The sequence below is a fragment of the Polyodon spathula genome, chromosome 41, assembly GCF_017654505.1.
Source record: "Polyodon spathula isolate WHYD16114869_AA chromosome 41, ASM1765450v1, whole genome shotgun sequence".
In the NCBI taxonomy this organism is placed as follows: Eukaryota; Metazoa; Chordata; class Actinopteri; order Acipenseriformes; family Polyodontidae; genus Polyodon; species Polyodon spathula.
The window spans coordinates 3,437,650-3,508,993 of NC_054574.1; the positions used below are offsets into that span (position 1 = coordinate 3,437,650).

General features: G+C 42.5%; 4 protein-coding genes, 1 long non-coding RNA gene and 3 other non-coding genes across 12 annotated transcripts in view; 2 read left to right on the forward strand and 6 right to left on the reverse strand.

The window, feature by feature from the left end:
- The first annotated feature begins 5,418 nt into the window (after nt 1–5,418).
- Nucleotides 5,419–12,434, forward strand: LOC121305082 (pinopsin-like). Its single transcript, XM_041236613.1, has 5 exons — nt 5,419–5,807; nt 8,119–8,301; nt 9,461–9,606; nt 10,182–10,421; nt 11,694–12,434. The coding sequence occupies exons 1-5, from the start codon at nt 5,456–5,458 to the stop codon at nt 11,841–11,843; spliced, it is 1,071 nt and encodes a 356-aa protein (XP_041092547.1). The 5' UTR covers nt 5,419–5,455; the 3' UTR covers nt 11,844–12,434.
- Nucleotides 12,435–16,617: 4,183 nt separating this feature from the next.
- On the reverse strand, nt 16,618–37,854 carry LOC121305092 (L-asparaginase-like). 3 transcript variants are annotated; one of them, XM_041236630.1, is made up of 7 exons: nt 37,711–37,854; nt 27,420–27,515; nt 25,331–25,494; nt 20,739–20,822; nt 18,080–18,179; nt 17,625–17,687; nt 16,618–16,828 (listed from the first exon to the last, which is right to left on the reverse strand). In XM_041236630.1, exons 2-7 carry the CDS (start codon nt 27,474–27,476, stop codon nt 16,652–16,654), a joined length of 645 nt encoding a protein of 214 aa, XP_041092564.1. In that variant the 5' UTR covers nt 27,477–27,515; nt 37,711–37,854; the 3' UTR covers nt 16,618–16,651. The 3 variants fall into 3 exon arrangements, with proteins under 3 accessions (XP_041092564.1, XP_041092563.1, XP_041092565.1); XM_041236629.1 differs by lacking the exon at nt 37,711–37,854 and adding an exon at nt 37,007–37,101; XM_041236631.1 differs by lacking the exons at nt 17,625–17,687; nt 37,711–37,854 and adding an exon at nt 37,007–37,101.
- On the forward strand, nt 37,231–46,922 carry LOC121305091 (L-asparaginase-like). The gene is made up of 7 exons (XM_041236628.1): nt 37,231–37,453; nt 38,951–39,046; nt 40,981–41,144; nt 41,760–41,843; nt 45,789–45,888; nt 46,335–46,397; nt 46,769–46,922. The coding sequence occupies exons 1-7, from the start codon at nt 37,346–37,348 to the stop codon at nt 46,913–46,915; spliced, it is 762 nt and encodes a 253-aa protein (XP_041092562.1). The 5' UTR covers nt 37,231–37,345; the 3' UTR covers nt 46,916–46,922.
- Nucleotides 46,908–53,465, reverse strand: LOC121305093. Of its 3 annotated transcripts, XR_005948032.1 has the most exons (10): nt 52,902–53,239; nt 51,388–51,479; nt 51,098–51,198; nt 50,901–50,932; nt 50,248–50,309; nt 49,551–49,604; nt 48,989–49,043; nt 48,041–48,122; nt 47,602–47,667; nt 46,908–47,336 (listed from the first exon to the last, which is right to left on the reverse strand). It is a non-coding gene; the product is annotated as an uncharacterized LOC121305093 (long non-coding RNA). The 3 variants fall into 3 exon arrangements; XR_005948031.1 differs by lacking the exons at nt 51,098–51,198; nt 52,902–53,239 and adding an exon at nt 53,446–53,465; XR_005948030.1 differs by lacking the exon at nt 51,098–51,198 and having other exon boundaries at nt 52,902–53,212.
- LOC121305129 lies at nt 48,762–48,900 on the reverse strand. The gene has a single exon (XR_005948042.1). It is a non-coding gene; the product is annotated as a small nucleolar RNA SNORA8 (small nucleolar RNA).
- On the reverse strand, nt 49,316–49,454 carry LOC121305130. The gene has a single exon (XR_005948043.1). It is a non-coding gene; the product is annotated as a small nucleolar RNA SNORA8 (small nucleolar RNA).
- Nucleotides 50,000–50,134, reverse strand: LOC121305131. Its single transcript, XR_005948044.1, has one exon. It is a non-coding gene; the product is annotated as a small nucleolar RNA SNORA18 (small nucleolar RNA).
- A 13,659-nt stretch (nt 53,466–67,124) lies between the features above and the next one.
- LOC121305077 (rab GTPase-binding effector protein 1-like) overlaps nt 67,125–71,344 on the reverse strand; it is a 24,709-nt gene continuing 20,489 nt past the window's right edge. Inside the window, exon 9 of the mRNA XM_041236605.1 lies at nt 67,125–69,402. Coding sequence (XP_041092539.1) covers nt 69,301–69,402 — 102 coding nt within the window. The 3' untranslated portion in view covers nt 67,125–69,300. The remainder of the gene's footprint in view (nt 69,403–71,344) is intronic.

The window sequence follows — 71,344 nt, forward strand, 5'->3', positions numbered from 1 at the left end:
CAGAGATTTGTCCTCTTAACAGTATTCTCTGCTTCCTGTGTTTTAATCAGTTCTGTATCCACTTGAATCTACATTACCATCTTGAGAGTAGCCATTGCTATCAAGGTAGAAGTGCTGGTGGCAAGTATTGCAGCTTTATAGTGCAAATAGGTAGACAGGTCCAATAGCGTGGACAGGCAGTGTAGAGGCAATTATACCAAATGCTGCACTCAGATATAACTGTTGAGTCAACACAGTCATCACCTCTGTTCAGCTCAGTGACGTCGCCTGCAAGATTAGCACGAGTCTGTGTGAAAACCAGTATTAAGAGCCTCAAGCCTCTTACATTAACCAGATTAAAGGAGTTTAGTGCTGCAGGCTGCGTTAGGCACCTTGTATTATTAGCTCTGATTAAGAGAGCTGCTCCTCTGCTGAAATAATCAAAAGGATGCAGCTTTGATATGCTAGCTCAGCTGGACCCTGTCTTCTCACATCTGTACCCAGCTGAGGAATGCACACAGAGGGGTATGTGTACTAGGATGAACCCGGCACAGCACAAAAATACCACAATTTTCATTTTCGTTGAGACAGTTCGTTAATAGAGAGCCGCAATATCCTGATTTAAATATTTGTTGAGTCCTCTTAGCGAGAGCTCTAGCACTGCAAGAGTTGTGTGACATTTTTTTTAGTAAATAATGAAAGGCAGTTTAATCCCATCAGATTCTACAGTGTGGAGACCCCACCATCACTCCCAGATAAAAAATGTGCTTCTATCAAAAAGCTTTTCAGAATCATACAGTAGCTCCTGGCTAAGCCAGACGTGTTTGTCCTACATAAGGAGGTGTCAGGTTTTAAACAATACAATCAAATTGCACTCACATACATTTATAGTGCTCATGTATTTTAAATGTATAAATCATTGAACTGAAATAACACTAATGTGTTTCAGGTAGGCTACACATTACATTATGTAAAGTGTACAGTAAGCCTGCAGTATTCAGTACAGTAGTAAAATCAAATAAATGTCTAGCACACTTTCTTTTTACTTTATCCTGTAGGCTACCGGTAACACAAAATAAATCATACTGCTAGATTGCACACATTGGTGTACAATGTAAATAAAAGATTATTATAAATTGAAACAAAATGACTTTAGAGTTTTTGTTATTATTATTATTATTATTATTATTATTATTATTATTATTATTATTATTATTATTATTATTATTATTATTATGTTTAACTTGGCCTACTTAGTAGCCTAACAATTAACACAAAATAGACCATGACACTTGCAGGAGGACAGTCAATTCTCGTTTATACGAATTTCAAGGGACCAGCAACAAATTTTGTATTATACCACTAATTCATATTATCATGAGTAGCCTATAAGCCAAATGTATACTGTTCTTTTTTTTAAATTAGTCAGGGGTGCAGTGCTAAACTGTGCACAATTACAAACCACCTTCACATTAATAGAATAGGTGTGTTTCCTATTCCTATACAGATGTTCAGAATAAGCTGGAGGGGTTAGAGGCACATGTGTGAAGTCTATTGCTCCCAACACATTGGGGAAACCAGAAATGTCATAGAAATGTGTTTTCAAGGCTTGTAAGCACACCCTGCTTTTAGGGAAAAATAGGTATTTAGGTGTTCGCCTCAAATTCATTGAGCACAACTGGCAACAATGCACGAGAAAAAGCGACAACTGGCAACAATGCACGAGAAAAATGTAAGGCTGAACCACAACGAAAAACTGCTGGCGCAAAGCATTCGCTAAAAAGTCGCTAACAGCATTGCGCCACAGTTGTCAAGTCTGCTATAACAAGCGGAATTGTGCTTGTTTTAAAACGCCGCTTTAATATTTCATTGGCTGGTGTCAATGTATATACACCTCATTAGAATTTTAGAATCATCCTATCCCCACCAGTTCAACTAAGAAAAATTAGAAAAACTGGTTCCCAGTTCTTGTTTTGTTTCTGTTTTTTTCATATCCTTGAGATTTTAAAAGGTTTGCGCTCAGCAAAATACCTAGCAATATCTACATTTTCTATTGATCAATTAGTCATCCAATTTAAGATCAATTAATCTATTAATCACATCTGTTTGCACGTGATATGAAATTGCATTGAAAGACAATTACAAGTAATCACATTTTCTCTTGAGCTGTACTGCCTGTTTGTGTTTCCTTCAGCCAAATACAACATCTAAAAGAAAAAGATAAAGAATACAGTCGTGTGCACATTTATTAGAACACCTCAAGGTCTGTCATTTGTATCCCGTTTTATATTCCTACCTGAATGAAAACCTCTCGGTGTGAGAATTTCAGTGTTCAGTCAGTAACCAGTGATATAGAAACAATAGGCACTCGTGTGAAAATGTTAGACCACTTTGTGCTTTAATTAGACATTTTAATCGACTTCTAAAAAGTCTCATGCATTTTATCATTTGTAGCTATACATTCATTTTCTCTTACTATTTTAAATTAATTGCATCTAAGCTATTAAAGACATCAGTTAAATTAGACCATCATTCATTTGATTTTTAGTTCCAGTGGTTTGTTTTCATATGCACAGCAGATCAAAACAACGGAAGCAACGGGGTGTTCTGATAACTTTGCAGACTTCATACAGCAAGAGCGTATATATTACTGTAAATTACCAGATGAACTGCATCCTAGAATACTGGATTTAAGACGAAGAAAAAGTATGATATAGCTGTTCATTTTCTGATAATGTTTGAAAGAAATATGTTGAACAAAAATAAAAGTCAGCATAGTTGCAACTTTTCTTCATTCCGAGATATTGTGAAAAATGGATTCCTGCACTTCCATTTATATGTAGTTTATATATAGATTTTCTAAGTTTATTCCTACCAACAAAAAATACAGATTTAATGTCACTTGTGCCCCATAAATATGTATGAGTGTACAAAACATTAGGAACACCTTCCTAATATTGAGTTGCACCCCCTTTTGCCCTCAGAACAGCCTCAATTCGTCGGAGCATGGACTCTACAAGGTGTCGAAAGCGTTCCACAGGGATGCTGGATCATGTTGACTCTAATGCTTCCCACAGTTGTGTCAAGTTGGCTGGTAGTGGATCTCTACTCCGAATAACTCATTCCATCTCATCCCACAGATGCTCAATTGGATTGAGATCTGGTGACTAGGCAGGCCACTGCAGTAAGCTGAATTCACTGTCATGTTTATGGAACCATTCCTGGACAATCCTAGCCTTGTGGCATGGGGCATTATCCTGCTGAAAAAATCAATTAGCAGATGGATACACTGCTGCCATGAAGGGATGCACCTGATTGGCAATGATGTTCAGATATCCTGTGGCTTTCAAACGTTGTTCCACTTTTATCAAGGGGCCCAATGTGTGCCATGAAAACACACTCCACACCATCACTCCACCACCACCAGCCTGCAATGTTGACACGCGGCATGATGGATGCATGTATTCATGTGGTTTTCTCCATACCCTAGTCCTCCCATCAGCGTGAAACAGCAGGAACCAGGATTCATCAGACCAACCAATGTTTTTCTCTAGTGTCCAGTATTTTCATTCCTTAGCCCACTGCAACCATAGTTTCTTGTGTTTTACTGAAAAAAGTGGAACTCTGTTAGGTCGTCGGCTGATATACCCCATTCGTGTCAAGGTACGGCGAGTTGTGTATTCTTTTATCGGTCTTTCTGCACCAATGTTTTACTAGACTGTCAGTTGACTAACTGTAGCCCGTCTGTTGCTCTACACAATTCGTGTCAGCCTCCTTTGGCCTCTTTCATCAATGAGCTGTTTTTAACCACTGACCTGCCGTTAGCTGGATGTTCTTTGGGTGGTGAACCATCCTTGATACATATGGGAAACTGTTGAGCGTGACAAACACAGCAGCGTTTCAGTTCTTGACACACTCAAACCGGCGTGCCTGGCACCTACTACCATACCCTGTTCAAAGACACGTCAATCTTTTGCCATCTACCCTCTGAATGGCACACATACACAATCCATGTTTCAATTGTGTCAAGGCTTAAAAATCCTTCTTTAACCTGTCTCCCCTTCATCTACACTGACTGAAGTGGATTTAACAGGTTACATCAATAAGTGATCATATACACGTGACATTTCAAATCAGTAATTTTTGGTTGGAATAAACTTATAAAATGCATTCATGTCTTTACAAAATCATTTTCATTTAAGAATATTCTTTTAAAATCTGTAAACAGGAGCAGGTCATCATTTATGTCTTGTTGTCAACCAGCATTTTGTTATTGTTAAATTTCACTAAATGTGGACATCAGTACATACGTCTGAAAGAAATCTGTATGTATGTGCAGATGTTCCTTCTCATCAGGTCCCTACAGATTATAAACTGCACAGTATAGTATCTGTACTGCTTGAGATCAGGGGAACATCATGCTGTACTGTAACCGTGTTGTTTATTGCTGTACTCGCTACATGCTAGAGGCTGCGTCCCCACCAGTTGAATTTGTATAATAAGTAACACTATTTGTATAATAAGTAACACTATACGCTGAGCCACTTTCATTTTTCACATTTTATTATTTAAAAGCACAGAGAAGTTAACAGTTTTAATAGCGACAGAAACATTTGTCTGTGGAATGGAAAGGTATCATTGAACTCCCGACTCTACCATAACAAGATAAGTGAGGGAGGGAAAATTAAAATCTGTTTTCTAAATTATGGCACAAACACAAAAAGCATTAACACTGATTAGCAGTTTTAATCCAGAAAGAAACACAGATGTGACCGGTGTGTGCTGAACTATATATTCCATGTCTCCCTATTCAGTGCAATGGAACAGTCGCAAGTCACTCTGCCTAGCAATGACATCAGACAGCAGTGATGTCAGACCGTAATCTTTGGGGTTCAATTTCTGTAAAACTAGGAACATTTATATATATATATATATATATATATATATATATATATATATATATATATATATATATATATATATATATATATATATATATATAAATATACATCCCCGGAACTCTGTAATTTGCTATACTTTTTAAATACAAGTGTATAAAAAAGTGGTGAAAATTTTATTCACCACTCTGTATCTCAAAAAGTATTCAACCAAATGCTGCCCCGTTCACAGGGTTTGCTGAGCCTGCCAATCCCACCACATGTGTATTGGTGGGGTTTTACCCCCCCCCCCTCCTCTTTGAGCTGGTTGTAAAATCAACTTTAAACAGGACCTTCTTTCAAACCCACAACTGACTGTAAGCTCTTTATAATTAATCCCCTGCAAAGTAAACAGTTGATTATACCAGATCAACCAACTTAGGGCAGGTTTAGTTCAAATACCTCATTGGGTTGATGGACTGTTGTGTAGTAATCTCTTTAATTCTCTAGTGGGTATATATAGAGGCTCCTCATTGCCAGTCTGGCACAGGTGGCACCACGTTGCAGTTTTTTCTCCATCTCTCGATCTCCTGCCCAGAATGCAGAGCAACGACAGTACAGAAGTGCCTGGTGTTGAGAACCAGATGCCCGGCCCCTTTGATGGACCGCAGTGGCCTCACCTGGCCCCCCGCAGTACCTACATCTCCGTGGCAGTGCTAATGGGAACTGTGGTAGTGTGTTCAAGTTTTGTTAACGGGCTGGTTCTTGTGGTTTCTCTGCGTTACAAGAAATTGCGCTCTCCGCTTAACTACATCCTGGTCAACTTGGCAGTTGCTGACCTCATGGTGACCTTCTTCGGCAGCACTGTTAGCTTTTCCAACAACGTCAATGGCTACTTCATAATGGGCGAAACTGTGTGCAAGTTTGAGGGCTTCATGGTCTCCTTGACAGGTAGGGCTGGCAGTGTTGTTTTGAGGACTAGCACTTTACATGTAACATTTTTTAGTAACTTGTTTTCTTTTTTCCAACACATAACAAAATGTTGTAACAGATTACATTTTATGTGAAATAAAGTTTAAAAAATGACTCTGGCTAATGAACAATGTGGCAAGTTAACCCTTCACGTGAGCTGCTTTTTATATTGCTGGCATAGCATTACAGAAGGGAACGAGTAAGGTCAATAGCTGAATCTTCACAGAGTATTTCGAGCTGCAGTCTGACCAAACAAAAAAATGTAAACTGTGGCTGAGACATAAATACTTGTAATTAGTTTTTCAAAATAATACATTACTGTAATAATTGTGTTTAAGTAATTAGTAACTTTAACAGATTACTTTTTAAATGTAACTTCACCAATCAATGCTGGTTTTCTTCCTGGAGCTGATTGATCTCAAAACTTTATCAAGTTGGGTCTTAAAGGCTCCCAATGATTCAGCATCAACAATATGACTAGGTAACCCATTGCATACCCTCCCCACTCTCTGAATGGCTAGGTAAACCACTGCAAACCCTCTCCACTCTCTGTTTGACTGGTAACCCATCCCATACCCTCCCCACCCTCTGCATGACTGTTAACCCATTGCATACCCTCCCCATCCTCTGCATGACTGTTAACCCATCCCATACCCTCCCCACCCTCTGCATGACTGTTAACCCAACCCATACCCTCCCCACCCTCTGCATGACTGTTAACCCATTGCACACCCTCCCCACCCTCTGCATGACTGTTAACCCATTGCACACCCTCCCCATCCTCTGCATGACTGTTAACCCATTGCATACCCTCCCCACTCTCTGCATGACTAGTAACCCATTGCATACCCTCCCCACTCTCTGCATGGCTAGGGTATCCATTGCATACCCTCCCCACTCTCTGCATGACTAATAACCCACTGCATAACCTCCACCATGCTCTGCATGGCAAGGTAGCCCATTCCATTCCCCCAGCACTCTGAGTGATGTTGTATGCGTAACTTTGGAACAGACCACATTAGCGTTGCCAACCTGTAAAGGAGTGTTCTCCATGTTAGTATCTCCTACCTGCAGATCTTTTAATAAGACCTTTAGCTAGCCGCCTGGAGGAAGGGCAGCTCATTGAGCCATGGTTTCATTTCCCATACTAACCTGGTCGGAGGGGTTGTTTTTCCTCTCGGATCACACTGGCACCAAAGCAAGCGAGCATAGGTAGATAGATTACCATGCAGTACCTTCAAACGAGCAGACAGATTACCATGCAGTACCTTCAAACGAGTCAGGGCAGCTACAATATTTTTTCATATCTCATTTACAAGAAAATAAAATTTCCATTAGTTATTGTTATGAATGAGCTAATAGATAAGTCGAGCTAAATCTATTTAGCCTAAAACAAAGAAGTCTTTAAAATCGTACTGCTGTTATTAGAACATAAGAAAGTTTACAAACGAGAGGAGGCCATTCAGCCCATCTTGCTCGTTTGGTTGTTAGTAGCTTATTGATCCCAGAATCTCATCAAGCAGCTTCTTGAAGGATCCCAGGGTGTCAGCTTCAACAACATTACTGGGGAGTTGATTCCAGACCCTCACAATTCTCTGTGTAAAACAGTGTCTCCTATTTTCTGTTCTAAATGCCCCTTTGTCTAATCTCCATTTGTGACCCCTGGTCCTTGTTTCTTTTTTCAGGCTGAAAAAGTCCCTTGGGTCGACACTGTCAATACCTTTTAGAATTTTGAATGCTTGAATTAGATCGCCACGTAGTCTTCTTTGTTCAAGACTGAACAGATTCAATTCTTTTAGCCTGTCTGCATATGACATGCCTTTTAAGCCCGGAATAATTCTGGTCGCTCTTCTTTGCACTCTTTCTAGAGCAGCAATATCTTTTTTATAGCAAGGTGACCAGAACGGAACACAATATTCAAGATGAGGTCTTAATAGTGCATTGTCAGTTTTAACATTACTTCCCTTGATTTAAATTCAACACTTTTCACAATGTATCCGAGCATCTTGTTAGCCTTTTTATAGCTTCCCCACATTGTCTAGATGAAGACATTTCTGAGTCAACAAAAACTCCTAGGTCTTTTTCATAGATTCCTTCCTTATTGATCTATAACCAATAATTGCAGTACCATGGAGATAGACAGGATAGAGGGAAGGAGACACTTCTTCAGAGTGGTGAGGGGATGCAATGGGCTACCTGGTTGTTGATGCTGAGATCAATCAGCTACGAGGAACCGGGCAAGCTTAGATGGGGTGACTGGTCTCCTCTTGTTCATGAATATCTTCATCAGGTATCGTAGGTCTCTGGTCTCTTGCCATCCTGGCCTTTGAGCGCTACATTGTTATCTGCAAGCCAATGGGAGATTTCCGCTTCCAGCAGAAGCATGCTGTGATTGGCTGCTCCTTCACATGGGTGTGGTCTCTGATCTGGACGGCTCCTCCTCTCTTTGGCTGGTGCAGCTACGTTCCTGAAGGTAAAATCTGTTGCCGCTTCAAAGTAATTACTTACCTGTTTTGCACTTCATTAGCTAAAGATACCAAATGTGCATTTTTGACAGAAACACATGCTATAGCACACATGTAGTTACTTGAAAACATAATATTTCATACTACTTTTGCATAAAGGAAGCAATCTCTGTTTCCCTGCTTATTTGTTTGCACTTCCTGGGTGATTTCTCCTCAGCAGTGTCTTCAGGCTCATGTTGCTGACTCAAAGCATTCCAGTCAACAGGGGAAGCAGCTGATTGGTAATTGACAGGAAAAAAGCCAGTAAAGGGGTGAGGACAACGTCACCCTCCAGATGACAAGACGATCTAGAACAGCTTGATTTCCAAACGGAGATTTCTTTAACCTGGGGTTTATAGATCAATTTTGTTAGCTACAATTACTTTAAATTTCTTTAACTAGCATGAAAAACTTAATGACTTACATCCACGATAATAAGTACATCTGCAAACACAGCAATAGTGCTAAATGTAGAAATAATCCTGTAGTTTGTAGAAATGAAAGAATTTACTACTACTAGAATTCTAATAATGTAAAGTATCTTCATATATATTATGACAATACCTTGATTAACAAAAACAAATATCGTTCAGCAGCAAAGAAGTAGTTAAAGGGTTACAGAACACCCTGCAAATTTTACAAGAGATGTATCATGTTGCCTTTACTGTGTCCGGTGTTGTTAGATTCCTGTTGTTTATATACTGTTAGATTTTTAAACATATTACCTACTCTTGTGAAATGTTTAATCACACATCTTGGGTCACAAATCAATTGGACATTTCTCAACATGTTTATGTGTGAGCGTTGCATCTCTCACAATGCATCCAGATCAAACTCTTTTCCTGCAAAGCATATAAAAACATTGCTGAGGTGGTCTGTGACACTTTACGGCCAAACCACACACAATTTGTAATGGATGGTATTTATTTTGTTTCAAACATGCTTGGTTCGAGGGTACATCGTCTATTTACACAAGACGATAGACTCCTTGTGGTTAAGGGAGTAATTGAAGAAAGGTGACAATGGTGGGGGGATAAATTGAATGAAAAGAAGTGACATCTCATTTCCTTGTTTTACAATTGACTGAAAGTTGGAAGCATTAAAAATGTGCTTGTGTTTGTCTTGCAGGGTTGAGGACCTCCTGTGGTCCTAACTGGTACACCGGGGGTTCCAACAATAACTCATACGTGCTGATGCTGTTTGTTACCTGCTTCGTGATGCCTCTTAGCATGATCATTTTCTCTTACGGCAACCTGCTTGTAACGTTGCGAGCTGTGAGTACCCTGCGCTACCGAACTATGAAATGCATAAGAACGTAGAGGAGGTCATTCAGCCCGACCAAGCTCATCCGGTTCCTAGTAGCTGATTGCTCTCATAACTCTGTCAAGTTGGGTCTTAAAGGATCAAAGTGATTCTGCCTCAACAACATGACTAGGTAACCCATTCCACACCCTCACCACTGTGTGAAGAAGTGGCTCCCTTCCCTCTGTCCTAAGTCCTAATTTCCAACTGTGTCCTCTGGTCCTAGCTTATAGTATTATGTTTAGGGTTTGTCAACTCCTTTTTATGATTTTAAAGACTTCAATCATGTCCCCCCTAATTCATCTTTGTTCTAGACTAAATAGATCGTTCAGTCTATCTTCAGATCTCATTCCTTTGAGCCCTGGGATTAGACTGGTTTGTTGGACAATGTTCAAGGCCACAATGTCCCTTTGGTACAGATGGGAGCACAACTGAACACCAAGCATTTGGTGTTGTAGAAACCTGCTGATAATATTTGATTCATCTTGAAAGTTGAATTCTGAACTGAGCTTCTTTTAATCATCGCTGTTCCTCCCTCTACCTGTAGGTGGCAGCGCAACAGAAAGAATCCGAGACCACTCAGCGTGCCGAACGGGAGGTGACGCGCATGGTGATCGCCATGGTGATGGCCTTCCTGATCTGCTGGTTGCCCTACACCACCTTCGCATTGGTGGTAGCCATCAACAAGGACATTGTGATACAGCCCACCCTTGCCTCGATGCCCTCCTACTTCTCCAAGACCGCCACTGTCTACAATCCCATCATTTACGTCTTCATGAACAAGCAGGTGCAAGAGCAAACTTCCCGTTGTCCTTCAAGTACATGGTGCTAACGGAACAATTCCTCTACCTGTATTGCCATCATTTTGTAGGTCTCAGATTTAACACACAGGTTATGGTAAAGGTGAATTTCATATTTGAATGGTCATTTATTTGAAGTTGATGAAGAATATGTATTGAACCCCCTTGCAGAAACGTCATTGCTATACTCCCGGTTAACTTTGTTGCATAAGGAACGAAGTCATAGGAATAAGCAGTGGTATGCATTTAAATGAAAGACAATGCATCTGGCTTCTGTGTAAGTGGTGTGGTTGTGTTTGTGCGTGCAGGGGTTGCATGGTGCACTGTGTGTGTGTGTGTGTGTGTGTGTAGGGAATTGGGTTGCAGGAATGGCGTGAGAGACGTCTGGGGCGGGGGTCTGGCGTAAGGGGCGGGGGAGTGAAGGGATGGAAGGGGTTTGCGTGGAAATGACCGGGAGAGTGGAAGACAAGAGTGGAGACAGTGCATGGATGGATGGAGGGATAGAGAGGGAGAGCAGGAAAGAGAGAACAAATAGTCAGAAGAAATAATATTTTATTTTTGTTTGACTCCCAGTTCCCTTCCCTTAGTTTATGCTTTTATTTTTGCAACCATTAATTGTTATAAAGAAATAAAAAGCTTGAGCCTTTAAATTCAACCCTGCCTCTGTCTAATCTCTGCTCCAAAGATCCTGAAATGCTACAATACTTTAAAATAAAATACGCTATGGAGCAGTCATTGTTTAAAAAAAAAAAAAAAGTGCAGCAGGAGCAAGGGTGCAAGATTCATGTGCCAATTATCATTTAGAAATGCTGAAATAATGAGGAAAAGGTGATATCTATGAAGTGATGGTAATACATGTATTAGATAGGATGTACTGAAAGTAGTACAGTTTGAGGGCGGTGACCTTGGTAAATCTGTTTATTTGTTTCTTGCTGAGTGCAGTGATTATTCGAGGGTTAGGGTTAGGGTTAGGGTTAGGGTTAGGGTTAGGGTAATAGAAATCATTCTGTAGGTTTATCATCGGAAACTAAAGTATTGGCAAACAATTCAATGTAGCTGTTCACAAAGATACAATAACAATTAAAAAGCATGATTATTCAGCTTGAGTAATCTAAAGTTTAAACCAGTTATTTTCACTAGGGGCAGAACGACGACTAATTTGAATAGTTAAAGTAAACATATTCGGCTTTTTCGTTTTCTCCTGAGTAAGTCGGTGCTGCTCCTGCCCTACCCTTCTAACGTTCTCTCTTCTTCCTCAGTTCCGTAACTGCATGCTGACGATGATGTGCTGTGGCAAGAACCCGTTCTCTACTGAAGACGAGAGCTCTGCATCGGGCTCCAGCACAGCTGGCCGCACAGAGATTAGTTCAGTGTCTGCAGGAGGGAGCAGCAAGGTCAACCCAGCTTAACACCTCCTGCACAGCCTGCACCCGCTCTCACCCCTACTAGTCTCAGCATAGTTCAGTATCTGCAGGAGGAAGCAGCAAGGTCACCCTAGCCTAACACCTCCACAGCCTACACCTGCTCTTACCCCTGCTAGTCTCAGCATAGTTCAGTATCTGCAGGAGGAAGCAGCAAGGTCACCCTAGCCTAACACCTGCACAGCCTGCACCTGCTCTCACCCCTGCTAGTCTCAGCATAGTTCAGTATCTGCAGGAGGAAGCAGCAAGGTCACCCTAGCCTAATACCTGCACAGCCTGCACCTGCTCTCACCCCTGCTAGTCTCAGCATAGTTCAGTATCTGCAGGAGGAAGCAGCAAGGTCACCCTAGCCTAACACCTGCACAGCCTGCACCTGCTCTCACCCCTGCTAGTCTCAGCATAGTTCAGTATCTGCAGGAGGAAGCAGCAAGGTCACCCTAGCCTAATACCTGCACAGCCTGCACCTGCTCTCACCCCTGCTAGTCTCAGCATAGTTCAGTATCTGCAGGAGGAAGCAGCAAGGTCACCCTAGCCTAACACCTGCACAGCTTACACCTGCTCTCACCCCTGCTAGTCTCAGCAACGGCCGCCACTGGTTTCCGCTCGTCAGAGCTGGTAGTTGTACTGTACTGGTTTTCAGCTGGTCATGCTCGTTAAAGAGACTGTAATGCTTGTTCAAGAAAAAAAAATTGTAAGAAATGTCCCTTTACCATTCTACAGTGTATGTTCTGGATTGTAATTCATTTTTCTTTAAAGTGAATGAATTCCATAAGGCTGTTTTGTACTTCCATTATATAGGCCTCAAATGTGCAGTTTAGAAAGAAACACATGTTCATTTTAAAACATGATATCTGGAACTACAGGTTAAAGGAAGCGCTCAGTTTCTATGCCATTCTCAAGATATTATTATTATTTAGCTTTTTAGCAGATGCTTTTATCCAAAGCGACTTACAGAGACTAGAGGGTGAACTATGCATCACAACTGCTGCTGCTGCAGAGTCACTTCCAATAGGATCTCGGTTTTACCTCTCATCCAAAGGATCATTTTATCTCAGCAATATCTTCTTGGTCATGTTACTGACTGAAAGCATGTCAGTAGTAGAAGCAGCTGATTGGTTAATGACAGGAAAAAAGCTATTGAAACAACCAGGCAAAACTTTCCTTAGCCAAGTATAAAACCGTCTATCATGTTAATATAATGTGTTCTATTGTATGCTTTGACTGTGAGTTCAGGAGCTGCACTTCAGTTCTAGTTGCCTGACATAAATTGAATAACCTAGGCTTATAGGTCAGAGTATTTTCATATTATTAAGCATCAGCACTGTCTAGTGCACAGTAGTGAATTGGCAGCAAATCAAAAAGAAACCATTCAAAGTAGCTGTTCAATAGATGGCTCCTACTTCTATAAGGACACTTTGGCTAGCCTATGATATTTAAGTCTGTGGCAGGTAATTAGAACTGAAGAGCAGCTCCTGAACTCAGGTGAAACTTAATGTAGACATCAAAAACAAACTTAAAAATACTATCTGATATATACATATATAATAATAAGTACCACTCAGAGCGATTGTAAACATCATAAACAGAGAAGTGGTACTTCAGTAAAGAAGATTCGCAATGTATTGCCTTACTTTGGGGTCATTTTATTAGTTCAATTTCTTTGGGCTCTTTTCGCTGGCTGTGAAACAGTTGATAGGGGAAGTAGCTGGTTGGTTGAAGCGTTGAATGGGCGAGGTTAATGTCACTCTCCAGGTGAGCAAGGAAGTGCAAGATTACCTGCAAAAAAGGTTCGCAAACACTGTAACCTTGCATAGTACCTGATAGCATGTGTGCTGGAGTGTGTTTCTATTAAAACATGTGTTGGAGAACATGAATTAACCCTTAAATAAGTATTGCATGGCAGACTGCTAAGCGAGCAGACTGGCAGAGCTACAGTCGGGTTATTTTCTGAAACGTGACTAACATGGTAGATAGCATACTGCTGTTCCAAAACTGAACACACTGCTGACAGTTGACAAGGGCTAGTCACAGACTCTGCGCCTACAACTTACTTGCCCGGCATTTATTGCAAGCAGGCAATAATTGACTGCAACTTGCATATTCTTTAGAAAAAAATTCACACATTTGGGTGTCAAGCTAATGGCAACTTCTCTTACAAATGATAGATGATGGCTGAGGAAACTGAAACACCCAAGATAACATGAGAATAACAAGCTAACATCCTAAGAATAACAAGTTGGAAAACAGTAATTGTATGCTGACAAGCAATTTTCAAGGCTACCTCAGCACATGACTCTAGTCACATCATTTGCACACAACACAAAAACAATACACACACACACACACAGTACTAAGAAAGAGGTGTACCCACAGAATGCTGCCCCTGTACTACTGGTTACTGCCAGGCACAGGGGAGTGGAAATGAGTATTCAATGTCCTGTAAACTGTAAAAACTTTGAATCTGCTTGTTCTGTTATGGAAAATTGATTCCCTGCATATGAAATAAACCTAACATTTACTGAAGAAATGGAGTCTGTGCATTTTCTTACTTTTCTCACTTTTTAAATAACATCAAGATGTGAGACTGTGACAGAGCTCGAATGACGCTGGTGTTAGATCTCCTTCCCGATCGGTGAGGGCACTGGAAAGAAGGAACAGAGTAACCTTAAACAAATGGCAAGACAATTTATTCCAAAGAGTAGGTGGAAGTCGGCCATTTAGGAAAGGGGCGGAGCTGTGGCACCCAAGCTCACTGACCCGGACGGTAAACGGCGTAGCATCTGAGAATTGGAGGAGCGGGTGCACTCGTTAACCTAAGGGTCATGGGCGAGGGTATAAATAGGGGGGCGTGGCTTTGTGATCTGTTCCTTTGCATGTGGTTAAGCCATCCGGAGTTGCAGGCGTAGGCCAGCGTAAAACCCGGATATCACCTCTCACCGTTTCCACTACAGGGACTGTCTTTTGCACCACGAGCACTAAAATCACGCACTGTCGGAATTGTGTCTGCGTTTTGTGTTTTGTGTGGGCGAAAGAACTGGACTTTGGGTTACGGGTCAAACCCGTGGGATTATAATCAGAAGTGATACACGCCGCTGTACCACTTCCACATTATTATTATTTGCAGGTTTGCTATAAGGCTCTGGACATTGAATTCATTTAATAAACACCCTTGCACCTGTACATCATCGTCTGTGTCATTTATCCACTCTGCACTGCACTCACCTGCACATATTCACCACTTTGCCAGAGACATACGGGATTTTGCGACAGGTAACGATTAGATTGATATGACTTTTATTGATCAAATTAATGGTCCTGGCCTTTACTCATAAGTATAAAAGTGTGCTACAAAATAGCTAAACAGAAAGACAGCAGACAAGAATCTAAAACCTTGTAATGTGATGTAACAGTATACCTTTTAGCAACAAAAAATGTAATGCTTGTTACCTGCTAGTGTTTTCCAATGTGAGTTTACATTAAAATCAGAATTATTTATTTGCTGTGTTGTGTTGTTGTTTTTTTTTTTTTTAATTTATTTGAGTGCCCAATTATGTTAGCCTGATTCTCTCCCCAATGTAGAATGTGCAATTCCTCACCACATCAATTCCCCACACAGCTCAGAACCGAAAGCCAGTAGCATTCTCCAAGCCCCAATCCAACCCCCCTCATCACAGCCAGATTTAACAGTGCTCCTGACTGTACGAGTCACCCTGCACACTGCCTTTAACAGTGCTCCTGACTGTACGAGTCACCCTGCACACTGCCTTTAACAGTGCTCCCGACTGTACGAGTCACCCTGCACACTGCCTTTAACAGTGCTCCTGACTGTACGAGTCACCCTGCACACTGCCTTTAACAGTGCTCCCCTGACTGTACGAGTCACCCTGCACATTACCTTTAACAGTGCTCCCGACTGTACGAGTCACTCTGCACGCTGCCTTTAACAGTGCTCCCCTGACTGTACGAGTCACCCTGCACACTGCCTTTAACAGTGCTCCCGACTGTACGAGTCACCCTGCACACTGCCTTTAACAGTGCTCCCGACTGTACGAGTCACCCTGCACACTGCCTTTAACAGTGCTCCCCTGACTGTACGAGTCACCCTGCACACTGCCTTTAACAGTGCTCCCGACTGTACGAGTCACCCTGCACACTGCCTTTAACAGTGCTCCCCTGACTGTACGAGTCACCCTGCACACTGCCTTTAACAGTGCTCCCCTGACTGTACGAGTCACCCTGCACACTGCCTTTAACAGTGCTCCTGACTGTACGAGTCACCCTGCACACTGCCTTTAACAGTGCTCCCGACTGTACGAGTCACCCTGCACACTGCCTTTAACAGTGCTCCCGACTGTACGAGTCACCCTGCACACTGCCTTTAACAGTGCTCCCGACTGTACGAGTCACCCTGCACACTGCCTTTAACAGTGCTCCCCTGACTGTACGAGTCACCCTGCACACTGCCTTTAACAGTGCTCCCGACTGTACGAGTCACCCTGCACACTGCCTTTAACAGTGCTCCCGACTGTACGAGTCACTCTGCCTTGAACAGTGCTCCCCTGACTGTACAAGTCACCCTGCACATCCCCTGCATCCAATTTCTTTGACAGTGAAAAAAACACCTAAACTGTATATTTGGTGTTGATTAGACAGAGCTGTCAAAAAATATATGAGGGTTGCAATGTAGGGTGTTAGCTGTTGCAAAATACCTTCTTCTGAATAGAAAAAACATTCCATGCTTTGAATGTAAAAGTTTGCTTTTATTTCATCTGTTCTGCAGCTGACAGAGTGTGATGTTACTGTAAGAGCTCTTCCGCATCCTTCTCAATTTCTGCCTGCAGCTCTCTCAGCCTTTCCTCCTCCTCTGCCACTGCTTGTCTCCTTGCCTGGTCAGCCAGCAGCAGCTCCTCCATGTACTTGAACCCTAGCCGACGGGCATCCTCGAGAGGCCTGTTGTTGTGGAAGTCTCTTAGCTGAGGGAATTGGAACACAGTGAGCAAAGGAAATAGACTAGGGAAGACACGAACAGTGTTCACCCAATTGAAACAGATCTGGAAGTCACAATTGTACAGTAGGAAAACTAAACTCAAAATATACCAAAGCTGCATTTATCTAGACTCCTATATGGTTCAGAATGCTGGTGGATGACTATGCAGGATCTTAGCAAATTGTCCAGCTTTCACACCAGTTGCTTTTATGTGGATCTTCTGTCCTCAAATTATCTCAAATAAGGACCTTCTTCAAAAACTAAAAACAGGAAGACATGAAGACCATCATCACCAGAAGGAGGTGGAATTGGGCTGGCCATGTTCTTCAGAAGGAAAGCAGCAGAATCACCAGAATTGCATTACGATGGACACCAGAAGGCCAAAGGAAATGTGGGTGACCAAAAACAACTTGTCGCAGAACTGTGGAGGCAGAGCTGAAACAGGTGGGTCAATCCTGGTGCTCTGTGGAGAGAACTGCCAAGGACCACCAACAATGGAGAAGCTTTGCTGCTGCCCTATGTGCCATAGGCAAGATGGGTATGAGTGAGCAAAGGAAACAAGGTCTGTCTATAACACACACCACAGATCAGTATATAAACAACACTACAGTCTTTTCAAAAATAACTTTGAAAAAATTAAATATTATCTCCATTACAGAATTAACAACCTACCAATTCCATTTTAAATTAAAATTGGTATGTCAAATAGTGCACTGTATAAACACAATTGAAAGACAAAAAAGCTAACTTGGTGAGTTTTACCTCTCACACATACACCATACCTCTGGATCTGATCCATTATTTAAACAGAAGAGAACCATTTCAGCCTGGTTGGTACAGACAGCCTGGAAGTGAAACATAACGATCATTTTTATTAATATATAGTGACCATCCTATCATCACAAGCCAATTGGAATAGAGACTGGATTGACATGGAGACTGAACTCCCTCACTGCCTGAGAGAAAGGGTGCTCCCTCCAATCCAGGGCAGGCTTGAGGCATGGAGACTGAACTCCCTCACTGCCTGAGAGAAAGGGTGCTCCCTCCAGTCCAGGGTAGGCTTGAGGCATGGAGACTGAACTCTCTCACTGCCTGAGAGAAAGGGTGCTCCCTCCAGTCCAGGGCAGGCTTGAGGCATGCTTACAGGGCAATGTCAGGAGGCTCACACAAGCAGCAAAATTAATCACAAAACTGCAATTGTTTGGGGAAAGGGATTGATCCATAGGCCGTGACATACCACATGAAGAGGAGTCCTCTTGTCATAATCAGCATAGTTGAGGTGCTTCCCTGCTGCCATCCATATCTCCAGTTGTTTGGTATCATTCAAATAGGCAAGACTGCAGGAGATGAGAGCCAATAAGACAACATTACAATATGAAAACGTTTTATATCCAAACAACACTAACATCTCCTTATAATAGTTCCTCATAATAAAGTCATAGCAAAGTGTGATAAAGCACAGTGAAAGCATGATAAAGCATTGTAAAGCAATGAGAGCTATGGTAAAGCATATTAAGAAAACATGGCAAACCATGATATGCAAACTTATGGAAACTATAATAAGATCCAAAATGGAAAATTACCTATATGGTAACAGGGTCCTGGGAGACAGTCAACATGGTTTTAGGAAAGGGAGATCGTGTCTAACTAACTTGCTTGATTTTTTTGAGGATGCAACATCCATAATGGATAATTGCAAAGCATATGACATGGTTTATTTAGATTTCCAGAAAGCTTTTGACAAAGTCACGCACAAAAGATTAACTCTCAAACTGAACGCAGTTGGAATTCAAGTAAACACATGTACATGGATTAGGGAGTGGTTAACATGTAGAAAACAGAAAGTACTTATTAGAGGAAAAACCTCAGAATGGAGTGTGGTAACCAGTGGTGTACCACAGGGATCAGTATAAGGTCCTCTGCTATTCCTAATCTACATTAATGATTTAGATTCTGGTATAGTAAGCAAACTTGTTAAATTTGCAGACGACACAAAAGTAGGAGGAGAGGCAAACACTGTTGCAGCAGCAAAGGTCATTCAAAATGATCTAGACAAGATTCAGAACTGGGCAGACACATGGCAAATGACATTTAATAGAGAAAAGTGTAAGGTACTGCACGCAGGAAATAAAAATGTACATTATAAATATCATATGGGAGATACTGAAATTGGAGAAGGAATCTATGAAAAAGACCTAGGAGTTTTTGTTGACTCAGAAATGTCTTCATCTAGACAATGTGGGGAAGCTATAAAAAAGGCTAACAAGATGCTCGGATACATTGTGAAAAGTGTTGAATTTAAATCAAGGGAAGTAATGTTAAAACTGTACAATGCACTAGTAAGACCTCATCTTGAATATTGTGTGCAGTTCTGGTCACCTCGCTATAAAAAAGATATTGCTGCTCTAGAAAGAGTGCAAAGAAGAGCGACCAGAATTATTCCGGGCTTAAAAGGCATGTCATATGCAGACAGGCTAAAAGAATTGAATCTGTTCAGTCTTGAACAAAGAAGACTACATGGCGACCTAATTCAAGCATTCAAAATTCTAAAAGGTATTGACAGTGTCGACCCAAGGGACTTTTTCAGCCTGAAAAAAGAAACAAGGACCAGGGGTCACAAATGGAGTTTAGACAAAGGGGCATTCAGAACAGAAAATAGGAGGCACTTTTTTACACAGAGAATTGTGAGGGTCTGGAATCAACTCCCCAGTAATGTTGTTGAAGCTGACACCTTGGGATCCTTCAAGAAGCTGCTTGATGAGATTTTGGGATCAATAAGCTACTAACAACCAAACGAGCAAGATGGGCCGAATGGCCTCCTCTCGTTTGTAAACTTTCTTATGTTCTTATGTTCTTATGATAATCTATGATAAATGCATAGTATAACAATGCGAATAACATGGGAAACTGAAAAATGATGCAAATGTACTGTGAAGTTGTATAAGGAATGGCTTGTCCTGTTAGGATACACAGACATCTCAGTTGGATTGCAATATCCCTAACTTTATACCCTAACCCTAGCCATAACCCTAACCCTAGGTTACAGTGATATATTACGGCATTTCGAGAGCCAGTGAAAAATAAATGTTGAAAAGGAGCAAGCCAGGGGTCCCCGAGTGGCTCATCCAGTTAAAGCGCTGCTGCTCTAGTCCTGGTAGCCTGCCTACCTCTGCTCTGGATTGCTCGCCATGCAAAGAAGAGTGACCAGAACTATTCCAGGACATGCAGACAGGCTTAAAGAATTGAACCTATTCAGTCTTGAACAAAGAAGACTATGCAAAGAAGACTATTCATAATTCTAAAAGGTATTGACAATGTCAACCCAAGGGACTTTTTCGACCTGAAAAAAGAAACAAGGACCAGGGGTCACAAATGGAGATTAGAAAAAGGGGCATTCAGAACAGAAAATAGGAGGCACTTTTTTACACAGAGAATCGAGAGGGTCTGGAACCAACTCCCCAGTAATGTTGTTGTAGCTGACACCCGGGATCCTTCAAGAAGATGCTTGATGAGATTCTGGGATCAATAAGCTACTAACAACCAAACAAGCAAAATGGGCTGAACGGCCTCCTCTCGTTTGTAAACTTTCTTATGTTCTTAAGTGTGATTCTGGCTTTAGGCTTGTGAGATCAGAGGATGCTCACACGCCTCAGAGCGTCTGTGCTGTGTGGGGACTCACTGCAGTGAGGAGAAAAAACATAACTGGACATTCCAAACAGGGGGAAAATAAAGAAAAATCATAAAAAAGAAAAAAAGAAATGGAGCAAGCCTACATACATGAAATGTTAGCGCTGCAAAGTGGCATGAAGTCATGTAAGGTAACATTGACATTGGTTATTAGGTGGACTTCTTTACCAGTGCCAGTAGTTTTTAGAATGTGTGATTTCTATACTCACCAGCACATCTCTCCCCCCAGCTCTCCAGGAAGGATCTCCAGATAAGCCCCCTCACTGACTAGGTGCTCCACCACTTCTAAATTCCTGCAGGGGACAGAGGTGTACAAGAGCTCCAGAGGTGTACAAGAGGTGATAGAGAGGACACAGGGCCCCATTCTACTGATTTAAATGCTGGCAGATCTCAATCTCTGATCCTTTTCCTGTGGATTACCATTTAACCCTGGAGACACTAGCTGCTTCTACAGTGTTCACTTTCATGGAACACCTATATATTCTGTAGAAACTTCAGAAAAGTAAGGAAATCTCTCACATCATTGTTACATTCAACATTGAATGTTTAAAAACATTCATTTTAATATTTATTACCATCGTTCCCAGATGGAACATTTCGATCTTGAATTGCATTATTGTAGCATTTGTAAGCATGCAGTCTTTTCCACGCTGCACTTCCTGTTGAAGGAACACCTCCGACACACCTGAGTTGCTTCGTTTGTGTCCTTGAAGGAAAAATAATGCAGAATGTTTCTCTTTTTTTTTTTACTTCTTATATAAATTTCTCCTAAAAAAGTCCCATAACATTCTAAATGTTTGCCATGTATTTTCGTGAAAGAGCTTGAAGTCCCAGAAGCCAGACCACTGCTTTTCTTATGACAGGCATGTTGTCAATGTCAACTTCCTTCTTGCGACCTCTCGAAGCTCAATGGAAGTACAGCATGAAGTCTGTAAGAAGCATTCAACACATTTCCTTCACTAACAGCTTCAAGTAATATTAGCATTAAAAAATCAAAAGCACCTCCAGCATAATGTGTGCGTTTTTCGTACAGGAAAACAACACACCAAGGAAATTATGGCAATTTACACTGGGAAAGATTTAATGACTGGTTAGTTATTTCTGTGATGAGGGTGTTCGACATATCAACTCTCCTTTGATAAAGTTGTACACTTTCTACAAATTCCCCATTTTCTCAGGTTTCTTGCTGGTGACTAGTGTCCCCTGGGCTTTTGACTGCAGTGAAGTCCTCGTACCCTTCCACAAATACACATCTTCTTGTGGTGGTTAGATTTATAGACTTTGTCAAAACTAATTCTGGAAAACAAATTTTGTCCAAGACCCTCTTAATATATCCTGAAAGGAAAGGTTGGCCCCCCAGGGCAGGCCTGAGGCATATGAATCCAGCACTTTTTCCAAAGAACATCCCAACATTTACAAACAAGAGGAGGCCACTTGGCTCATCAATGCTCATCCACCTGGTACCTGATTGAACTTTGTCAAGTCGGGTCTAAAGGATCCCAGTTATTCAGCATTAACAACATGGCTAGGTAACCAACTCCATACAATCACCAAGTGTCTCCTACTCACTCAATTCCCAGCTGTGTCCTCTGGTCCTGGTCTCTGTGCTGTGCTTACAGTATTGGCTAGGATTAACTCCTAACATTTTAGAAGAATAAATTCTCCCCTAACCCTTTAGGCCAGTGATTCTCAAACCTTGTCATGCTGAGACCCCAGCAGGAGACTGGCACTGGAGGGGGCTTTTACCGATAAAGTGGGAGATAGCGGGAGCCCTGCCATATCTGCAGCCAGGTAGCGGATTACCATGTCCACAATGTCTGGGAGGGACACTGGGCAGTGTTGCTTTTTCCAGGCTTCCCATCGCTCTCCCTCTCTGGCCCACAGAAGGTTGATCACATCAGGAAGGGCCTCTTCAGGCTTCCTCCCAGGCTCCACCAGCCATCCCCAGATTCCCTCAGAAGAGAGGGAATTCGTCAGCCTCTGAGCCAGTGGGACCTCTCCCCCTGACGCCAGATGCTCAGGCTCTTCCATCTCCTGCCATGCATGGCCCTGGCTGAGTGGGTGATACCTGACCTCGCCACACAGGAAGCACCACCCTTCCTCATCCAGACAGGCGAAGCAAACATCCGGCGTGGTATAGATGCGACAGGACCTGAACTGCTGTTGCTGCACCTCCTGCTGCTGCTGTTGCTGCTGCTTCTGCTTTCTCCTGTCACTTCTCCCCATTTCTTTGATATATTTATTTTTTTCCTCAAACACAAACAAATAAACACTCCTGGTCTGACGCTAGGCGGCGCTGTTGTCCCGTTTCTGACACCAACTGTGAACAGGATGGCTTTCCAGGGGTGACGTCAGACCAGAAATACACTCACTGATGAATGGCAGTGAGTTTTATTGCAAATAATAATAAACAAAAAGGTTTAAACAAAACACACAAGACAGGACACAGCACTTGAGACCAAAATAAAAAGGTAAACAAAACGGACAACACTAAACTAGACAGTGGACGAACAGACAAACAAGTACCGAGCTGGAACTTCCAGCACGCTGTAGCAATTGTTATCTCAAAACCCCAAAAAACTCCTTCTCTCCCCCGTTCTCCACTCACGAACACACAACCCCGAGTGAGTGAAAACATGCAGCTTTTATGCAGCTGTACCGAGACTCGATTGCTAATCAATCATTCAATTGGAGTCTCGGTACAACAGCACGTGAATTAATAAAAGTGCAATTCCCCGTGCTCACATATTATTTTACTTGCACGTGAAGTGCTGTGCAATCCTCGTGCATAAATTCAAATATACATTTTAAACACTTGTGCTCGCAACCCATATTTATATCCCATGTATTTTATACATAAATACCAATATTAACACACTACAGACAACATAAAACACTAATAAACATAAAGGGGCGGGACACTCCACCACAGTCCTATACAGATGCTCTGAATTATTATTTTTTTATTCACTGCCTTTATATAGTGTTTTTTATACAAAAGGATCGCAAAGCACTGTGCAGTACATAGCAGAAAGAACAAGCCACAATACATTTGTATAGCATGCCACACATACAACTGCCACAATCAGACCATTTAAAATAATAGATTTAAATAACAGTATACACATAATAATACAAAAGCAACAATTTTAAATATACATTAAAACCCACTAAGATAAGAAAGCCATTTTTATAAAAGTGTGTTTTTAGTCTTGACTTGAAAGCTGTAACGGCCCCAGCCTCCCTGATAAACGAAGGCAGAGCATTCCATAATTTAGGTGCTCTACAAGAAAAAGTCCTCCCTCCCGTGTTGCTTTTGTTGACCCTAGGAAAAACCAGCAGCCCTGCATCCTGTGGTCAGTAATGAGCTGGACAGGTTAGTGGCACATGTGTGCAGTTTATTACTCACAACACGTTGGGGAAACCAGAAATGTCATAAAAATTTGTTTGTAAGTACACCCTTCTTTTAGGGGAAAAATAGGTATTTATAGGTACAGCCTCAAAAATGCATTGAGCACAACTAGCAACGAAGGAGAAAAAGCAGACTGGGAACTGCCAGCAACAACAGAACACTGTGTGGTCCAGAGGTTAAAGAAAAGGTTTTGTACCCAGGACTGGTGTACCCAGGAGGTTTTGTACCCAGGACTGGTGTACCCAGGAGGTTTTGTACTCAGGACTGGTGTACCCAGGAGGTTTTGTACCCAGGACTGGTGTACCCAGGAGGTTTTGTACCCAGGACTGGTGTACCCAGGAGGTTTTGTACCCAGGACTGGTGTACCCAGGAGGTTTTGTACTCAGGACTGGTGTACCCAGGAGGTTTTGTACCCAGGACTGGTGTACCCAGGAGGTTTTGTACCCAGGACTGGTGTACCCAGGAGGTTTTGTACTCAGGACTGGTGTACCCAGGAGGTTTTGCACCCAGGACTGGTGTACCCAGGAGGTTTTGTACCCAGGACTGGTGTACCCAGGAGGTTTTGTACTCAGGTCAAATCCCAGCTCACTTACTGACTCACTGTGTGACCCTGAGCAAGTCCTTGTGTTCTTTCGGGTGAGACATTGTTGTAAGTGACTCTGCAGCTGATGCATAGCTCTCACACACCCTAGTCTCTGTAAGTCGCCTTGGATAAAGGTGTCTGCTAAATAAACAAATAATAATAATTGCGACTGTTTAAACATGCTTTCAAAAGTTCTTAATTGCAATTGAAAGTGTCGCAGTTGCCTGCAGCTTTAGTACGTCTCATTATAATATTTGAGAACTCTCATTTGCATTATCTCCAGCCACTTTTTGCAAATTTATGTAGTAACGCCCAAAATTAAATATTCACCTAAGGTTCAACTGCAAAGAAGCATTCCCTAAAAAGTCGCTAACAGCATTGCTCTTGTCTTGTTTTTCACCCTAGACTTCCGACTCGTTTGCAACACTTCAGTACATCTACCCCTTATTATATATTCTTAATCTGACAAGAGTTTTGAAATGCAGATACCTTGTATAAAAGAGCAGCTGCACTGTAGCCATTACTTACTCTAGGTCTGCTTGTGATGTGCTGCTTTGCAACCCCCTGAAACTGTTCAGCGTCCCCAGTTTGAGAACCACTGGTTTGGGTTAAACAGATCCTTTTATCCCCTTTAAGCCCTTGGATCAGTCTGGTTGCTCTTCTCTGTACTATCTCAAAGGCCACAATGTCTGTCTGGTATTGTGTGACCAGAACTGAACACATTATTTTAACCAGTGCATTCTGCAACCGCCTCATAGCCTCCTTTGAGTTGTACATATCTGACTCACTTCTGACCCCCAACTTACTTGCTGCGAATGGCGTCATTGAGGGCAGGTTCTCTGAAATCATCTCTGTAGCTGATATCAGCACCTTTCTTCAGAAGGAATCTCACAGTGTCCAGGTCCCCCTCTCCTGCTGCCACATGAAGGGGTGTTCGCCCGTAACTGGAAGTCATTTGGGCATCAGCACCCTGTGCAAGTAGACAATGAAGAGGATATCCCTACATAGTCAGATGTCTTATATCGGAATGGCAAAATCTAAAAATCCAGCAAAGATTTACGTGCATAATCCAAAAAATAAAAAAAGATTTCTGTGGCAGGGGTGAAGGGTGATATAAGGAGTAAAATCTGACCTCCTGACAGGTGGAGACACTAGAGGGAGGAACATGTGTGACCTCACCAAGATGGAGCATACCTTAAAGAGTCCGGTTGCAGCCACAGGGGCTGCAAGTAACACTGACATGAAAGCCATATTATTCGAAAGCACAACTGGTTAGCGGTTGACTGGGATGGTTTGATGGAGGCATGGCCAGCAGAACAAAAGGGAACTGAGTGGACTAGCAGGGAATCCCTTAGGGAGAAGGCACTGCGCTCGCCAACTGGACCAACTATATGGGACCTGAGAACTGCTGATTGTGTTTCATCTGCTTGTAACCCAAAAGGACTATTACCAGGAGTGATCAGGGAGTCTCTGCGGGTTGTCATTGATCCATCTGGTGGAAAAGCAGATCAAAACACTACTCTGTTGACAGGTGAAGAGCCGAGGAGGAGAAAAGGCTCTCACAGAGCCTGCAGTCATACAGGCTGAAAAACATGCTTCATACTATATATATATATATATATATATATATATATATATATATATATATATATATATATATATACATATATATATGCGCTCTCCGTCACCAATATATATATATATATATATATATATATATATATATATATATATATATATATATATATATATATATATATATATATATTTTTTTTTTTTTTTTTTTTTAGAGTTTTAGTGGGGTTATTCTTGGCTCACTCTGATAGGACCAAGTCTCAGGTCTCAGGCAGTATTTGTGTGTGCTGCGCTTATTCTTTAAATAATTTATATAAAATATGCAATGCAAATATTTTTAAATAGCATGTTTACACAGATAACCATGAATAAACTAAAATAAAAGAGTATAGTTAGAGTCTCGCTTTGTTTCAGTTAGGCACATTTGTCAACACTACTGTTTTAAAGATCGCTCATCTCCAGCACAATTATTCAGAGAAAGTGGAGTCGTAACTAAACATACTACGGTGTTTCCCTTGCCTGGTGAAATAAAAAAATAGAGATAGAAAATTAAGTTCTAAATACTGAAATGTATTATTTCTCAATAACAGTCGGCGAAATGCAGTGCTTACTACCATATTAACACCTCGCCTCTGGTCACGAATGATTGGACAGCTGTCAGATCTTTCACTTTCCCATTGGCTACTCACTCGCCTTCAATTTACATGCAGAATACCGTGAACGGCCTCTGCTTGCTAATGATTGGACAGCTGCGTAAAACTTGGCAGATATTTGACTCTCCTACTGGTTAAACTTACTGTCAGTACCTGCACCTGAAACAGACACCGTTTATGTCCTACCCAGCTAACTTATGATTGGGCTACTGCAGAGAAAATGCAGATATTCAATTGGTTGATCGTATTGCAGAGGTCCTTCAAGAAAAAAAGAAAAAATGTCAAGTAAGTACAAGCGCAGCATAAGCGAGCAGCGCTGTCAACAGACTGCTGTGACACTTTTGTTGAAAAACGAACTTGCCTGGGGGCACCACTTTGAGGACCACTGAATAAATATATATATATATATATATATATATATATATATATATATATATATATATATATATATAAATATAAATAAATAAAATATATAATATATAATATATATATATATATATATATATATATATATATATATATATATATATATATATATATATATATATATATATATATATTTATTTATTTTACATTTTGAAAAGTTTAGGCACTGCCTCCCTTGCCTCCTCCAAGGAGCCTCCTTTGATCTTTACCCTCTGTAGCCCTGGTCTTAGTCCTCACTCACCTGGTTTAAGTGTCCCTCCAGTACTTCAATGTCTCCTTCCATAGCTGCAGTGCACATCAGCAGAGGGAACAAGGACTGCAGGATAACCTTCTTCTCCTGAAGAATGGGCACAACACACAGCCTCATTAGGGTAAGAATATGCTACGAGTCTAGGCCACTCACCACTGCACAAACATGTGCTTTGGGGTGAATAAAATGAAGACCCATTAGTTTTACATTCCATACCATGAATAACAGCTTGGGGTACCGCTGCAGAAAAGACTGTACACAATGTGCATTTGAAAAGAGGACAATTCAGGGGAAAGGGGTTTCAATCACCTACCTTTACATTTATGAATGTTTTAATATTTAGGTAGACAAGATGTTTTTGGCGACACCTTTTTCATAGGTTAAGCTAAATCTATGTAAATGAATAGTGTCTCTTCTTGTATAAGTGGTTTCATCTCGAGCAGTTTGGGTGAGAGGATCCAGAGTCTAATGGGTTATTTTACTAACTTGAACTAAAGTTAAAAGCAGCTGCCATTTTCACTTATAATGATTTAATTGGGTAATGAAAAAAATAGTAAAACCATCATTTGATTGATTTTGGGGTTTGTACATTTGAGTGTTGAGGGGATATTAAGCAAATCACATGCAAGAACGCTGATCGGTATATATTTATATCTGATACCAAAGTGCATTTTCTATTGTTCTGTAATGGTAGCTAATCCATTCATAATAATAGTCGTACCTTAGCTACATTTTCAGTTGTTATTTGTCACAGAGAGTAAAATACGAGCAAGAAAGAGCCAGGGACACAACCTGTATGCCTTTCTTTACCTAAAGAAAGAGCCAGGGACACAACCTGTATGCCTTTCTGTACCTAAAGAAAGAGCCCTTTCTGTACCTAAAGAAAGAGCCAGGGACACAACCTGTATGCCTTTCTGTACCTAAAGAAAGAGCCAGGGACACAACCTGTATGCCTTTCTGTACCTAAAGAAAGAGCCAGGGACACAACCTGTATGCCTTTCTGTACCTAAAGAAAGAGCCAGGGACACAACCTGTATGCCTTTCTGTACCTAAAGAAAGAGCCAGAGACACAACCTGTATGCCTTTCTGTACCTAAAGAAAGAGCCAGAGACACAACCTGTATGCCTTTCTGTACCTAAAGAAAGAGCCAGGGACACAACCTGTATGCCTTTCTGTACCTAAAGAAAGAGCCAGAGACACAACCTGTATGCCTTTCTGTACCTAAAGAAAGAGCCAGAGACACAACCTGTATGCCTTTCTGTACCTAAAGAAAGAGCCAGAGACACAACCTGTATGCCTTTCTGTACCTAAAGAAAGAGCCAGGGACACAACCTGTATGCCTTTCTGTACCTAAAGAAAGAGCCAGGGACACAACCTGTATGCCTTTCTGTACCTAAAGAAAGAGCCAGAGACACAACCTGTATGCCTTTCTGTACCTAAAGAAAGAGCCAGAGACACAACCTGTATGCCTTTCTGTACCTAAAGAAAGAGCCAGAGACACAACCTGATGCCTTTCTGTACAACCAGAGACACAACCTGTATGCCTTTCTGTACCTAAAGAAAGAGCCAGGGACACAACCTGTATGCCTTTCTGTACCTAAAGAAAGAGCCAGAGACACAACCTGTATGCCTTTCTGTACCTAAAGAAAGAGCCAGGGACACAACCTGTATGCCTTTCTGTACCTAAAGAAAGAGCCAGGGACACAACCCTGTATGCCTTTCTGTACCTAAAGAAAGAGCCAGAGACACAACCTGTAGCAGTTTACACAAGCAGGCTAAATAAAAGCATGGATACCGCACACTGCAAAGCTACACATCGCACAATAATCAGGCATTCATGTCATAATAATACAGCCATGAGACGCTTTCACTGTTCATTCATTTTAGAAACGTGCCGAGTTTACAGGGGAGTGGGTAAAAGCCGGACCCACACAAAACACACTAAAAGGTGTCGGATCGTCTTAAATCCTACACCAAAGTAATTACTCCCTCCCCACACATACATATGATATTATTATAGCAACAGGAATGATCGTTATGGCAGTTTCCCTAAATAAATGTTAGCTCCCTGCAGCAGTAACAAGAAAATCTAGAATAGACCAAGCCGACAGGATACAAAATTGGGAAACTCAAGTAATGCAAGATAAGGGAGCTTTTCAGTCTCTGCCCCTCTCAGGCACAATTAAAGTAATCATTGTAGTAATAATAATAATAATAATAATAATAATAATAATAATAATAATAATAATAATAACAGTTGTATACAAAAAATACATATCAAGAATTACAGTACAATAAGAGCAAGATACGAAGTACAATGACTTTAGTCCTAATAAGACTGTACGATTTGATATCGGTGCAGTTCAAGAGCAGATAACAATGTTGATAGTTACATCAGGGTTAGATATGAGTGCAGGTGAACTACAAAATACTACAGATTGGTTTAAGTGCAGGATTAAACAGTAAAACAGAGAGCAGATAAGTGAGAGCAGAGAGTAGCGCCGGGTCTAGTGTGCCCCGCCCCTTTGGTCCCACTGCCAATTATTTCTATGGACATAGTGGGCCCTTTGCTACCTTCTGATTCCAGGTATATATTATATTAATAGTGGTAGATTATGCAATGTGATACAATGCAATGCGTTCCATTAAGGTCCACTAGTGCAGCTGCAATAGCCAAAGAACTAGTGCAGATTATGGCCAGAGTAGCAATCCCCAAGGAAATCTTGACTGATCATGGAACTAACTTTCTGTCTAACACTTTACAGCAAGATTACAAAATATTAAAAATAGATTTGTCTGTGGATGATAAACAGATGTCTTGATGGGATGTAACGTGTTAGACAGAAAGTTAGTTCCATGATCAGTCAGTATCTCCTTGGGGATTCCTACTCTTGACATAACCTACACTAGTTATTTGGCTATTGCAGCAGCACTAGTGGACCTCAATGGAACTGCCTCCGGGTATCACGTTGCATAATCCACCACCACTAGTATATGCGTATATCCGGAGTCAGAAGGTAGCAAAGGGCCCACTATGTCCATTGCAATGCGCTCAAAGGGAGTGGAAATGATCGGCAGTGGGACCAAAGGGGCAGGGCTCACTTGACTCGGTGAAGCCCTACCCAATAAAATTGAGCCAATATACGTTCCCTTGTTTTGTCAGCTCTGAGGTGCCCCGCAAAAGGGATATCATGCGCTAGCCTCATGACCTTGAGCTGACAAGACGGGGGAACCATCATTTGTGTTACAGACCGTTCTGTGCCCGTGGCAAGGTTTACCCTATATAATAATTGCCCCTTGATAATGAAGTGCAGATATACTAGCGCCCCAGCACCATCAACATCCTTACCTTCAATAGACCGGACCTGTCTCAAGCATGCACCAGTGTGGGGTCATTGCTTCGGCCCCACACTATGTCCGCGCTTGAGGTCCACATGTCTGGTATATTGAGAGGGGCTGCAGTAGCCTCTGCCCTGGATGGCCCTGTAACCTCGCCCTCTCTGTAACACTGCGTACCAACTCCCTTTGATTGACGTTTGTTATTACCCGAGCATTCTCCCACCTGCCCCAGCCTTGTCTCATTAACGGTCCCTCCCACCTGTCAGTCTTTGTTTTTCTCTGATGAAAAGTGGGGGAAAACATTTGTTATAAAGGGGAAAATCTCCCCAATCGATTCCATTTTTTCTTTTTCTGCCATGTATACATGTGCGACTGGGGCTGCCATTAATATTACTAATTACTTATAGTTTGGACAGTCCTGGCCCAGAATTACTAGGTATGGTAGCCTTTCTTCCACCCCTATTACCAGGTGACGTTTGATCGGGTTTACCGATAAATATACTTTTAGTATGGGGAATGTTGCCGTGTCTCCATGGATAGAGAATATAGCCACCTGACCTTGTGGCTGCCACGACACACTGCCCAAGAGAGCTGTCCGAATTAAGGTCTGCTCACATCCTGTGTCCACATTAACAATACAAGGCCCCTCCCGACCATTTCCCCTTCGTGTAACCGCTGCCACGTCACACTCCATCGTCGATGGGCATAACCAGGCAATGTGTCCTGGGTGTTGGCACCTAAAACTGACAGGAGGGGCAGAGAGAGCAGAGGTTAAGTATCTGTCCTGTTGCTGGTGTGGCAATGGGGCAGCGGCAGCAAATCTACCCCAGCTGGGGGCCGACCTTGGCCTTCGTGGTAGGAAGGTAAGTTGCCCATTGAGGTCGGCGGTCTGGGAGGTCTCGATCCAGGTCCAGGGGGTGGTGGTACTGGAAGTGGTGGAGCTAAGAGAGGAGGTGGTGCTCAGCTGCTCCGTTGGGCTGGAGTGGTGAGTAGGCCGGTCTTGGCTGAGATCAGGGAGTCTTCAAAGTTTTCCGCCAGTTTCACTACCTCGTCCAGGGTGATTGTGGTGCCGTATCCACACCTGGGTTTTGCCGCCGACTACATGGTAAAACTGCTCGATGACAATGGCTTCCCCTATCTGTGGCCCCGTCTTGTGAGCAGGGTTGAGCCAGTATACCATGTGGTCACATAATCATTGGCGACTACTCTGGGGAGTGTCTTTGGCGACCGCTGGTACTCCCTGAATCGTACCCTGTGGGTTTCCTCTGTAATGTTCAGGCAACAGTGAATGGCTTGCTTCACTAGGTCATACTGGGTGGCTTCGTCGTCCGGCATGGTCTGGTAGGCAGCCTGGGCTTTCCTGATCAGGCAGGACCCTAGCTGGCTCTCCTTTGGCCATGCCACGGTGGTAGCCAGCCGCTGAAAAGCAACCAAGTATGCTTCTGGGTCATCCTCCGCCATCATTTTCTGTGCCCTCGCCTTTGGGGCCATCATCACGGGTCCCATTGGTGCATGGGGCAATATCGCGATACCGACCCTCTCAATTACAGCCATGTACCTCACCTCTCTCCGTCTTTCCTCCACCTCCCGTCTGCTATCCAGCACCTCCACTAGCACTGATAGTGTAGCATGATCCATCCCACTCTGACACCACATGTGGCAAAGTGGTTTGCAGTGCGCAGGTGTAGGGATAATGCAGTGTTCAAGACAATGAAAAACAACAAAGTACTGGTGAAATGGTGGTTTAATTATAATCCAAAGTCTGATGACAACAGTAAAGAAATGGAGGGCTGGCAATACACAACAATGTGTATGGCACAGTTCAATAAACAATGGGTTGCAGTCCTGAAATAATAGACACAGTTAAACACACACACAAAACTCAGACACGGTCACAAGTCCAGAGTGAGTGCTGTAGTGCTCCTGGTGAAATACAATTTTAATCCGTGAACAAAGGTGCAGTGTTGTCCGGGTTTGTGCTGACCTTAAGTGACAGCTCAGGATCATGTTAGCCGTCTAATAACTAACAAGCAGTACAATTAGACAATACAAACAAACAAAACACTAAACATTCATGGTTATAGTTCGCTCGTCCTTTAGCGTGCTCCTAACCATAAACAAAGGAACAGATAACCTAGCTTCGTCCCCTATTTGTACATTCGGTCACGCCCCCTTAGTTAGCAAGTGCAGCCGTTTCTCCTCCAATCCGCAGTTGCCACATCGCTTTCCCTCTGGGGCGATGACTTAATGTACCGCAGCTGTGCCCCCTTTCTAGATGGCTGACTTCTACCTAACCCTGGGAATGAACTGTCAGGCCATCCAGTCCAGGGCACTCTGTGTCCTTTACACTGCGTCCTCACAGGTTGGGAGGGAGATTTATCACCAAGAATAATTGTGTCTGTCACAGTGGTTATATAGAGTAGTTTAAAAAGATTCAAAAAATGATATAGCAGAACTAAAATAATGTAATATAATTAACACTACTTATTTTCAAACTAATATCAGCAACATGACAGATAGGATCATAACTTACACAAGGCAAATAGCTGTAATAATAATAATAATAATAATAATAATAATAATAATAATAATAATAATACATCTATATAGTTCCCATATATACTCAATCCTGCGTGTTGTGAAAACATAATGCAGTATTTTGGTATTGTTCCAGGTCTACCAATTGATAGCTGCCTGAAATCTATCAGACTTGGATAATGTTTTTTTTTTTTTTTTTTTAAGTTAGCAGAATTTGAATTTTCATACACTGGCAATTCTCTATTGAAAATAGCAACATTTGATGGGTGCTTCTATGATGTCAAACAACCATACCTTTTCATATCCTTTGTATCTGATACATAAGAAAGGTTACAAACGAGAGGAGGCCATTCAGCCCATGTTGCTTATTTGGTTGTTAGTAGCTTATTGATCCCAGAATCTCATCAAGCAGCTTCTTGAAGGATCCCAGGGTGCCAGCTTCAACAACATTACTGGGGAGTTGGTTCCAGACCCTCACAATTCTCTGTGTAAAAAAGTGCCTCTTATTTTATGTTCTGCATGCCGCTTTATCTAATCTCCACTTGTGACCCCTGGTCCTTGTTTCTTTTTTCAGGTCGAAAAAGTCCCTTGGGTCCACATTATCAATACCTTTTAGAATTCTGAATGCTTGACTCAGATCGCCACATAGTCTTCTTTGTTCAAGACTGAATAGAGTCAATTATTTTAGCCTGTCTGCATATGACATGCCTTTTAAACCCGGAATAATTCTGGTCGCTCTTCTTTGCACTCTTTCTAGAGCAGCAACATGTCAAAATAATCAGAAGGCAAATGTAATATATACATTCAAGCCATTATTATTATTATTATTATTATTATTATTATTATTATTATTATTATTATTATTATTTAGACATTTAGCAGATGCAACTCAGAGTGACTCAGGTGTGAATTATACATCTACAACTGCTGCTGCAGCCATTTACAATTGGACCTCGGTTTTACATCTAAGGACGGATCACAGACCTACAGGAGGCTGTGTGGTCCAGTGGTTAAAAACAAGCTTATAATCAGGAGGTCCTCCGTTCAAATCCCAACTCAGCCACTGACTCATTGTGAGACACTGAGCAAGTCACTTAACCTCCTTGTGCTCTGTCTTTCAGGTGAGATGCTGCTGTAAGTGACTCTGCAGCTAATGCACAGTTCACACACACCCTAGTCTTGTATCTTGTAAAGCGCTTTGTGATGGTGGTCCACCATGAAAGGTGCTATAAAGATTATTATTGTAACATACACAAGCAATAGCACATACCTTCCTACCAATAATAATAAGGATGCTACCTTTGCAAAACACTTTTACAAATGTGTTCTTGAGGTTACTTATATTAGAGTGAACATGCTGCGCTTCAGTGTAAACCATTTGCAATCCGCGTATTGCTGCATTATTTCTTTAGATTTTTTCAAATAAAAAATGCCACTCACTCTGTAGTACACCTTAACGCTCGTTTAAGCAGATGTCTGTATTCAATATGAAACTGATTAGTTAAATGTGGAATAAAAAGTTAATTTGCAAAACACGTGTTTCATACCCAAAGACTTGGTTGGGTACAGTATTTGTTTTTGATGGGCATCCTCTGCCTGCAAGGGATGGGCATGCGCAGTGTAAGGGGGAATCAGTCTGGGCATGCGCAGTATGCAAAGAAAGATAATTTGATTGAACATAAGAACATAAGAGACATGGTCGCTGACTGCGGCCGACCGGCTGAAACTGGCCGTCACCGAACGGGCGATCGAGCGTCGGATGGTTGGCGTGAAGCGGACGGACCGGATCAGCAACGAGCAGATGCGGCAGATGACCAAGGTCAAGGACGCGGTCGAGTTGGCCGACAAGTCGAAGAAGCGCTGGGCCGGCCACCTGGCAAGGAGGACCGACAGCCGATGGACACTGGCCGTGACTGAATGGCTGCCACTCGACATCAAAAGACCGCTCGGTCGTCCAGCCACTCGGTGCAGAGACCAGCTCCGACAAGAAATGGGACGGAATTGGATGTGCCTGGCACGAGACCGAAAGGCTTGGGTACTCCGCTGTGGTCTGCGTCGACCAGACTAATAGCTGGCGACGATTAACAGACCGATTGACGATTGACGATAAGAACATAAGAAAGTTTACAAACGAGAGGAGGCCATTCGGCCCATGTTGCTTATTTGGTTGTTAGTAGCTTATTGATCCCAGAATCTCATCAAGCAGCTTCTTGAAGGATCCCAGGGTGTCAGCTTCAACAACATTGAAGCTGGAGAGTGGGTAGTATAAATTGGCGGTATAGGTACCTTATTTCTGTCGATGAGGCCTAACCACCCCAGGCGAACCGATGAGGCCACTGCGCCCCAAAACCGGAGGTTCTCTTCTTGTATCTTTTTTCTCTGTCGCGCTTTCTTCGCTGGGTTAATGGGCCACGTAAACGGCATTTCAGCATAAAAATAGACTATATTATGCAATACTAGTTAATGAAAGCGACAATGTGAAGACAGACACAAACGGCAAAACTGTTTCTTAAAAAGAATCCCTCAAATAACGTCGTTTTCTACAGAATGTTAGAGCGAGTTTGAATTAACACAACGACTGCAAAATTCAGCCGAGTCGAATGCAAAGACTGCGCACGGAATTGCGAGCATGATACAGCCAAGCAGGGCAACGAGTAAGACTCTTAGTAACATATCCCGTTTGTTTTGTTTTATATAAAAACATCGACAGTCATAATTCATTACCCCAAGGGGTACTCGGTTATTTTAGTGAAGGTCCAAAATTCTTGGTTACAGCAAGGTCAAGGTCCGGAGCACATTTTCACTCCTATCCCCATACGGACACACAAACACAGAGCTACACAATATAGTTTTACACGTGTTGTTCAAAACGCACTGTCACTGGTCTGCCTTCATTACTGACTTGTTACTGCAGGAGTTCTTTCCTGCCAAAACCAGAGAATTGTATAACTACAAGTGTTCTTATGTGTAGCAGAGACAAACATTGTGTTTCACCAATGCAAAAAACAAAGCTAATTGTAACAAACAAAACTACATTCAGTACATTTATAATCGGCTACTCACAGTAAGGAGCAGTGGCGGGTCCTCAAGGGCCTTAAGTTATAGGTGAGCTCAGCAAGCAATACAGAGACGAAAATATTTTCATCAGTCAGGACAGAACGCTGATATTAATATTAATAATGCTCGTCTTGGAGAACTAATATCCGCACACAGTTAAGACAGGAGACACTTTAACTGCATGTGTTGTAAGCCTGACTTGGATCGCAGAATTTAACCATTTTAATCGCCAGTACAATCAGCAATCTCATTGCAAAGTTTTCCACACAGCACTTTTTGCTGGCCGGGTTCTGTCCGTTGCGCTTCCATTGCTTGCGAAATGAAGTTTCGTACACACTAGTAGTACAGTACGGGACCGTACTGTGTGCTTTCCCTGAGTCGGGAGTACCAACAGCAACACAGATGCGCGTTGTTTAAAGAGCATTATATTGCATGATTTACCGGTGATATTTTTTAATCAGCTTGAAAAGGTTACTTAACAAAAATGGTCTTTTAACACCGGTAACTGCCGCTGTTTCCTTGGTCTTTGTGAAGTGTGATTTTCTGAACTCGTACTACAGGGTATGACATTTCAAAACATTGCTAATGACGGTTGTTTTATTAGGACAACGACACAATAAGCAAAAAAAAAAAACACCACTCACGATCATATAATAGACGAATCCCAAGTCAACACAACACGACTGACAGTAAACGCAGACACAATGAAGCGCTGTTCGCTTTGTATATGCTAGTGATCTGCAGATGTGTGAGCCGCACGAAGAGCGCAGCGTGGGGGCTTCACTAATTTTTCTTCGGCTTCATCGGTTTTCAGTTTTTATTTCTGTATTTATTTTTTATTAATAAGATCGTTGGACTGGGTGAGAGGCTGGATTGTGTAGTGACAGGTGTCCTCGTGATCACTGCCGGCTTTACGTAGACATTGCCGTGAAAATAACGGAATAAGGAATTATTTCATCTTTCTGCCAACTATCAGCAGTGCGATGGGAGGCCAACAGTCAAAAAACATTGCAGAGAGGAACTACCGGTTTTGGTCTGCTGTGGCCTCGGCTATTCGATTAGGCTGGATAGGAATCGGAGAAAAACAAAAGGTACGTGTAACCCGTGCCGTCAATACCAGCACGTAACGTAGCCTATACATTATAGTTTAGATACATTGAACGTTGACGGCCACCACTGGATTTAACATTATTCTTTCATTACCACATATAACCTGTATTACAATCATTAGTGAGTTTCTGTTACCCTCTGTTATTTTATACTATTTACAGTTTTTAGACTTTTCTGTACTGTGTTCTGTAACTTTGCCACTTCAGCGCTGTGTATTTCAAGCCTTTCATTATCTTACCTCATTGGCATTTTAACAGCGTTGTTAGTATTGTTTTGCTGTGCTATTCTTCTGTTTTCACTTTGACCCAGCAAGCTGTTCTTGCTCTGGCACAGTGTATTCATGTCCTGGCCTGCCTGAGTGTCGATTGTAAGCACTGTGCAGCACTGCACTGCTTGCTCCTCTCAGGGCCTCCTCACTGACCAGTCACACATCTGCACTGCACACTGGCAGGCAACATGATGGTGTTACCAGCATTGAAGTAGCTTGCCTGCCTGGGGCTGGAATATTATTCGGATGCCTCTTTTCTCTCACTCAGACCCTTGCTTGCTGCATATCCCTGAATAGCTCACCATCTCTTCTTGAAATATATGCGAGATGTTCAAGCAGTCTTCATGTGCAGTGTATCCCACAATGTTATCCATTGTTAGGAATGTACAGCGGCTATGGATGGGGCTTCTGGATGTCCTTGTACACTCAATAATTTGCTATCTCTGAATAGATAATGAGCTCCTCTTGAAATATTAAATATTTTAATGAAAATGCGTCCCATAGGTGCAGTGGTACCTTAAATATTACAACTACCAATGCAAAGTGACTGTGAAGGACAATTGTTCTTCATTTTACCCCAAAACAAGTTTCAGCAATGGACTGGTACAAAATTCAGTGTTGTATCATTCATGGTAGCGAGCAGTGCAGTGAGTAAGGGGTGGGGATAAAAGGGGCAATAAATGTCCCAGTCCTGGTCATTCTGTATCAAGGCTGGTGCCAGTGTATATGGGACGAGGTGTTCTATTCAATTTAATACAGAAGGTTATGACTGCATAACTGACTGCAGATGCTTTGGTCTGATTTTGATGAAATATGTAATAATATCAAATATTGTCTGATTATTTCAATTTGACGACATTTTTACTGGCTCTAGAAAATAGTTTTGAAAACAGTGCACAGAAGTTCCTCTAAATAAAATATGCAAAAGCTATTATACTGTTCAAATTCTTTTTAATACTCATTTCAGATGCACAAAACATTTTTTGAGGTGAATCAATCGATCAATAAAACCGTGTTTATATAGTGCCATTCATAGCAAAGCCATCTCAAAGCGCTTCAAATAAAAAATAAAAAGGTCTGTAAAGCCTGACAGAATAATATAATAATAAAAGTAAAATAAAACCCCAAATAAAAAGATAAAATGTCAAGTAGAAGTTGGTAAACACATTTTTCTCCTGATCTTTATATAGAATGTGTGCTGTTTGTTTAGGAGATGAAGGTCACCCAGCTTTCCATGTTCCCTCTGCTGATGTGCACTGCAGCCCTGCAGGGGGACATTGTAGCCCTAGAGGGACACATGCAGCAGGTGAGTGAGCACTGAGACCAGGGGTGTGAATATTACACTGAGACCAGGGGTGTGAATATTACACTGAGACCAGGGATGGGAATATTACACTGAGACCAGGGTGTGACTATTACACTGAGACCAGGGGTGTGAATGTTACACTGAGACCAGGGATGGGAATATTACACTGAGACCAGGGGTGTGAATATTACACTGAGACCAGGGGTGTGAATATTACACTGAGACCAGGGGTGTGAATATTACACTGAGACCAGGGGTGTGAATATTACACTGAGACCAGGGGTGTGAATATTACACTGAGACCAGGGGTGTGAATATTACACTGAGACCAGGGGTGTGAATATTACACTGAGACCAGGGGTGTGAATATTACACTGAGACCAGGGGTGTGAATATTACACTGAGACCAGGGGTGTGAATATTACACTGAGACCAGGGGTGTGAATATTACACTGAGACCAGGGGTGTGAATATTACACTGAGACCAGGGATGGGAATATTACACTGAGACCAGGGGTGTGAATATTACACTGAGACCAGGGGTGTGAATATTACACTGAGACCAGGGGTGTGAATATTACACTGAGACCAGGGGTGTGAATATTACACTGAGACCAGGGGTGTGAATATTACACTGAGACCAGGGGTGTGAATATTACACTGAGACCAGGGGTGTGAATATTACACTGAGACCAGGGATGTGAATATTACACTGAGACCAGGGGTGTGAATATTACACTGAGACCAGGGATGTGAATATTACACTGAGACCAGGGATGTGAATATTACACTGAGACCAGGGATGTGAATATTACACTGAGACCAGGGGTGTGAATATTACACTGAGACCAGGGGTGTGAATATTACACTGAGACCAGGGGTGTGAATATTACACTGAGACCAGGGATGTTAATATTACACTGAGACCAGGGATGGGAATATTACACTGAGACCAGGGATGTTAATATTACACTGAGACCAGGGATGGGAATATTACACTGAGACCAGGGATGGGAATATTACACTGAGACCAGGGATGGGAATATTACACTGAGACCAGGGGTGTGAATATTACACTGAGACCAGGGATGTTAATATTACACTGAGACCAGGGGTGTGAATATTACACTGAGACCAGGGATGTTAATATTACACTGAGACCAGGGATGGGAATATTACACTGAGACCAGGGATGGGAATATTACACTGAGACCAGGGGTGTGAATATTACACTGAGACCAGGGATGTTAATATTACACTGAGACCAGGGATGGGAATATTACACTGAGACCAGGGATGGGAATATTACACTGAGACCAGGGATGGGAATATTACACTGAGACCAGGGATGGGAATATTACACTGAGACCAGGGATGGGAATATTACTCCGACAAGTAATACTGATTACTAATTACTGGCTGCAAAATGTAATCTGTTACAGAAGTAATATATAAGAACATAAGGAAAGTTACGAACTACAGGAAGCTGTTTGGCCCATCTATGCTCATCCAGTTATAGTAGCTGATTGATCTCGAAACTGATTCAGCATCGCCAACATGATAACCCATACCATACCCTCACCACTCTATGAAGTGTCTCCTTCCCACTGACCTGAGTCAGTCTTATTAATTTTATATGACTTTTGCCAATAATAATGATTATATATCCAAACGTAACACAGAGATAACAGATAATAACATTTTTGCAGTTCAGTGCAGTTTTGACGCTTACAGAAAAGTTGTTTTCACACAGGTGCTTGTGCTAACTGCAGATGCTACACAGTTTCCAACTGAAGTAATGAAGTAATCCTTTGGCACTCCTGAGGACCTTCTATGTGTGCATGCCCTGGTGTATCTTTAAACAAACACCCACATTGTGGGATGGCAAATCTTGTAGAGATTAATTGCAAAGGTGGTGTTGTTTTCTGGCACAGGGCGCTAATGCCATGATGACTGCTAATAACGGGCGAACACCCCTCCACTTGGCAGCCGGGGAGGGGGACCTGGACACAGTGAAGTTCCTGCTGAAGAAGGGCGCCGATGTCAACAGCAGAGACAAATTCAAAGACCCTGTCCTCCGAGATGCCATTCGCTGCAAGTAAGGAGGTGGTACAAAAAAACAACATTGGCACAAATATCACTTCCCCTTTAAAGTAACTGTACCCTCTGAATTTGCAGAATTTGTCCACAGTACTTAGGTCTGTAAAAGTATAAACCCCAGATTTTTGAAACACATGCAAGCCATGCTTCAGATAGGGTTGCAGTTCCTGGGTCACCTGGAGGGTGCAATTGTCCCCTCCCCTTTAACTGCTCCTTTCCTCTCATTAACCAACCAGCTGCTTCCCCTATTGACTGACATGCTTTCAGCCAGTAACATGACCCAGAAGACTGAGGTGACCCAGGAAACACATAATCCAAGAGTGAGGCATAGAGACTGAGAGCTTTGTTTAACCTGCAGTAGCACCAAATATGTTTAAAAATTCAAATAAACACAAGCTATAACATATGTTTCTTTCAAAATGGCACATTTGAGACCTATGCAGCTCATAAAAGTGCAAAACAGGCAAGATTTATGAAACTGTTAGCTGTAATGTGTTTAAAAAATCAATTAATGATGATTATTTGGATCCACCGTCGTTTCGATATGTATCTGTCTTGTTTCACATCTGTATATTTTGGGAGCTCTTGTTCTGCGTGTAATTCTTCCCCACAGGAGTTTAGAGCTGGTGGAACACCTAGTCAGTGAAGGAGCTCATCTGGAGACCGCTGGTGATGAGCTGGGGAGAGAGATGTGCAGGTGAGTCCCATTGAGGGATAACTTTTTTGTCCAACCAACGCAATGTATTTATTTTAAATCAAAATGAAAGTAAAAGCGGGGGGCTGCTGAGTGTCACATCCAGTGAAGGCACTCATGATACACCCTGTAGTCTGGAGGTCGCTGGTACGAGTCCAGGCTGTATCACAGCCGGGTGTGGACAGGAGTTCCCAGGGGGCGGCACACAATTGCCTGAGCACCGCCCGGGGTGGGGAGGGCTCAGATCACCAGGTGTCCTCGGCTCAACGCGCACCAGCGATCCCTGTAGACTGGCTGGGTGCTGGCGGGCCTGCCTGCAAGCAGCCAGAGCTGCATGGTCCTCCGACGCTGTAGCTCTGAGGTAGCTGCGTGGTCCTCCGACGCTGTAGCTCTGAGGTAGCTGCATGATCCTCCGACGCTGTAGCTCTGAGGTAGCTGCGTGGTCCTCAGTCGCTGTGGCTCTGAGGTAGCTGCGTGGTGGGCCTGCCGAGTGAAAAGAAGTGGACAGCGTGTGTTTGTCTTCGCCGCTTAATAATGCGGAGATGCACATAATCATGCAGAGATGCACATAATCATGCAGAGATGCACATAATCATGCGGAGATGCACATAATCATGCAGAGATACACAATCATGCAGAGATGCACATAATCATGCAGAGATGCACATAATCATGCGGAGATGCACATAATCATGCAGAGATACACAATCATGCAGAGATGCACATAATCATGCAGAGATGCACATAATCATGCGGAGATGCACATAATCATGCAGAGATACACAATCATGCAGAGATGCACATAATCATGCAGAGATGCATATAATCATGCGGAGATGAGCAGTAAATGGTAAGTAACTGTTTCAGTGATAGTGCCTGTCGATGAGGGCTCTACCATGTGTTAGTTGACCCAAGCTGAAGGTGAGGGCACTAATGAAGGTCAAGGTCAACTAACACACTGTAGAGCCCTCATCGAGAGAGCACTATCACTATTAGAAAATTATTTTTCTCATTATTTTCTTTCAAAAAACACTTTAAAACCTACATTTACCTTGAGCTTGTAATGATTTGTAATGATATTTCAGAGTTTCTTTACATGCCATTTTGTAGTGATGCATGCACTTGTGCAAATCAGAATACAAACGAGGCAATGATGTGACTGCGATTCTGGAAAGATTGAATAAACCAATTGATGTGACTCAAGACACTGCGATACAAGTAACATTTGAAAACAGTGAATAAACCATTTGAATTTAAGTTTGATGATGATGAGTTTTCAGGTTACAAAACAGTACTATATCCGTTATGAATGAATCGCTAGCGGTGCCAAGAAGGTGTTCTTTTAAGCAAAGTTCCTGTACCTTTAGTGGAGCATTTACATGGGAAAAATCTGTTTCGCCACAAGGGTGTTCTCTTTGGAGGTGTTCCTATACGTGGAGACTACTGTATCTAAATGAAGCAATATTACTGAACTGTCCGGGTCAATTGCAGCATAGCAGTGATTTAGTCCACTTCTTGCGTAGCTCTCACAGGGTAGCTCACACAGGGTAGTGCTGCAAAACAAAGGCTACCACAGCGTAGCTCTCACAGGGTAGCTCTCACAGGGTAGTGCTGCAGAACGAAGGCTTGCACAGCATAGCTCTCACAGGGAGCTCACATAGGGTAGTGCTGCAGAACGAAGGCTCGCACAGCATAGCTCTCACAGGGTAGCTCACACAGGGTAGTGCTGCAGAACGAAGGCTCGCACAACGTAGCTCTCACAGGGTAGTGCTACAGAACGAAGGCTCGCACAGTGTAGCTCTCACAGAGTAGCTCTCACAGGGTAGTACTGTGTGCGCAACTCGTAATAAACGTTGTGCTTCTGTCTCCATGTGACCATAAACAGGGTGTGGGGGGGGGGGGACACTGAACACAACGGGTGTGTTCACAGAGATCATTCTGCACAGATTCTGGCCAATTTAACCAATGACCTTCTAAGAATGATCTCCGTGAATGAACCCATTGGCTAAATGACGGTGTCCATTTTAGGACATCCTCAGACATCATCCTTGCTGGAGTCAAGTGTCAGGCATCCACCACTCAAGTCTCACGCATCAATAACTTCCTCTATCACCCATCTGGTATCACTCGTTTTTGCTACCAGGTATCACTCCTTTTTGGTATCAGGTATCATTCAAATTTCGAGTCATGGAAATTCTCTGTCAATGAAAATCTCTATCAGGTTTCATACTGCACTTTCACTGGCTACCGTGAGTGTCAATCAACTACAAAACAGGAACTTAAAGTTTTTTTTGTTTTTTGTTTTTTTTTCCCCACTCGTGGATGTAGTCTGTCATGAATGGCAATGATGAGTTATTGATGCCTGATACTTGACTCCAGTAAGGGTGATGTCTGAGGATGTCCTAAAATGGACACCGTAGTGATTACCGTGTGAGAAATGAATTGGTGATAACCCTTGAACCTTAGGTTTATGGTTAGGTTATTGTTATGAAATAACAATATCTGTGGGAGCCTTCGTTCTGCAGCACTACCCTGTGTGAGCTGCCTGTGAGACCTACACTGTGGGAGCCTTCGTTCTGCAGCACTGCCCTGTGTGAGCTCCCTGTGAGTGCTACACTGTGGGAGCCTTCGTTCTGCAGCACTACCCTGTGTGAGCTCCCTGTGAGACCTACACTGTGGGAGCTTTCGTTCTGCAGCACTACCCTGTGTGAGCTACCCTGTGAGAGCTACCCTGTGTGAGCTGCCTGTGAGAGCTATGCTGTGGGAGCCTTCGTTCTGCAGCACTACCCTGTGTGAGCTACCCTGTGAGAGCTACCCTGTGTGAGCTCCCTGCGAGAGCTACACTGTGGGAGCCTTCGTTCTGCAGCATTACCCTGTGTGAACTGCCTGTGAGAGCTACCCTGTGTGAGCTCCCTGCGAGAGCTATGCTGTGTGAGCCTTCTTCTGCAGCACTGCCCTGTGTGAGCTCCCTGTGAGAGCTATGCTGTGTGAGCCTTCGTTCTGCAGCACTGCCCTGTGTGAGCTCCCTGTGAGAGCTATGCTGTGTGAGCCTTCGTTCTGCAGCACTACCCTGTGTGAGCTCCCTGTGAGAGCTACGCTGTGTGAGCTTCGTTCTGCAGCACTACCCTGTGTGAGCTCCCTGTGAGAGCTACGCTGTGTGAGCTTCGTTCTGCAGCACTACCCTGTGTGAGCTGCCTGTGAGAGCTACACTGTGGGAGCCTTCGTTCTGCAGCACTACCCTGTGAGAGCTATGCTGTGGGAGCCGTCGTTTTGCACCAATGCGGCTCTTTAGTGCTTTAATAACAAACACTTACTTCCTTGTACCCCAGTACTTGCTCAGATTAATTTTACATTTGATTGACAGGTGATGCTGTGACCAGCGGGTATCTACTGTGTGTGAATGCCCGGTATAGCTCGAAACTGTTGATACGGAATCGTTTTCTAATTTGGATTATTTATAAATTTGCCGAATATAAATCAAATATATGTGTTTCTGAAGAAATGTCTTTTCATTCTGTGCATCAAAGGCCTGTAAGTAAAATATTTAAGAATTACTGTTTGGTATTCTGTCCTAAAAGTTTTACTGCATTAAATAAACATTTTCTTTTTGTCAATCAAATTATTCTGCCTTTTATTATAACTGTGGTACCATTCAGTAGTGAAAATTGTATAGAGGCAAATGAGCTGAGACCTCCAGATAGAAGGAGTAGCTAAAAACAGGTTTGAAACCCAGTTGTGAAGCAGGAGTGATTGAGAGTATCAGAATCTGTGGGGTTATTACTGCCTCAAACTATCTGCAGATTAATGTCACTGACATGACTGTTAACATCAGTGCTAACAAGGCTTTAAAAAAATAATGAAAAAAAAAAACTTTACTGTTATTAGCACTAGCAGCATTACCACCGAGGGCCTGTTACTGTGCTGATTACATTTTCTCTTTCTCTCCAGTCTTGCCTACTTGAGTGATATGAAACAAATGGAGATCTGGAAGGCAGCTGGGGTTCACTTTAACTTCGCTGATCGTAACAACAGGACTCCTCTTCATGTGGTCTGTTGAGACAGCGACTCTTTGGGGAGGGGGAGGAGATTGAAGGAGCTGTTGTCTTTATGGCCTATTGTTTAGGGTGCTACTTTTGTCTTGTGACAAGTCAAGTCTGTACTGTGATTGGTATTTAGCCTTAAGTGTCAAAAAGTATATATTTACAATGAAAATTGATTCACCTTTAATACAACTACAATGGTGTGTATTTGCAGAACTTGTCTATTGCCACATTCACCCCCCCCCCCCATGGATAGCTTCCTACTTGTTTTAAGGACATTTTTCCTTTGTATCTATTCTATTGTTTAGAGAAGTGCTATGTTCAGTACCATATTTTAATATTCATAATGCTGCACACTGACATGGTTTAAAGATAGCAGTAGAGTGGTGCAGTACTGAATGCAGTAAAGCTGCTTGTTGAAGTATCTCACATAATCTTTGTGTTTCACTTCCAGGCTGTCTGCACCAACCAGCCTGAAATGGTTCAGTTCTGTTTGAACAATGGGTCAGATCCTCAGGTACAGGGGTTAGGGTTGCATTGTGTTGTCTCTCTGCAAAGTTTAAAGTTGATGTAGATAACACTGCAAGTGTTTCGTGCACTATAAATGTCCTCAAACACATTTTTACTCAAACATTTCCACAAAAAGTAGATGGGTTGTTTTCATTACAGATAATGGCACTATGTAATGGATACTTAGAGTTGGAACTGGAGACAGCTGTATGTTATGACTTTACTTCATATTCGCAAGCCAGCAATACTGGATTAAGCCATTTACTGTATATTAGTCACCAGTATACAACCTAGTAATTTTCTGCATGAGGAGGACATTAGTTAATTTTATGCAAAGTAGCGTGTTCGTGACATGTGGCAATGTTGTATTTTCCTTAGCTAAGAGACTGCTACAATAACACACCCATCGCCGATGCCCAACGCCTGGGGTTCAAACACATTGAGGAGCTGCTGCAAATTGACACGGCAAAGAAAGCAGAAGCAGCTACATTGAAAGTATTGGAAGTGAAGGCACTGGAACCGTAAAAGGAATAAATTTATTAAACTTCACATTGGTAAATGGTGTTTAACAGCAATGTTGCACATTATTTCATGCACAGATTTGGATAAACACAGACCGGTAACTGCACCAAGGTTGGAGAATCTCCCAACTCAACCAGAAGTATTAAGGAGTAACAATTTCAATTATTTGCTATAGCACTTTGACACAGTAAATGGTTTTACAATCTGGAAGCAATACAATAAAATGTGCATGATTCATTTTGTAATCATAATTACAAAATCAAATATCAAATATATTACAAGTGAACGACAGCATGAAATCCCGATGTCATATTAGAAACTATGAAGTCCAAGAAACAGTTTGACTTGTAACATGGACACCAGCATTTGCCTGCAGCATTTCCATGGCAAGGACAGATGTTCCTTCAGGATACCAAATCCCAACCTGTAAAAACACATTTCAAATAGATTAGGACATTCACTAAGCATGTGCAGCAATACTTAATATCTTCAGTCTCAGCTGTGGAACAATAAGCTCAGGTATTACAAAGAAATGTTGCCCGAAGAGGAGACCACAGCTCCCACTCATGCAGAGACAAGTCTTCCTCCAGAGGGCAGTACTCTGGGGTCATTGCGTAAGGGTCGCCAGCAGAAGCCTGACTAATCCTCTTTGAAAATGACCCTCAACATGAACCAGATAAACCCCTTACCTGCTGGGAAACCGCACTTCCAGTGAAACATCCACTCCAGACTTATAGGGCATCCACTGCAGGCTCCTTAAGCAGATAAAAAACATTGTTAGAGCACAGCTCATATAAAGGGAGTCTTAAAACATAAGGTAGAGCATGCCTTGTACAATGTGTCCACGGAGTGAATGGTTGTTCCCAGTAGACCCCACTAGATAAACTCCAATGGGATCTGGCTGGAATGAGGGTTACTTTCTGGTCAGGTCCACAGCAGGCCAGGAACCACACATCCTAGACGCCTTGGTAATTTGACCAATCACATTAACTATCATGGCTGCCAATGAACAATTCCTATAAATGGGAAATCCAGCAGTGATTTACAAGTCCATAGCAGGAGAAAACACCCCCTGCATACAGTAGCTCCAGCCAAGCAGCAGAGCTGCCAAACCAAGAACTCACTTACCTGTTTTCTGCATCAGTGTCTCCTCTTTGGCACTTCTTGCAGAGTAACACTGTTCCGCATGTCAGGTTTCAAGAATTCAGACCTGACATAAAAAAAAAAAAGTTTGATCACTTCATGCATTCAACCCAATTAAATGCTTTGAAACAAGGCCAATTTGGCCCAATCCAAAAACTACCGCCAAACAAAACTTAAATAGGACATGTATTGAAACTGCTTTGGGAAACCACTGCCCACAAAAGAGCACTCTTTTACGATACCCCTGATCCAACATGACCTAGGGCTCGAAACTGGGGCCGCAGTACAGACTAGAAACACTCCCAAATGAAACAAAGCAGATGTTCCTCCAGGTGCAGAATTTATATGAATGCTGCCGCCATGTACAATTACACAAGAGGGTTATTTATAAGGTGAACAGGCAATTCTACCAATACACACTTCACAGGCAGGTTTACACTGCATTCAGGTCAGACAGAGTACAACAGTATAGTAACTATGGAGTGGTTTCTCAAATGTCTGAGAAGGGACTCGCTTAAAAAAAAATGTTAGTACATCTTGGTTTGTACTGGTAGAACCTCTCACTAAAGGTATCAATTTCAGGTTTGGTTCCTCCAGTCAGGACACCCAATGTCATGGGGGACCCCCAGCAAAGAAGGTTTGGGAACCCCAATCCAGAGTATCAGACTATGGTTGTACTCCAACGAATCTCAAGGGGTTAAGTAGCAAGTGTATCAGCAGAAATACCAGGCTTCCAGGCACAGCGCAGCATGGAAACCAACGATGCCAGATGCCGAGTTATTGTAGCACTGTTTAATGAACAGCCCAGCAGGAGGAGCCACTGGGTGCAGATACCATACAGTGCAGCCTGCCCTTCCTAATAGCCCCAGCAAACACAAGAGTCAGGGTAGATTATCGGATTTGATTGCACTAGTCGTGGTCTGCAGTACTCACCTCTGCTGGCTCAAACATTTTGGTGCCATCTACAGGTAGTTGCTTTCTACTGCACCTAGAAAGAAAATCAGCTTGTGAGCCTGAAGAGAATACAAGTAGAAAGGCAGCCAATACTACAAGACAGGCCAAGTGATTGGGCCATCAGGCTATTTCCTTTACATCAATGCACAAAACCTTACACTTGTTTTAGAATGACTAAGTTAGCTCAACTTCAATGCCCAATGTCATGGGGGACCTCAAACAAAGGAGGTTTGGGAACCCTGATCTAAAGTATGACTATGGTTGTGTTCCAACAATGCAGCCAATATCTCAAAGGGGTTAAGTAGCAAGTGTATCAGCAGAAATACCAGGCTTCCAGGCACAGCGCAGCATGGAAACCAACGATGCCAGATGCCGAGTTATTGTAGCACTGTTTAATGAACAGCCCAGCAGGAGGAGCCACTGGGTGCAGATACCATACAGTGCAGCATGCCCTTCCTAATAGCCCCAGCAAACAAGAGTCAGGGTAGATTATCCTATTCGCAACAGGATTGGAGTGCACTAGTACATCTGCAGTACTCACCTCTGTTGGCTCAAACATTTTGGTGCCATATACAGGTCAATGCTTGTACTGCACCTGGAAAAGAAAAGCAGCTTGTGAGCCCAGAGACAATACAAGCAGAAAGGCAGGAAACACTACCAAGACAGACCAATCGACTGGCTATCGGGCCATTTGCCTGGTTTAAGTGACAGGTAGCGACAGTAGAGCGATGCAGCTAAATGCCAATACAGGCTTGAAGCCATTTCAGGACAGCGGTTAATTCAAAGATCTAACCGAGACCAACACACAGCAGTTCACAGAAAACAGCGGCTCCCCTGCTGCCACCACACAATATTGAGTAATTGAAAGAGTTTGTGCACTCCAACTACTAAACAAACCACTATTCAGAAAGGGGACTTTCAGAACAAATCTCCCTTCATGGTTCAGGGTAGCCTGATCCCAGCCCTGAGCGCCACAGCCAGTCCCCACAGGCATGTTCTGCAGTTTTATCTCACAGGTCTAAACAGAACTAGTCCGGTGAGTAAAGCGAAACCACAGGTTTTATCTGCGAGGCATTTCCAACGACTGGACCCTATGGGAGAGGGTCCGTCGGGATAGACCTCGGTAACACAAGCCTCCCTCCCCATCTCGGGCTGAATCACACACCATGCATCTGGAGATCTCACGGTACAAACGGGTCTGGTTCAAGCTGCTCTGCAATGGGAGTCCCAAAACCTACCCTTCAGACCAGCCAGTCCAAGCTCAAGGTCCAGGTGTCAGCTGGGTCCATGGCTGCAAATCCTGAGTGGAAAAGGGCAGTTTACATTGAGTTCACTTTAAAGATGGATTCAAACAAGTGATCAATTAATCACATGAAGACAAATATTTACAGACTACCATTAACATTGAATTAACAGTTAGGATTGTTGGATTTATATCAATTCAAGACACCTTAACATTTAATGCAGCATTACTTATTTTAAAATGGACAGTGTTGCATTTAAGTATAAAACAAGCATCTGTAACCTGCACGTAAACTGTACATCAATAACTGCACTTGAATAGCAGGATTAATGCTCAAGGTTACAGGTATTACCAGTGTGCAAGCATGCTACAGGCCACACGCTGGGCTCTGAGGCTGGCCGAGAGGACAGAGGGACACTTGTTCAGAAAGGCACAAATCATCATTCACTGTCAGAGCAGTTGAACAGTTTGCCATTCATCACAACAGCACCGATACAAATACTCAGTTAGGACAGCAAACTAATACTCTCAAATGCATGCATTTTCTTTGGAGGAGGGACCCATGTGCTTGTAAGATAATTGCGAGTCTACAGCAGTTTAGCGATGATCCCCAATGTAAATGGCAAGAAATCCAACAGTTTACCATACCTGAGACTGCAATAGAAGCCGCTGCAGTCAACCTAAAACACAGGACAAAATTAGCTTAGCTTCAATGCACAAAACCTATAAACACTCAATTCACAACTCAGCAAGTCAGGAGCAGAGTTAAGTCACAGATTCCAGAACATAAAAGTTGCCCTGGAGAAGTTAAACGCTCAGCCAAGATTGGATGGGACTTAACCCACATTTAGGTTTGCCCTTGGAATGGATCTCTTGTGCAGGACTGACAAGCATCAGCTCTGTCTGGTACAGGTTTCCATACTGTTCCTTCTCAGAAGTATCACAGCTGTTGGGAGAACACAGCCATGGGTTGCAAGAGGAGGGTTTACTCTCAGCACAGCACTTGGCCCACTATATCTGGGCAGACTGGAGTGTTGTGCATTGGCAAACATTAGCAGTCACTTTGCTCTGAACATATGGGATCTTGGTCAGAGGTCAGCAAGGCCTGCAGGTCTAAGAATGACTTTGTACCTACCAGCAAGTTGCCCTTCAGCCTTCTAACTGCAATCCATTCAGACAGCCTGCTCCTTGACAAGACAAGCCAGAGTCCCTGCAGATAGTCATCTCCTGCAGGAAGCAGGAGAGAAGTCAACGATTAGATACTGCCCAGAACAATGCATCAATCGACAAGTCTCGTTCCTCCTGCAAACCTTCATTAGATGTGACCTACACAGCTTCAAGTGAAAACGGCCCAACTGCTATGCAATGGGAGAATTATATCATAGGTTGCATGAAGAATTTCTGTACAACCATGCGCCAGTCACACTGCATAAGAGCAATCAAAGAAACTTAGAGCACAGCCTGCTCAGAAACACTCTGAACAGGGTTTCCATTGATCTATCCTTTCATCTTGGGTGGTGTACACAGTTTTAGCCATGGCCTCTGGCCCAGCTGTTGCAGGCATCATTGTCACCACTTCAACTCCATTCTGTAGTGATGGAAGCAAACCTGCATTTCATCTTGCCACATTGTGAGCAGGGAGCATATCTACTGCAACAAGACAGTTCCCTTTTAAAATAAACATGGCTTTGGTATTGGATGACAACACAAAGTCACATCTCCAGCTGTTCACTCTACTGTACTGGCCCAGGGCCACCTCCTACTTCAGGTCTGCAACCCAGTTCACATGCAACTGAAAAGCAGGCCTAAAATGTGGCAAACTTTTTTTTTTTTAAAACAATGGAATAACCTGCAATCTAACGGGATAAGAGCAATCCTAGATTTGTTGCAGATGTTCAATATATTTCTCAATGCAGCACAACAATTACGGCTCTGTATATATTGAGAGAACGTTGACTATTGGCTTAGTTATGGTGTGTAACGGTCAGAGTCCACAATCACATTAGACTCAAGAACATGGAGGTACTTAAAGCAGGAAACAGCAACTTGCTAGTGTTCACAGGTATATATATTTGCATAATGGATACTTCACACAGATTGCAAATGACCACCTAATACCAGTGCTCCCGACTTAGGAAAGTCAAGGCATAATTAAATAAACCGGTTACACCTGGAATATTTAAACTCTTCACACTCCATTTACAAATTATACGAATGTGTTTAACCTGCATGCAGTCTTTACAAACACGATCGTTTTACTATTCTATTATTTACTCATTTTTAGTCCCTAGCCATTACCAGTAAAGACTGAACACTGAGCAAAACTCTTGGAAAATTTCCTAACATACGCTATACAAGCGTATGTTTTTTTTTTGATATAAAGCCCGTGTTTTTTTTTCCTGGTTACTGCTCTGCAGACAGCCTCGTAGGATCCCAGGATAGCGAGCTCGTCCACCATCTCATGGCAGTGTGATCCGAACAGGCAGCCCCGAGTCTGCTTTCTCATGACAGGCCCTGGCCATAGCGACTGGGAGGCTTACATCCAGGCCAGGCTTGCCTTTTCTTTTGAGCGTTTACATTAAGGGGTCTCAGTGTGGCATATCTGCAGCGTTAGTTACAGTTTGTAAAGCGTACATTGGACCGCTTTACCTTGCGTAGCATCATACAGCCCGAAATTAACGAAACCAGAACCCCGTAGCGTAGACACAAATCCATCGACTTCTACAAACAGCGATAACGAGCAAAACCATCAGCTTAATGCAGCACGAGTACCGGCATCTGAACTACCCCCTATATATACCGCTGTGAATGCATAGCGATTAATCGACACTGTACCACGCAGAGTTCAATCACTGCGAACGCAAAGCTGAATAGAAACACGTCAAGACCAGCCTGCACCAGCGGAGCAGAGACCATGTGGTCTGCGCTAGTTTCACTTCCCTAGCAGGGACGTAAATTGTACTTCGCAAGTAATAACGAACACACTCCACTTGAAAACGTCATTAATGTTGCTTTTCGTTTCCGAGCTTAATGCGGAGGCTTTACTTTGGTTAAAAATAAAAATGCCCAAACTAAACAGTTTAACAAATTCAGCATGCATGGCGACTACTGTTCCCGACATTGAACAAATATTACAAAGAACACGTTTAATAATAAATACAAATCACACTCCCACAATAACACACAAACCCACCTCGATCACTAACCCCGCGGACTGAGACAGAGCGCACCCCGGCGCACAGCTTTATAGAGAGCTCGCGCCGCTTTACGGCATTAATCTATCCAATCAGAGGCCGATTCTGTGAGGGCGTGCCGGGAGCGTGAAAGCAAATGACGCACCAGCGTAGAATAGTAAAACTGGTGTCCAGAGGGAAACTGTTCAGATATTAGATTTAAATTACGGGCTGAAGCCCTGCTCTTTGGTAGTGGGGTATGGTTATTAGCTGTTGGAGTGCAATACAATTGTGCCCATACTCTTGAGCAGGGATTTCAACCTGTGTTTGAAACTGTACCCCTTCTGTCGGGAGCTTTCAGCTAAAGTACCCTTTACAGTTTTCGCTCACTGATTGGTACCACAGTTGTAATAGAAGTCAGAATAATCTGATTCCTGCCCGTCCGTCCGTCTGTTTATTTTTCACAACAGTCTGGGACTGACAAACTGCTGGTTTGCATGCACAGAATTAAAATACAGCACTTTATTTAGAAATCTCTTTGTAAACACTCGTATTCGCTTTCTATTCTGCAAAGTTACGGTATTATAAATAATACAAAATAGTCTGCACTGTAAATGTTTATCACGTTCCGTTTACTTTTCAGCTCTGCATGATTATGTGTATCTCTGCATCATTACGTGTATCTGCATGATTATGTGTATTTCTGCATGACTATGGTGCCCGATTTAAAATGTTGCACTTTCTGTAAACTCTTGCTTTCTTCCTCCGTTTTTCTTTTGCAAGTAAAACGTCAAACGATACTCAGGATAATGTGTGGATGTACTCTATCAAACATCGAAATCAACTCAACCAGCCGCTATTGCTGTTATTAAAATGAGCCGCTTCAGAGTAAAATCAGAGAGGAAACCCGCTCAGTTGAAATCACGAAGATACTTTAGAAACTAACCAGATAGTATTTTATTTAAGAACATAAGAACATAAGAAAGTTTACAAACGAGAGGAGGCCATTCGGCCCATCTTGCTCGTTTGGTTGTTTGTAGCGTATTGATCCCAAAATCTCATCAAGCAGCTTCTTGAAGGATCCCAGGGTGTCAGCTTCAACAACATTACTGGGGAGTTGATTCCAGACCCTCACAATTCTCTGTGTAAAAAAGTGCCTCCTATTTTCTGTTCTGAATGCCCCTTTTTCTAAACTCCATTTGTGACCCCTGGTCCTTGTTTCTTTTTTCAGGCTGAAAAAGTCCCTTGGGTCGACACTGTCAATACCTTTTAGAATTCTGAATGCTTGAATTAGATCGCCACGTAGTCTTCTTTGTTCAAGACTGAACAGATTCAATTCTTTTAGCCTGTCTGCATATGACATGCCTTTTAAGCACGGAATAATTCTGGTCGCTCTTCTTTGCACTCTTTCTAGAGCAGCAATATCTTTTTTATAGCAAGGTGACCAGAACGGAACACAATATTCAAGATGAGGTCTTACTAGTGCATTGTACAGTTTTAACATTACTTCCCTTGATTTAAATTCAACACTTTTCACAATGTATCCGAGCATCTTGTTAGCCTTTTTTATAGCTTCCCCACATTGTCTAGATGAAGACATTTCTGAGTCAACAAAAACTCCTAGGTCTTTTTCATAGATTCCTTCTCCAATTTCAATATCTCCCATATGATATTTATAATGTAAATTTTTATTTCCTGCGTGCAGTACCTTACACTTTTCTCTATTAAATGTCATTTGCCATGTGTCTGCCCAGTTCTGAATCTTGTCTAGATCATTTTGAATGACCTTTGCTGCTGCAACAGTGTTTGCCACTCCTCCTACTTTTGTGTCGTCTGCAAATTTAACAAGTTTGCTTACTATACCAGAATCTAAATCATTAATGTAGATTAGGAATAGCAGAGGACCTAATACTGATCCCTGTGGTACACCGCTGGTTACCACACTCCATTCTGAGGTTTTTCCTCTAATCAGTACTTTCTGTTTTCTACATGTTAACCACTCCCTAATCCATGTACATGTGTTTCCTTGAATCCCAACTGCGTTCAGTTTGAGAATTAATCTTTTGTGCGGGACTTTGTCAAAAGCTTTCTGGAAATCTAAATAAACCATGTCATATGCTTTGCAATTATCCATTATGGATGTTGCATCCTCAAAAAAATCAAGCAAGTTAGTTAGGCACGATCTCCCTTTCCTAAAACCATGTTGACTGTCTCCCAGTACCCTGTTACCATATAGGTAATTTTCCATTTTGGATCTTATTATAGTTTCCATAAGTTTCCATATAATAGAAGTCAGGCTTACTGGTCTGTAGTTACCTGGTTCAGTTTTGTTTCCCTTTTTGTGGATCGGTATTACGTTTGCAATTTTCCAGTCTGTCGGTACCACCCCTGTGTCAAGAGACTGCTGCATGATCTTGGTTAGCGGTTTGTAAATTACTTCTTTCATTATTTCATAAAGAGGAGGCTCTATAATATAAATCCCCCCATAACGATTTGGCTCAAAATTTTCAAAAGTGTGATTCAGCCAATTGTGCTTCATGGCAATAAAATGTGGGGTCCAATTATAGACCAGGACTACACAAAATGGGGAAAAAACCCACAGAAACTCTGCATGCAGTGCTCTAAAGAAAAATCACACCAAATAATGCATGCAGGGCAGAATTAGGCCATTAAACATTGATTATTAACATCCAAAAAAGAGCATTAAAATACTGAGTTCATCTAAAACAGAGACCTAAACTCCTACCATCATAAAGCCCTGAAAAGCCAAGAGCTCAGCCCAGAAAAGAGTCCCCTCAGCCAGCTGGTCCTGAAGCTTACTGCACTGAACCACACTGACATCAGTCAGCTTCAGGACAGCTCTGCTAAAACAATGCCAATCAGTCAAGCAAATTATAAAACACCTCAAACACTCCTCTCTGGACCATTGGGATAAAAACATTAAAAGACAAAACAAACTGGAGGGCTATCGGACCTTAAACAGAAAATATACCCTGGCAGAATACCTGGTCAGGTGAGAGACACAAAGCAGAGGCAGATCCTGACTAAGTACAGACTCAGTGGCCACCACCTGGCCATCAAAACAGGACGACACAGACAGTCCTGGCTGCTCAGAGACAGGAGGCTATGTGGTCACTGTGAACTGGGAGAAGTCGAGACAGAGATGCACTTTCTATTACACTGTAGTAAATACAGCAAAACAAGGGACATTTTCTTCCCTAAATTCTGCGGTTCTGTCCCAGAATTTCCAAACATGCCAGACACACAGAGACTGTCAGTCCTGCTGAGGAAGGACATACACACAGCCATACTAGCTGGCCACTACGTAGAGACCTGCCACAGCCTGAGGGACACAAAGTGAACACGTCACACCCCAATCCCATCACAGGGGTACAACTGAGAGTGAGGGAGAGGGAAGGATGGAGAGGGATAGAGGGTAGGAGAAGGACAGAAAGAGAGTAAGGGAGAAAGGGAGGGTGAAAGAGGGAAGGAGGGAGGGAGGAGAGGGAGAAAGCAAGGTTGAAAGAGGGAAGGAGGAGGAGGGAAAAAGCAAGGGTGAAAAAGGGAAGGAGGAGAGGGAGAAAGGGAGGGTGAAAGAGGGAAGGAGGAAGGGAGGAGAGGGAGGAAGGGAGGAGAGAGAGAAAGGGAGGGTGAAAGAGGGAAGGAAGAAGGAATGAGAGGGAGAAAGGGAGGGTGAAAGAGGGAAGGAAGAAGGAATGAGAGGGAAAAAGGGAAGGTGAAAGGGAGGGTGAAAGCAGGAAGGAGGAGAGGATGAAAGGGAGGGTGAAAGAGGGAAGGAGGAGAAGGTGAAAGGGAGGGTGAAGAGGAAAGGAGGACCTTGCTTCACTAGAGAGCACAGAAAAGCTGGGCCTAGCAGGGTTCCCCCAGGTTGATTCCACTGTTGTGGCCTTGGTTAAGGCTCCGCTGGGGGTGGACTGCCTAGACCCTGTGTGCCCGAACCCTTAGTGCAGGGTTACAGAGACACAGTTAAAGAGGGCCTATGTGCCTGAACCCTCAGTGCAGAGTTACAGAGACACAGTTAAAGAGACCCTGTGTGCCCGAACCCTCAGTGCAGAGTTACAGAGACACAGTTAAAGAGACCCTGTGTGCCCGAACCCTCAGTGCAGAGTTACAGAGACACAGTTAAAGAGGGCCTATGTTCCTGAACCCTCAGTGCAGAGTTACAGAGACACAGTTAAAGAGACCCTGTGTGCCCGAACCCTCAGTGCAGAGTTACAGAGACACAGTTAAAGAGGGCCAATGTGCCCGAACCCTCAGTGCAGAGTTACAGAGACACAGTTAAAGAGACCCTGTGTGCCCGAACCCTCAGTGCAGAGTTACAGAGACACAGTTAAAGAGACCCTGTGTGCCCGAACCCTCAGTGCAGAGTTACAGAGACACAGTTAAAGAGACCCTGTGTGCCCGAACCCTCAGTGCAGGGTTACAGAGACACAGTTAAAGAGACCCTGTGTGCCCGAACCCTCAGTGCAGAGTTACAGAGACACAGTTAAAGAGACCCTGTGTGCCCGAACCCTCAGTGCAGAGTTACAGAGACACAGTTAAAGAGGGCCAATGTGCCCGAACCCTCAGTGCAGAGTTACAGAGACACAGTTAAAGAGACCCTATGTGCCCGAACCCTCAGTGCAGGGTTACAGAGACACAGTTAAAGAGGGCCTATGCAGCGGAAGAGCAGGTGACCCTCCTGGCTAACCCGGCGGACATCCTGACCACATATTTGGATTGTGTGCTCATAGGGACCTGTGGCAAAGTGGTGAGTGAATGCAGGTGAGTGCAGTGCAGAGCAGATTAATCACACAAACAATGATTCACAGGTGCAAGGGTGTTTATTAATGATTATAATGACCAGAGCCTTATGGCAAACACCTGTAAATAATAATAATGATGGAACTGGTACAGCGGCGTATATCACTTCTGTTTATAATATCCCACGGGTCTGACCTGCAACCAAAAGTCCAGTTGTTTCTCACCCACACAAAACACAAAACACAGACATAGTTCCTACAGTGCATGAATTCCGTGCTTGTGTTGCAAATACAGTTCATCAGTGAAAAGTAAGTGTTGCTGTCCGGGTTTGATGCTGGCCTGCGGCTGCAGCTCCGGATCGTGCTTGTAACCTTGAAACAGACAATACAAACAAACAGCGTTACAAGACAAATTAACAGAACACTCACAGTTTCTCTCACAAACAACAGGACTCCTTCTAGGTAGTTGCTAACCATTTATAAAGGAACAGATCACTTACGCTACGTCCCCTATTTATACCCTCGCCCATGACCCCCAGGTTAATGAACGCATCCGCTCCTCCAATCCTTGGATGCCACGTCATCTCCCATCTGGGTTATTGAGCTTGGGTGCCGTAGCTCGGCCCCCTTCTCTAGAACGTTTCTCCAGATCTCCGGTCTTCAAGGGCAAGCCCTGTGCCAGAGCCTGGCAAGCCTGCTGGTGGTTTGCAGACAGCTGTGGCGACAGGGTGCCTGATGCGGATAAGGTGGGATTGCTGGACGTGCCGATATCCCTGGGACATACCTTCGGGCCAGCTGTGGAGGAAATCTTACAGCGCTCCCTCCGAGAGCTCGAGGTATCTCAGCAGGGGGCCGTGCTGCTCCCTCCCCGTACTCCGGCGCGGGGGAGGTCAAGCCATTGGCAGGCCCCCCAGGCGGGAACCATCACAAGAACGGTCCCAGTGCCCACGGCCCAGGATATGCAGGATTTAGACTCCTGCAAAACCCTGAAATTCATTTTCAGTGGGGGGCGTTTCCACCTGCACCCGCGCTGGGGGAGGACCCCCATACCCCCCCCCGCCTTCTACTTAGGATTTCAAGCCTCCTGCTTTAAATGAAAATGAAAAGACTGTTACAGCAGGTACTAATTAAAGTGAGAACTTGTACAAAATATTTGAAACACTTACTAAATAACGTTTCCATAGAAATCCAGGTCAGATCCAGGTCAGAAACGTGCTATTTAGTAGGTGTTCAAATATTTAGTACACATTTTGATTTGGACCAATCAGAGTACATTAAAAACTACAGTACGCGTTCTAAGTACAATAGCTAATACTAGAGTCAATGTCAGATCTTTCAGGACTTGTTTGAAATGACATATTCGTTACAGTGGGGTACCGCGGTATTAAAGCGATTTCGAAGGCTTTGAATCTTCCGGTTGGTGCTCGTCTCGGAGGGCTCAGGTCTATCTAAATTCATTGATTCTCATTTCCTTGATTGATTGGCCAAATTAGTACGCAATATAATTAAAATTACAACAGGTCCTCATGTCAAATGAGAACGCGTACTAAATTTCGCGTTTTTGTCCCGGACGCCCTTCCATAGAAATCAGCCAGCTATCGTGCCCTCGTCTGTAACCGTCTCTGCAAGGTGGATTGTCTGGTGGTACAGCCCCACAGGGTCTCTCTCGCTGAAAGACTTCTTGCTTTGTATCAAACAAAAAGCAACTTTACAAGAAGCCATCCATATTTTATCTGTTTTATTCAAAAAGTCTAAGTTGTAGCTTTTATAAAAAATAGAACGTTTAAATTCCAGGTTTTACATTAAAGATGTAGTAAATTACAAAAACTAATTCAGTGATATAGTCAGGAATGCATGTGCTTACTGTTTATTTTTTCAATAATACTGGCTGATGCTTGACTGTTAAAGTTGCACTATTATAGCAATCTATGTTCCATTTTGATAATTGAAATGTTTCTAATCTTTGAAGACATGTCAGTATAATTTTTTTGTGCACACACACACTGTGCTGGGGGTCTACACTCTCCCACGGTATCTTTGCCCTCCAGCATGTCTATTTTGTTTGTGTTCCCCTAATTTAGTTGTTTTAAAAGGTTCTTCCCTCGATGAAGCTCTATCCCTTCCACCCACTACAGTGAACCCTGTCAGGTGGCTGTCCTCCTTGTTTTGTTCTAAGAATGCAATATGAGATGACAATTTACACTTCACTGATTATCAACAAAAAGCAATCGCTAATGTTCTAGAGAGTGGCTTCATTCCAGGTCCAATGCCTTATAAACGATTAGCTGTTGAAGACTGCTGTAGCTTGTAAAGTAAACTCAATTTCAACACATGCATACAACATGCAAGTAGCATTGTAGACTGGTGTAGAACATAACAAACGAGAGGAGGCCATACAGCCCATGCATGTTCATCTGGTTCAGAGTAGCAAATTGAGCTCAAAACTTTTGTCAAGTTGAGTCTCACAGGACCCCAGTCATCAACAGCCCGTTAGGTGCCTCCAGCCCTCTCTCAGAAGCCTCTCTCTGCTCCATGTCAAACTGTCCTGTGGTCCTGGTTTCTGTTCTGTGCTTAAATTATTGGTTAAGGTTACTATATAAGTTCCTTTTAAGATTTTAAGACTTTAATCAAGTTCCCCCAAATTCTACTTCTTTATAGGCTAAATAGATCGTTATTTTAGCCTATCGAAATAGGTCATTCCTTTAGACCTGGGATTAATCACGGTGTTGTTTGGCACTGTTGTGGGATTAATCACTGTGTTGTTTGGCACTGTTGTGGGATTAATCACTGTTGTTTGGCACTGTTGTGTTCCAAACCCCCAGTGTTCATGAATGTAATTGTGCGTTTGTCGTGTCATATTTTAAAGGCATACCCAAGTTTATTTACAGTTTAAAGGTTTTATTTTTTGCAAAAACAATACAGTTGGACACAACTTTTACATTTTCAGTTACGCTCTCCACCCAATCGTGACAAGTCTACTTCATCCTAGTTGTCACCATAATTTCTTAGCTTTGTCACTAAGAAAATATATTACTTCATGGATCTGAGTATTTAAAAAAAAAAAGAACAATGCAGATATCTTACATTACATTGTGCATTGCATCCTATCAGAATCGCACTATTTCCAGTCTATATGGTAAAATGCCAACAATCAGAAGTGTTTTGTGAGGACAATATTACTGAAGATTCTCTGCAACTAAATAACAGGTGCTAATAAGCTGATGTCACATTCTCCTTAAAAAACTATTGGATCTTATTTGAAAAGTATTCAATTGTACCTCTGATTAACATATTGAACGTTTCTGGAGTATTAAAACATATTAATTATTTATAATACCTTGAAATGCACGAGGGACACTGGTAAGTTACAAGCTGGAATATATATATATATATATATATATATATATATATATATATATATATATATATATATATATATATATATATATGTGTGTGTGTGTGTGTGTAGACTATATAATGTTGCTGGTACAATAACTTGATTAACAATAATACAAATGTATTACTGAGAGCATTTAAAAGCATTACCACCTTTCTCTAAACCAACCCTTAGTGTTCACCTCTGTGTCTGTTTCTCTTAGTTTGACCCTTTTTTGCTGGATTATTACATTATTACTGCTGCTGATTTTGTGATGGGTTTCTGCATTACCCAGCTCAATAACTTATTTTCATTTTACTTGCAAGCTGTAAAAAAGTGCAGATGCTACTGATTTTGTGAAGGACTTCTCATGGGGTTTTTTCTAGACATCTGCACACTCATTTTTGTACATTCAAAATAATGCCATAAAACAGACCACAGGGGAGAGTTAAATAAAGCAATAGTAAGTTATATTATATTTCCTTTCAATTTCCTCATAAACATGGCAAAAGTTCATTGGCTGTAGGCAATTGCTGGCTCTGCTTGCAGGCTCTTTATGTTATGTAGGCTGGGCGTGCTTTCGCGTTTAGCTCAAATTATTTTTTTCCTGTGTTATGTTTGACACTTTTTAATGGTAAAAGTACATTTTAAGATTGTAAAACCAACAACACTTGGTATTCCCAATCAGTCTCCCATCCAAGTACTAACCAAGCCCAACTTTGCTTAACTTCAGAGATCAGACAAAAGACTTTGAGGACCACTCTTGTGGAAAAAAAGTTACAGTCAATTATAAGTAATGCTACTGCTGTGTAAGCTACCTGACAGCTCGAGGGAAAAGCTGGGAAAATTGTTGTAATCAATGTAGTTTACTACCACACAAAATAAATAAATAAATAAATAAATAACCAACCAACCAACCAACCAACCAATCAGTGCAGGTTGGCAATGTCCCTCATTCCTGACTTCTATCATTGATTAGTTCTAAATACTTTAAACCCGCCCCAACTACTGAGTGACAGCACATTCCTACATTTCTATTGGAGACTCCGCTTGCGAGATTTAAAACGAGATTACAATTATAAACTGAGGATTGTTCGCAGGATTTAAAGCTATATTACAGTTAAATAGGGAGGATTTAAAATAGTGACAGAATGTAACACAATGCCTAGACCCCAGAAGAATATACCTGTGTCCATAAGTACTGACGAGCTCCTATACATATTGTGAATGAAAAAAAAAACACCAACACATATTGGAAAGTAACTGAAAACAATAATTTAATTAAGCATATAAAAAGTGAAATCCCTGAATAAAATTGGGGTATCTACATAAAACTCAAAAATAGCTAAAAATAAACACTGAAAAATGAAATTAATAAAAACTGAAAAAAAGAAGCCCTACTTATACCTTTGAGCCATGGGATTGGTTTGAATGTGATAGTCAGCTTCACAATAATCCCCATGTTCTGTACTCTACACTTACAGCCATTCTCCACCTAGAGGTGGCTTCCATCCCAGAGATGGTCACACTACATACAAGCACTGAGAAAGACTTCACTGTCTGCACACCAGCATGGAGGAGCGCACAGCTCCAGTGTGCGCGGGTGTTACTGTCTGCACACCAGCATGGAGGAGCACACAGCTCCACAGCGTGCGCGGGTCTTACTGTCTGCACACCAGCATGGAGGAGCACACAGCTCCACAGTGTGCGTGGGTGTTACTGTCTGCACACCAGCACAGAGGAGCGCACAGCTCCACAGCATGCGAGGGTCTTACTGTCTGCACACCAGCATGCAGGAGTGCTCAGCTCCACAGTGTGCGCAGGTGTTACTGTCTGCACACCAGCATGCAGGAGCGCACAGCTCCACAGTGTGCGTGGGTGTTACTGTCTGCACACCAGCAAGGAGGAGCGCACAGCTCCACAGTGTGCGCGGGTGTTACTGTCTGCACACCTGCATGGAGGTGCGCACAGCTCCACAGCATGCGTGGGTCTTACTGTCTGCACACCAGCAGTGTTAAGTTAAAAGGGGACAGTGCAAAGGGCACTGAAGCATTTTAAGGACAGGAACATTTACATAATCAGGTCTTCTGTTTTGGGGGTTTTATTAATTGTATTTTTCAGTGTTTATTTTTAACTATTTGAGTTTTATGTAAATCGTTTTTTTTTGGGGGGGGGGGGGCTTACATTTTTGATATACTGTATTAGTTAGTGTTTTTGGTTACTTTCCAAAATGCTTTAGTGTTTTTTTTTTTTTTTCTGTCAAACTATGTATAGTAGTAATTTGACAGTATTTGCACACTTCTTAAGTTGTACCTTCTTTCCTTTGCTGTCTTCCACAATGAAATCCCTCTGGTCACGGGCACATTCTTCGGGGGTTTTTGTGTGGAGGCATTTTTGTACATTTTGCCACAATTCTGTTTTAAATCCTCTGTATCTAACTCTCATCAGGCCTATATTTGGCATTCTGTTTACAGTCTGATAAGCAGGTGTACACTTGTACAGAAAACTTCCTCTCTACAGAAGTCTTCTGCTGCTGTCCTGGTATGTAAACAGAAATGTACCCTTGCTTTGAGGCATGGGGAGTCTTTGCCAAGTGTATTCAGAAACACCATCTAGAAGATGGCTTGTTAACCAATTCAAAGCTTTGAGAATACCGTCTCACTGTTACAACACTCAAACGATTCACAGTGTAACGGCCTCACCCAGCTTCTCAACATTTTTATCCTGGGTTTACCTGCAGGTGTAGCTGGTGTCAGTGCTTTAGGAAATTATATTAACCTCATTTTATAACAATGACACATTCCCTTTTGGAAGGTCCAGTTTAACAACAGATACAGCCAGAAAGAGAAACAGAAATGATCCCGTGTTTAACGCCAACTCAGCCACTGGTGGAGACAGGATAAAAAGGACACACAAGTAACTATGTTGCTTTGATACCTCTATTCATGCTTTCTGGGTCAGGACACAGCTACCAAACTGATTCCAGCACTGGTACACAGTGCGTTTGGCAGTTGATCATTGAATACATTATTAAAATACAAAAAATAAACTGCACCCAAACAATCACAGAAGGCAAGTTAGCAGAATTGAATTTAAAAAAAAGACTTTCAAACCATTTTTAAAAGATCCATTAAGCTGTGTTTCCACCATCCAGTGTTGCTGTGTCCTACAATCAAGTTCCATTTTACATTCAAATATTATTCGTTAGTGTCTGTTTGATAGTCTTCTTTATACTTCCTCTGAACACAAACAGATCCCTAACAAACATTTTGTCATGTTAAACCAAATAGACATGTTTCTCCTCCAATTTTCATTGGTAAGGTATTTCATCTCCAGACTTACTCCTTAGAAACAAATGTATTTTTTATTGAATGACGTTAGTAACTAATTGATGGTCTCAGAAGTTGGGTTGGATTGTCCGGTATTGTCTTAAAATGGTTTAAGTCGTATCTCACTAACAGACAGCAGTGTGTTTCATTTGGAGACTCTGTGTCTGGATTTTCATGGGTTGCCTGTGGCATTCCCCAAGGCTCTGTACTGGGACCCACTCTTTTCTATTTGTACAGGCTACCGCTGGTTGAGATAATCTGTAAACATGGTGTTAACTTTCACTGCTGTGCCAAAGACACACACAGCTCTACATCTCTGTGAAAGCTGTTGATACCCTGGCTGTGTCAGCCTTCGCTGAATGCTTTACTGCTGTGATGAGGTGGGTGTTCCAAAATGTTTTACACTTAAACTCTGATAAGACAGAGGTTCTGTTATTAGGTTCTCAGCAGCAACTAGAAGCCACAAAATATCTAAAAATAGATCTGGGCAATTTGACTACAAACTAGAAAAATCTAGGGGTCTTGTTTGACTCTGATTTATCTTTTGAGTGGTACATTCGCAATGTCACCAAAGTCCTTTTACCATTTGCAAAACATTGCTAAATCAGGTAATGTCTGTCTTAGTCTGATACTGAGAAAGTAATTCATGCTGTTGTGTCATCTTGACGACTATTGTAATGCTCTATTCGCTGAGCATCCGGGTCACGCCATAAATCACCTGCAGCTGATACAGAACACAGCGGCTAGGCTTCACTGCAGCTGATACAGAACACAGCGGCTATGCTTCACTGCAGCCGATACAGAACACAGCGACTATGCTTCACTGCAGCTGATACAGATACAGAGCTGATACAGAACACAGCGGCTATGCTTCACTGCAGCTGATACAGAACACAGCGGCTATGCTTCACTGCAGCTGAACACAGCGACTACAGAACACAGCGGCTATGCTTCACTGCAGCTGATACAGAACACAGCGGCTATGCTTCACTGCAGCTGATACAGAACACAGCGGCTATGCTTCACTGCAGCTGATACAGAACACAGCGGCTATGCTTCACTGCAGCTGATACAGAACACAGCGGCTATGCTTCACTGCAGCTGATACAGAACACAGCGGCTATGCTTCACTGCAGCTGATACAGAACACAGCGGCTATGCTTCACTGCAGCTGATACAGAACACAGCGGCTATGCTTCACTGCAGCCGATACAGAACACAGCGGCTATGCTTCACTGCAGCTGATACAGAACACAGCGGCTATGCTTCACTGCAGCCGATACAGAACACAGCGACTAGGCTTCACTGCAGCCGATACAGAACACAGCGACTAGGCTTCACTGCAGCTGATACAGAACACAGCGGCTATGCTTCACTGCAGCCGATACAGAACACAGCGGCTAGACAGCAGCTATGCTTCACTGCAGCTGATACAGAACACAGCGGCTATGCTTCACTGCAGCTGATACAGAACACAGCGGCTATGCTTCACTGCAGCTGATACAGAACACAGCGGCTATGCTTCACTGCAGCCGATACAGAACACAGCGACTATGCTTCACTGCAGCTGATACAGAACACAGCGGCTATGCTTCACTGCAGCTGATACAGAACACAGCGGCTATGCTTCACTGCAGCTGATACAGAACACAGCGGCTATGCTTCACTGCAGCCGATACAGAACACAGCGACTAGGCTTCACTGCAGCTGATACAGAACACAGCGGCTATGCTTCACTGCAGCCGATACAGAACACAGCGGCTAGGTTTCACTGATGAGGTGGTAATTGTAATAATAAAAATAATAATAATAATAATAATAGTTAAAATAGAAGCTCACCGTGTTTTGTCTGTATAGTCCGTTTTGTTTGTCTTTTTGTTTTGGCTACAAGTGCCGTGTCCCGTGTCTTGTTTGTCTTACAACCTTTTATTTTCTGTCTTTCTGTTCATTATTAAATGCTGAGCGAGACCATTTGCTCAGCTTCACCAAACTCCACCTCTGTTTGTTTATTTCCTGGTTCGTAGTTTCTGGTCTGACGTCACCCACTGCAGCCGTCTTTGTGACAAGCATATACCCAGCAAGGGACTGCGCAGGCAGTGTTTTGACCCTGCTTTTGAAGTAAAGCTTGTTTCAAGGTGAGTTACATGTCAGTGTAGTTCTGGGACAAAAATGGCTTTTTCATGTTTGAATATTATTTGAAAATGTAAACAAAAAATCAAATATTCTTTCAATTTGAATTATAAGTACAATTTATACCATATTACAGTACAACAATCTCTTGCAAGTATAATAAACCCAGTACCCCTTCAAACGACCTATTACAGAAAGAAGAGAAACACTTCTCTATGCTGTGAAGAGTGTGTTATTTATTTCAGACCTCATTTATGCATTGTTCTTTGGATCTCGTTGATACAGGCATTTATAAATTCTCTTATACGAACAAATCCAAACATGCTCATTTGTACCAGTAGAGTTGTTTGTTTGAATGCTGACTAGGTGTTCCAGCACTATTTTAATGTGAGCTAGTTCAGCTGCATTGAGAATCCGTTAATAACTGGTACTATCGTGACTGAGAGCTCCTCAGGGTTTGGATAGTGAAAACACAGCACAGAAGGACGTCGTTGCTTCTCTTTCAGGGTAGCTTGGTACCGTTTGAAACCGGCAACTGTCCTGACAGCTGTAGTGAAAGCATGTTCCTGTTTGCTTTGGAAGTGGAGGGGACACACACACGTTAGTCAGTCTTCTTAATCAGAAGTTTCAACTGATATGAATATGCTCTGGAAAGCTGGCGGTTTGGAACAGGCAATTCCTGCAACACCGCACTGAGAGACACTAATGAAAGGGACCCCTTCTGACAATACAGGGGAAATCAAATACACACACACACAGTATTATTAGAGCAACCACCCTGTCCATTTAGAGACCTCAGATATTTTACACGAACCTGCTTTGAGTTCTCTGTTGTACTGCCAGCCATCACAGATGAGGGTCTATTTGCAGTTACAGGACTCAGCAGTAAGAGAAGAGTGTTTTAAGTAAGATCGGTTTCTTGTATGCCATGTCTGACCGTGTACAAAATGTCGGTCTGGACTTTCTATACCCTCTTTAAAATAATTTGTTACCATCTTTATCATCCAAATATGGCTGAACTGTCAGGATCATTATATTCCTAACAGTTGCAGTACAAACGATGAAGTTACAATTTATTTTTAAATGATACTATGCATTTGCCACGAGGCATTAGCTAAAAAAAATGTAGTCACATTAAACATAATGAATAGAATGAACCCTCTGCCTCTCTCTCTCTCAAATAAGTTTCAACCCAATATGCCATCAGCCTTATGCAAATGTCCAAAGTGCATTTCTCGGAGCAGAGCTGTGAGAAAGGTAATCACTTGAGACAGTCAAATCTACAGATAACGGAATTCCTCACAAATCGCGGAATTCGAAGTCTTCCACAGATTCACCATATTGTGCAGCTACATCGTCACCATAATTATCATAAAGAGACTGCTAAAATTACCTGGCATAATATAACTTAGTTCAGTTCCACTTTTGTTAAATTAAGAGATGTTTGGTCTCCTTTAGAAAGCAGACTGTAGTTAAGAGTGAAAATGTGGCCGAATAAGAAGTCTCCTGTGATGGATGCTTTTGTTTGACAGTTTCTAAAAAGTATTTAACCCACACATTGTTTGATATGATTATGGTTACTTGATTTACATTTTTATAAGCCATTATTAACACAAATACTAAAACACATAAGATGCTCCTCAGATACCAACTTCAAATCTACGCAGATTTTTGCATATTTTCCTGCAGACTTGGACTGCCTCTAGTGATCACCCTCAAAGAGCGTTAAGAAAAGGGGGCTTGGTTTTGAACCACATGTTGGCTTGATCAAGTCCTTCCGGTGACAATATTCTATTTGTGATCTGAAAAAAACTGTCCATAGATTCAGCAACATGAACTAGTATAGCTCTAAGTCCCGTAGCTCCCCTGCTGGATGTGCAGACAAATAAAAACAAACCCACTATCACTTTTAAACACTGTCGGCAGTATGGGGGGGGAGAACGACAGACCAAATGGCAGACAGGTCCACGCTGGAAGGTATAAATATTAGAAGAGCCAAGAAACACATGACCTATTTACATGCCTGGCTTGTTTTATACACCACTTCATTAGTGTTCTTTCACACAGCTCTTTACTATACTGTGCTTCAAATCATGTACAAGGTCCCTTCGCTCCATAAAAATGTACAGCTCAGTTATCTCCATGCTTCCTCAGCAGCTTGTTAAATAAGGTTTAATATTGTTTGTTTACCGGAAAGGAGAGAGTAGAGACAATCTGCCCACACACACACACGCACACGCGCACACACACACACACACGCACCCACGCACAGAGTTATCATGTCTCTGGGAGCTGGCTGATGTCTGTCAGGTTGGTGTTGTTGAGAATGGCTCCAATGCGCTCCAGGGAGTCTGCCTGTCGAATCCGCTCCAGTTGGACCTGAGCAAGAGAGAGTACTGGGATTACTGATGTACCTAGAACCTTGAATTGTGCATTGTAATGTCATATTGTGTAATGTGATACATTAGAATAAGTGACAAGGAACTCATCCAACTCCACCGTCTAAAATAGTCAAGTGAATTTTATATTCTGATACTTAATACATTAAGTTTTCCCGCCGTGCCCAAAAAGGCGTTCATAGAATTAAATAAATACCAACGTTTAAAATGAATCGTTAAAAGATAAACTTGATTAAGGTGTTACCTCAACATTTTTTTCAATTGTTAAATAAACACTGCTAATTATTTGTTATGCTGCCATGTATTATAACTAAGGCTACAATTGTCACAGAGGTCATGAAAATCATGAATTTGAATAAAGTCAGTGAAATCTTGAAATTATCTTCCTTTAAGAAATCCAGTATGCCATGCACTAAAAATACAAGTCTGCGAGTATGTGCATATTCTTTGGTTGTGTTACGCACGCAGCGTTTACATGCAGCGATGCAGGCCAGCGAATGAGATAGCTGAGCGAGCAAGCATGTAAATGGGTGGCAGCTACAATACTAAAACATTGTGAGTCAGCTGTTTTTTATCAAGACAGAAGAAAAGAGACTTTCACAAAATGCTGTTTGTTTCAGAATAGTGGAAAACTGTAAAGCCTGGTTCATAGTTCAGTCTCAGATGAATTAGATAAGTCAGACGCAGACAGCTGAGCTGTGCGGTTTCACTATTTGCTGTACGAAGGACACATCGTCGCAGCCCTTTTGACTGAGTCGCAGCTGTTGTTCAGACTTCATTTGTGAAACTGGATACATTTACATTTAAGTAGATGTGCTGAGTTTGTACCTTGGTATTTTAGAAAGACAGGTGAAAGGCCTTTCCAAAAAAGTCGCAAGACTGTAGATGACTGTGATAGAGAGAGAAAGGATCGATGCTGTAAATCTCCCTCCCGATTAGAAAGGGCGCTGTGTAAGGGGGAAGGTAAGCTGCCTCCTAGAGCTGCCACCTCGGTGGTAGGTGGAAACCAGAAGGTGACCATATTAGGAGGGGTGAGTAGCTGCAAGTACTCAGGACGATTCCATTGCAGTCAGCTGCGGGGCAGCCCTCTATTAGGGAAACCATGGCAACGCGGTGACTGCGGGGAGGAGTTTGCTGGGTACAAAGGGGACCAGCTACGTCAAAACCTCTGCTTACGCTAAAGAATGAAACTAGACGGCCGGAGCCTGTATTGATTGATTTGTTTGGCTGGATTACGTGTGTTTTGTGTTGCAGAGGAGGAGTGAGCCGCGGACCGGCTGAGCACAGAGCACGTCCCTGCACAGAACAGCATAGCACAGCACAGCACAGCACCACTCACAGCACCACGCTTCTCAGCACCAAGAGCACTGCGTGCACAGAGAACGTGGGGACGGACAAAGTCCCGTTTTTGTTTACTTTTTATTTTTATTAAGAAGAGCTGCCGTGGACCCCCCAATACCATTGCTGGTAAAGGGGTGGATTATTTTGTTATTTTCGTTATTATTAAAAGACAGACTGTTTTGGGAGAACGATTGTGTGGACCTCCTTCCTTCACTGCACGTGACCACAATGACGTAATTCCGACTTGTCACACAGGGTTGGAGACCCTAGATTCCGACCACAAATGATGTCCGAGTCTGAAGTATGTACTGGAAATTTTGTACTCTAGTAACATTTAACCTTGTCAGTAGTCAAAAGCAATAGTCTTTATATTATTGGTTTTGGTGTGTTATTTAAAAGCTCTTGTGTATGTTGATGTAGCTAAAACTAGGTTATTTGGTGACCTTTCCGTGAATTTTTGTTTTTTTTACCCCAACTCACCCGTTAAATGTACTAAAAATGAGTGTCAGCCTATCGGTGACTTGCTTTAACAAGCATGCACTAAGACAAGAACTGCCGACGGTAACTCACTCATTCGATTG

Bases quoted from the DNA above. Each gene is read 5' to 3' on its own strand.
- LOC121305091 (XM_041236628.1), top strand. From the start codon at position 37,346: ATGGGAGGCCAACAGTCAAAAAACATTGCAGAGAGGAACTACCGGTTT. The intron at 39,047-40,980 runs GTGAGTGAGCAC...TTTCTGGCACAG, and splicing joins TAGAGGGACACATGCAGCAG to GGCGCTAATGCCATGATGAC. The intron at 41,844-45,788 runs GTGAGTCCCATT...CTTTCTCTCCAG, and splicing joins CTGGGGAGAGAGATGTGCAG to TCTTGCCTACTTGAGTGATA.
- LOC121305092 (XM_041236629.1), bottom strand. The intron at 25,495-27,419 runs GTGAGTGAGGAC...CTACTTGCACAG, and splicing joins TGGAGGGACACTTAAACCAG to GGTGCTGATGCCCAAATGAC. The intron at 16,829-17,624 runs GTATGGTGTATG...CAATTCCCTCAG, and splicing joins ATAATGGATCAGATCCAGAG to CTAAGAGACTTCCACAACAA.
- LOC121305082 (XM_041236613.1), top strand. From the start codon at position 5,456: ATGCAGAGCAACGACAGTACAGAAGTGCCTGGTGTTGAGAACCAGATG. The intron at 8,302-9,460 runs GTAAAATCTGTT...TTTGTCTTGCAG, and splicing joins GTGCAGCTACGTTCCTGAAG to GGTTGAGGACCTCCTGTGGT. The intron at 9,607-10,181 runs GTGAGTACCCTG...CTCTACCTGTAG, and splicing joins TGCTTGTAACGTTGCGAGCT to GTGGCAGCGCAACAGAAAGA.